The sequence below is a fragment of the Salvelinus alpinus genome, chromosome 5 (assembly GCF_045679555.1).
Source record: "Salvelinus alpinus chromosome 5, SLU_Salpinus.1, whole genome shotgun sequence".
Lineage (NCBI taxonomy): Eukaryota > Metazoa > Chordata > Actinopteri > Salmoniformes > Salmonidae > Salvelinus > Salvelinus alpinus.
In genome coordinates this window covers 98500754-98572842 of record NC_092090.1, presented here as the reverse complement: position 1 = coordinate 98572842, position 72089 = coordinate 98500754, and the positions used below count along the sequence as shown (strand labels likewise).

The 72089-nt window shown below is 45.6% G+C and overlaps 2 protein-coding genes across 5 annotated transcripts; one reads left to right on the top strand and one right to left on the bottom strand.

Annotated features, from left to right (window-relative positions):
• Positions 1–26517: 26517 nt before the first annotated feature.
• LOC139577327 (endothelial lipase-like) lies at positions 26518–43445 on the bottom strand. 2 transcript variants are annotated; one of them, XM_071404355.1, is made up of 11 exons: positions 42041–43445; positions 40176–40360; positions 31600–31784; positions 31281–31460; positions 30421–30532; positions 29905–30129; positions 29408–29650; positions 28361–28481; positions 27831–28067; positions 27436–27543; positions 26518–27271 (listed from the first exon to the last, which is right to left on the bottom strand). In XM_071404355.1, the coding sequence occupies exons 2-11, from the start codon at positions 40219–40221 to the stop codon at positions 27259–27261; spliced, it is 1470 nt and encodes a 489-aa protein (XP_071260456.1). In that variant the 5' UTR covers positions 40222–40360; positions 42041–43445; the 3' UTR covers positions 26518–27258. The 2 variants fall into 2 exon arrangements, with proteins under 2 accessions (XP_071260456.1, XP_071260455.1); XM_071404354.1 differs by lacking the exons at positions 40176–40360; positions 42041–43445 and adding an exon at positions 33965–34246.
• A 180-nt stretch (positions 43446–43625) lies between these two features.
• Positions 43626–68201, top strand: LOC139577328 (E3 ubiquitin-protein ligase KCMF1-like). Of its 3 annotated transcripts, none has more exons than XM_071404358.1 (8): positions 43626–43796; positions 48396–48563; positions 57134–57273; positions 61554–61655; positions 62999–63173; positions 65828–65916; positions 66186–66397; positions 66545–68201. In XM_071404358.1, exons 2-8 carry the CDS (start codon positions 48533–48535, stop codon positions 66831–66833), a joined length of 1038 nt encoding a protein of 345 aa, XP_071260459.1. In that variant the 5' UTR covers positions 43626–43796; positions 48396–48532; the 3' UTR covers positions 66834–68201. The 3 variants fall into 3 exon arrangements, with proteins under 3 accessions (XP_071260459.1, XP_071260457.1, XP_071260458.1); XM_071404356.1 differs by lacking the exon at positions 43626–43796 and adding an exon at positions 46460–46615; XM_071404357.1 differs by lacking the exon at positions 43626–43796 and adding an exon at positions 46480–46671.
• Positions 68202–72089: the final 3888 nt, after the last annotated feature.

Below are 72089 nucleotides of genomic sequence, written 5' to 3'. Positions count from 1 at the left end.
TCAGACTCAGGAGGAACACGTTGACTCTGTGAATCACCCGGTTATAATGCATTATATGAACGTACGTAGAATTATAGAATAGAATTATAAGCCTTTATAAAATGCCTAAAGAATACAGATGCCTTTTGAAATCCTTTCCAGTCAGGTCGTAAGATACGGTACATTATAAAACGTGATGCTATAAGCATTTATTATCCTTCACGGCTCCTTCTATGCGACCAATGCATTAATATCCATGAAGTGTTTATAATGCATTATAAGCCTTTATAAATGCCCATTAGGACTTCTGATGCATAAACAATTATAATGTATTTACAATGCATAACACTAACAGAACAGGTGGCAGTGAAGGAAGGGTTACCGCGAGGTCCTCCACTGTACCAGTTGTTCCATGGTCATGTGACCTGTGCAGGAAGTGTTACCACGAGGTCCTCCACTGTACCAGTTGTTCCATGGTCATGTGACCTGTGCAGGAAGTGTTACCACGAGGTCCTCCACTGTACCAGTTGTTCCATTGTCATGTGACCTGTGTAGGTCCTATGGAGGAGGATTATGGCTGTCTGAAAACATCAGTAGCTGTCAAATCCCATAGTTTCCTCAATTCCTCTCAAAGCTCATTGGTCCGAGTGAGGGACCTTGGATCCTCTCCTACAATGCGCTTTGAGAGGGAGGTGACGAATGGAGGAAACAAGGACAAAGGAAGCAAGGAATGGATGGTTAGTAAAGTTGGACGGTTAACCAATCTGGACACAGAACACTAGCCAATCACTAGTCAACCACTACAGGCATTAGCCAACCAGGACACAGAACACTAGCCAATCACTAGTCAACCACTACAGGCATTAGCCAACCAGGACACAGAACACTAGCCAATCACTAGTCAACCACTACAGGCATTAGCCAACCAGGACACAGAACACTAGCCATTCACTACTGCCATTAGTCAACCAGGACATATAACACTAGCCAGTCACTAGCCAACCATTAGCCAATCAGGACACTAGCCAGTCACTACAGCCATTAACCAACCAGGATACAAAACACTAGCCAGTCACTACAGCCATTAGCCAACCAGAACACTAGCCAGTCACTACAGCCATTAGCCAACCAGAACACTAGCCAGTCACTACAGCCATTAGCCAACCAGGACACAAAACACTAGCCAGTCACTACAGCCATTAGCCAACCAGGACACAGAACATGAACAGTCATGTGAGAGACTTCATGTATGGAACAATTAGAGTCCTGTTCTAGACAATGAGAATATGAGAGGATCTTCTTTGCTTTGAGTCACCGTCGACATAGCATACATAACCTAATTAGCAGTTAGCTTCTACACCACAAAACCCTCTGCTACCATCATGTATCAGCCTTCGAAGCCATCATAAATTACTTCTATAGGGCAACCTATGTTTTGATCCATGTACATGACTATGCAACGTGCCAGAACCTTTATAATGCATTATAGCCCCTTTATAAAGCATAATAACCACTTTAAGATTTCACAGAACCAATTTTTTTTTGCTGACAAACCCCGTCCCCCCCTCCCCTCCCCTTGTCATCCTGGTGAAAGTGGAGCGTGAAGAGGTGAGGTGCCCCCTGGCCAGAGGGCAGTAGTCCCATGTAGACTACAGTCCATACCACAGAGAGGTGTCTGTTAGGAAGAACATGATCAGATTCCTAACACTCCCTCTCTCTCAAACACACAATGGAGCTTCATGTGTCGAACGCTGGCCAAGCAGTTTCTCCGGTCTCCCCGTGCCTATGGTTTTAAAAGTGTACGACTTTCTCGTGGGAAAATGGCCAGATGAATAAGAAAAAATAAAAAAACATTGTGAGGAATGTGAGAATCGACCCCCCCCCCCACCCCCACCCTACCGTCGTTATTGAGGGACAAGTACAGTAATCTGATGCTGTAAAGGATTTATGTAATTATCACACATTCTAAAATCTTATATCAGAGGCCCATTCAGAGTGACATTGGAGGTTTTGTGGGGTTCGGCAAGAGGGGGATTAAAAGTGATATAAGAAAATTAAGAGTTCTTTAATATTATGCCTGAGTTATTTAGATTTGCTTGCGTGATTTAATTTCCGCCTGCTACAAAATCAGAACGGTGGATTGTTCTAGAATGTTGCCTGAAAGAAATCAGGTCAGGTACAGAGGAATACTGTGTTGTGTTTGGTAATTATAACGTGTTGAACACCTGAATGTTAACGAGGCTTATGACAACAGAGCATTATGAACGGATGAATGTGTGGGATGTGTGTTTGTGGCGATCACCCGGGTATCACGCGTTGTTTCAGTTGCGTGTTACAATTCAAACGGACATGTGCATTTGCAGAATTGTTGAGATTATCATATATTTTTGTGTGTGTGTTGGGGGGGGGCTTGTTATGGGTTCTTCCTGTGTTTGATTACAGGGTTGTGTTTCTGTCACAGTAACGTACATAGCGGACTCATTCCGATAGGAGTTCAACAAAGTTTAACAAACTTCTCATGGTCTAAGGGTCTGTCTCAGAGACATACAGTCAGGTCCAAAAGTATTGGCACCCTTGATAAAGTTTACCAAAAAAACTGTATTAAATAAATCATACAAATACTGAGGTATATTTTGTACTAATATTTTTTGTTTTTGTTTAAAGAGTTGACCAATTAATGCAAAATAAAAATACAAAAGATATAGGAGTCACAGTTATTGGCACCCCTCTTGGAGTCATAATTATTGGCACACCTCTTGGGGTCACAGTTATTGGCACCCCTCTTGGGGTCCTAGTTATTGGCACCCCTCTTGGGGTCACAGTTATTGGCACCCCTCTTGGTGTCATAGTTATTGGCACCCCTCATGGGGTCATAGTTATTGGCACCCCTCTTGGGGTCATAGTTATTGGCACCCCTCTTGGTGTCATAGTTATTGGCACCCCTCTTGGGGTCATAGTTATTGGCACCCCTCTTGGGGTCATAGTTATTGGCACCCCTCTTGGTGTCATAGTTATTGGCACCCCTCTTGGTATCATAGTTATTGGCACCCCTCTTGGAGTCATAATTATTGGCACCCCTCTTGGTATCATAGTTATTGGCACCACTCTTGGTGTCATAGTTATTGGCACCCCTCTTGGGGTCATAGTTATTGGCACCCCTCTTGGGGTCATAGTTATTGGCACCCCTCTTGGAGTCACAGTTATTGGCACCCCTCTTTGAGTCATAGTTATTGGCACCCCTCTTGGGGTCCTAGTTATTGGCACCCCTCTTGGTATCATAGTTATTGGCACCCCTCTTGGGGTCATAGTTATTGGCACCCCTCTTGGGGTCATAGTTATTGGCACCCCTCTTGGAGTCATAATTATTGGCACCCCTCTTGGTATCATAGTTATTGGCACCCCTCTTGGAGTCATAATTATTGGCACCCCTCTTGGTATCATAGTTATTGGCACCCCTCTTGGTATCATAGTTATTGGCACCCCTCTTGGGGTCACAGTTATTGACACCCCTCTTTGGGGTCATAGTTATTGGCACCCCTCTTTTCAATACCTTTCAATACCTCCGCTTGCGAGGATAACACCACTGAGCCTTTTTCTAACATTGTTTGATGAGACTTGAGAGGGATCTTAGACCCGTTCCTCTATAACAGAATCTGATTCCAGAACACATTGGGAGGGATCTTAGACCCGTTCCTCTATAACAGAATCTGATTCCAGAACACATTGGGAGGGATCTTAGACCCGTTCCTCTGTAACAGAATCTGATTCTAGAACACATTGGGAGGGATCTTAGACCCGTGCCTCTATAACAGAATCTGATTCTAGAACACATTGGGAGGGATCTTAGACCCGTTCCTCTATACAGAATCTGATTCCAGAACACATTGGGAGGGATCTTAGACCCGTTCCTCTATAACAGAATCTGATTCCAGAACACATTGGGAGGGATCTTAGACCCGTTCCTCTATACAGAATCTGATTCCAGAACACATTGGGAGGGATCTTAGACCCGTTCCTCTATACAGAATCTGATTCCAGAACACATTGGGAGGGATCTTAGACCCGTTCCTCTATACAGAATCTGATTCTAGAACACATTGGGAGGGATCTTAGACCCGTTCCTCTATACAGAATCTGATTCCAGAACACATTGGGAGGGATCTTAGACCCGTTCCTCTATAACAGAATCTGATTCCAGAACACATTGGGAGGGATCTTAGACCCGTTCCTCTATACAGAATCTGATTCCAGAACACATTGGGAGGGATCTTAGACCCGTTCCTCTATAACAGAATCTGATTCTAGAACACATTGGGAGGGATCTTAGACCCGTTCCTCTATAACAGAATCTGATTCCAGAACACATTGGGAAGGATCTTAGACCCGCGCCTCTATAACAGAATCTGATTCTAGAACACATTGGGAGGGATCTTAGACCCGTTCCTCTATAACAGAATCTGATTCTAGAACACATTGGGAGGGATCTTAGACCCGTTCCTCTATAACAGAATCTGATTCTAGAACACATTGGGAGGGATCTTAGACCCATTCCTCTATAACAGAATCTGATTCTAGAACACATTGGGAGGGATCTTAGACCCGTTCCTCTATACAGAATCTGATTCTAGAACACATTGGGAGGGATCTCAGATTTCAGCCTCCTGGCAGAGGAAACCAGATTTCAGCCTCCTGGCAGAGGAAACCAGATTTCTTTGGGCTAAAACATCCTGGTACTGGGTAAAGTTCATTATGCTGTTGAAGGCCACAGGACCAGTACATTACAGTACAGTAACAATAAACCCTACGACACTAACCCAGTCCTGTCCAGTCCAATCCTCTTCTCTCGCTCCGACAACCACTGCAACCAGCCAGCCAGGCCTGCATAATCAGCTAAGCAGCTTTATGACGGAGCTAGGCTACATCAAAAAATGTTGTAACGCGTGACTTCTGACAGTAAAACACTCGTATGAATAGGACATTGTTCCTCCTTGGTTAATATCTAGAATATTAGGAGACTATTTTGAACTGTATCAAACTAGTTGTCCCTTTGAAGTTCTATATAAAGACTACTGTATTGTGGCAGGCTACTTTACTAACCCATCTATCCAATGGCCTGTCAGCTCAGCACCTCCATCTATCCAATGGCCTGTCAGCTCAGCACCTCCATCTATCCAATGGCCTGTCAGCTCAGCACCCTCATCCAGCCAATGGCCTGTCAGCTCAGCACCCTCATCCAGCCAATGGCCTGTCAGCTCAGCACCTCCATCCATCCAATGGCCTGTCAGCTCAGCACCCTCATCCAGCCAATGGCCTGTCAGCTCAGCACCTCCATCCGACCAATGGCCTGTCAGCTCAGCACCTCCATCCATCCAATGGTCTGTCAGCTCAGCACCCTCCATCTATCCAATGGCCTGTCAGCTCAGCACCTCCATCTGACCAATGGCCTGTCAGCTCAGCACCTCCATCCGACCAATGGTCTGTCAGCTCAGCACCTCCATCCGACCAATGGCCTGTCAGCTCAGCACCCTCCATCCGACCAATGACCTGTCAGCTCAGCACCCTCCATCCATCCAATGGCCTGTCAGCTCAGCACCCTCCATCCGACCAATGGCCTGTCAGCTCAGCACCTCCATCCATCCAATGGCCTGTCAGCTCAGCACCTCCATTCGACCAATGGCCTGTCAGCTCAGCACCTCCATCCATCCAATGGCCTGTCAGCTCAGCACCCTCCATCCGACCAATGGCCTGTCAGCTCAGCACCCTCCATCTATCCAATGGCCTGTCAGCTCAGCACCCTCCATCCATCCAATGGCCTGTCAGCTCAGCACCTCCATCCATCCAATGGCTAGTCAGCTCAGCACCTCCATTCGACCAATGGCCTGTCAGCTCAGCACCTCCATCTATCCAATGGCCTGTCAGCTCAGCACCCTCATCCAGCCAATGGCCTGTCAGCTCAGCACCCTCATCCAGCCAATGGCCTGTCAGCTCAGCACCTCCATCCATCCAATGGCCTGTCAGCTCAGCACCCTCATCCAGCCAATGGCCTGTCAGCTCAGCACCTCCATCCGACCAATGGCCTGTCAGCTCAGCACCTCCATCCATCCAATGGTCTGTCAGCTCAGCACCCTCCATCTATCCAATGGCCTGTCAGCTCAGCACCTCCATCTGACCAATGGCCTGTCAGCTCAGCACCTCCATCCGACCAATGGTCTGTCAGCTCAGCACCTCCATCCGACCAATGGCCTGTCAGCTCAGCACCCTCCATCCGACCAATGACCTGTCAGCTCAGCACCCTCCATCCATCCAATGGCCTGTCAGCTCAGCACCCTCCATCCGACCAATGGCCTGTCAGCTCAGCACCTCCATCCATCCAATGGCCTGTCAGCTCAGCACCTCCATTCGACCAATGGCCTGTCAGCTCAGCACCTCCATCCATCCAATGGCCTGTCAGCTCAGCACCCTCCATCCGACCAATGGCCTGTCAGCTCAGCACCCTCCATCTATCCAATGGCCTGTCAGCTCAGCACCCTCCATCCATCCAATGGCCTGTCAGCTCAGCACCTCCATCCATCCAATGGCTAGTCAGCTCAGCACCTCCATTCGACCAATGGCCTGTCAGCTCAGCACCTCCATCCGAACCAATGGCCTGTCAGCTCAGCACCCTCCATCCATCCAATGGCCTGTCAGCTCAGCACCCTCCATCCGACCAATGACCTGTCAGCTCAGCACCCTCCATCCATCCAATGGCCTGTCAGCTCAGCACCTCCATCCATCCAATGGCCTGTCAGCTCAGCACCTCCATCCGACCAATGGCCTGTCAGCTCAGCACCCTCCATCCGACCAATGACCTGTCAGCTCAGCACCCTCCATCCATCCAATGGCCTGTCAGCTCAGCACCCTCCATCCGATCCAATGGCCTGTCAGCTCAGCACCTCCATCCATCCAATGGCCTGTCAGCTCAGCACCCTCCATCTATCCAATGGCCTGTCAGCTCAGCACCTCCATCTATCCAATGGTCTGTCAGCTCAGCACCTCCATCCATCCAATGGTCTGTCAGCTCAGCACCTCCATTCGACCAATGGTCTGTCAGCTCAGCACCTCCATTCGACCAATGGCCTGTCAGCTCAGCACCCTCCATCCATCCAATGGCTAGTCAGCTCAGCACCTCCATTCGACCAATGGCCTGTCAGCTCAGCACCTCCATCCGAACCAATGGCCTGTCAGCTCAGCACCCTCCATCCATCCAATGGCTAGTCAGCTCAGCACCTCCATTCGACCAATGGCCTGTCAGCTCAGCACCTCCATCCAAACCAATGGCCTGTCAGCTCAGCACCTCCATCCATCCAATGGCCTGTCAGCTCAGCACCTCCATCCATCCAATGGCCTGTCAGCTCAGCACCTCCATCTATCCAATGGTCTGTCAGCTCAGCACCTCCATCTATCCAATGGCCTGTCAGCTCAGCACCCTCCATCCGACCAATAACCTGTCAGCTCAGCACCCTCCATCCATCCAATGGCCTGTCAGCTCAGCACCCTCCATCCGACCAATGGCCTGTCAGCTCAGCACCCTCCATCCGACCAATTTTTATTTTTTTTATTTTTATTTAACCTTTATTTAACCAGGTAGGCAAATTGAGAACACGTTCTCATTTACAATTGCGACCTGGCCAAGATAAAGCAAAGCAGTTCGACACATACAACAACACATAGTTACACATGGAGTAAAACAAACATACAGTGAGGGAAAAAAGTATTTGATCCCCTGCTGATTTTGTACGTTTGCCCACTGACAAAGAAATGATCAGTCTATAATTTTAATGGTAGGTTTATTTGAACAGTGAGAGACAGAATATCAACAAAAAAATCCAGAAAAACGCATGTCAAATATGTTATGAATTGATTTGCATTTTAATGAGGGAAATAAGTATTTGACCCCTCTGCAAAACATGACTTAGTACTTGGTGGAAAAACCCTTGTTGACAATCACAGAGGTCAGACGTTTCTTGTAGTTGGCCACCAGGTTTGCACACATCTCAGGAGGGATTTTGTCCCACTCCTCTTTGCAGATCTTCTTCAAGTCATTAATGTTTCGAGGCTGACGTTTGGCAACTCGAACCTTCAGCTCCCTCCACAGATTTTTTATGGGATTAAGGTCTGGAGACTGGCTAGGCCACTCCGGGACCTTAATGTGCTTCTTCTTGAGCCACTCCTTTGTTGCCTTGGCCGTGTGTTTTGGGTCATTGTCATGCTGGAGTAACCATCCACGACCCATTTTCAATACCCTGGCTGAGGGAAGGAGGTTTTCACCCAAGATTTGACGGTACATGGCCCCGTCCATCGTCCCTTTGATGCGGTGAAGTTGTCCTGTCCCCTAAGCAGAAAAACACCCCCAAAGCATAATGTTTCCATCTCCATGTTTGACGGTGGGGATGGTGTTCTTGGGGTCATAGGCAGCATTCCTCCTCTTCCAAACACGGCAAGTTGAGTTGATGCCAAAGAACTCCATTTTGGTCTCATCTGACCACAACACGTTCACCCAGTTGTCCTCTGAATCATTCAGATGTTCATTGGCAAACTTCAGACGGGCATGTATATGTGCTTTCTTGAGCAGGGGGACCTTGCGGACGCTGCAGGATTTCAGTCCTTCACGGCGTAGTGTGTTACCAATTGTTTTCTTGATGACTATGGTCCCAGCTGCCTTGAGATCATTGACAATATCCTCCTGTGTAGTTCTGGGCTGATTCCTCACCGTTCTCATGATCATTGCAACTCCACGAGGTGAGATCTTGCATCGAGCCCCAGGCTGAGGGAGATTGACAGTTCTTTTGTGTTTCTTCCATTTGCGAATAATCGCAGAAACTGTTGTCACCTTCTCACCAAGCTGCTTGGCGATGGTCTTGTAGCCCATTCCAGCCTTGTGTAGGTCTACAATCTTGTCCCTGACATCCTTGGAGAGCTCTTTGGTCTTGGCCATGGTGGAGAGTTTGGAATCTGATTGATTGATTGCTTCTGTGGACAGGTATCTTTTATACAGGTAAGAAACTGAGATTAGGAGCACTCCCTTTAAGAGTGTGCTCCTAATCTCAGCTCGTTACCTGTATGAAAGACACCTGGGAGCCAGAAATCTTTCTGATTGAGAGGGGGTCAAATACTTATTTCCCTCATTAAAATGCAAATCAATTTATAACATTTTTGATATGCGTTTTTCTGGATATTTTTGTTGTTATTCTGTCTCTCACTGTTCAAATAAACCTACCATTAAAATTATAGACTGATCATTTCTTTGTCAGTGGGCAAACGTACAAAATCAGCAGGGGATCAAATACTTTTTTCCCTCACTGTATAGTCAATAATACAGTGAAAAAAAAATAAGTCTATATACAATGTGAGCAAGTGAGGTGAGATAAGGGAGGTGAAGGCAAACAAATATATGTATAAATAAATAAAAATATAAAAGGCCATGGAGGCGAAGTGAGTACAACACAGCAAGTAAAATAAAAACTAAAAAAACACTGGAATGGTTGGTTTGCAGTGGAAGAAAGTGCAAAGTAGAGACAGAAATAATGGGGTGCAAAGGAGCAAAATAAATTAATAAATAAATACAGTAGGTAAAGAGGTAGTTGTTTGGGCTAAATTGTAGATGGGTTATGTACAGGTGCAGTAATCTATGAGCTGCTCTGACAGCCGGTGCTTAAAGCTAGTGAGGGAGATAGGTGTTTCCAGTTTCAGAGATTTTTGTAGTTCGTTCCAGTCATTGGCAGCAGAGAACTGGAAGGAGAGGCGTCCAAAGGAAGAATTGGTTTTGGGGGTGACTAGAGAGATATACCTGCTGGAGCGCGTGCTACAGGTAGGTGCTGCTATGGTGACCAGCGAGCTGAGATAAGGGGGGACTTTACCTAGCAGGGTCTTGTAGATGACCTGGAACCAGTGGGTTTGGCGACGAGTATGAAGCGAGGGCCAGCCAACGAGAGTGTACAGGTCGCAGTGGTGGGTAGTATATGGGGCTTTGGTGACAAAATGGCCTGTCAGCTCAGCACCCTCCATCTATCCAATGGCCTGTCAGCTCAGCACCCTCCATCTATCCAATGGCCTGTCAGCTCAGCACCCTCCATCTATCCAATGGCCTGTCAGCTCAGCACCCTCCATCCATCCTGGTCTCATAGACTAGACGTAACATACTAAAGGTAAATCCAGAACGCTTACATTAGTCAGATATGTTACGTTTGGTATGGTTACATAAGACAGAAGGTTGCTTAAGGCAACATCTAAAGCAGGGTGGTTGGTTGGGGTAGATGGGTAGGCGTATAACGCGAACGTCTAGCAACCCGAAGGTTGAGTGTTCGAATCTCATCATTGACAACTGTAGCATTTTAGCTAATCAGCTACTTTACAACTACTTAGCATGTTAGCTAACCCTTCCCCTAGCCCTAACCCTAAACCCTAGCCTAGTTAACTTTAGCCACCTAGCCACCTAGTTAATGTTAGCCACAGTAAATGGGAATTTGTATCATATCATACGTTTTGGAAATTTGTAATATATTGTACTAATTACAATTTGTAACATATTGTATGAATTGCAATTTTACATGCTGCAATTGACATGCCGACTGCAGGAATGTCCAGTAGAGCTGTTGCCAGATAATTGAATGTAGATTTCTCTACCATAAGCCGCCTCCAATGTCGTTTTAGAGAATTTGGCAATACGACCAACCGGCCTCACAACCGCAGGCCACATGTTACCACGCCAGCCCAGGACCTCCACAATCAGCTTCTTCACCTGCGGGATCATCTGAGACCAGTCACCCTGACAGTTGTTGAAACTATGGGTTTAACACAACAGGAGAATTTCTGTCAGAAACCATCTCAGGGAAGCTCATCTACATGCTCGTCATCCTCACCAGGGTTTTGACCTGACAGCAGTTTGGCGTTGTAGGGCGAGTGCTTTGCTAATGTCAACGTTGTGAACAGAGTGCCCGATGGTGGCGGTGGGGTTATGGTATGGGGAGGCATAAGTTACGGACAACGAACACAATTGCATTTTATCGATGGCAATTTGAATGTACAGAGATACCGTGACGAGATCCTGAGGCCCATTGTCGCGCCATTCATCCACCTCCATCACCTCATGTTTCAGCATGATAATGCACGGAACCATGTCGCAAGGATCTGTACACAATTCCTGGAAACTGAAAATGTCCCAGTTCTTCCATGGCCTGCATACTCACCAGACATGTCACCCATTGAGCATTTTTGGGATGCTCTGGATCGACGTGTACGACGGCGTGTTACAGTTCCCACCAATGTCCAGCAACTTCGCACAGCAATTGAAGAGGAGAGGGACACCATTCCACAGGCCATGTTCAACAGCCTGATCAACTCTATGTGAAGGAAATGTGTTGCGCTGCATGAGGAAAATGGTGGTCACACCAGATACTGACTGGTTTTGTGATCCATGACCCTATTTTATTTTTAAAGGTATCTGTGACCAACAGATGCATATCTGTATTCCCAGTCATGTGAAATCCATAGATTAGGACCTAATGAATTTATTTCAATTAACTGATTTCCTTCTATGAACTGTAACTCTTTAACATATTTGTACTTGTTGCATGTTGTGTTTATATTTTTCTTCAGAGTAATAAAAGTGTCCAAGATTTACTTTACTATGTTACGTCTATCCCTGAGTCTAGGTTGGCTCAGTGCCCCCATCCATGCTATGCCCTGTTAGAGCCTCAGAGTCACATGGCTCAATTCATTTGATTCATAGACATGGGAGTCGCCCATATAGATCAAACAATGAGGTGCCCCCACCTTCCCTCCCAAACTCCCCCTCTCCTCTCCCACCTCTCCCCACCCCTCTCTCGCCTCCTCCTCCCCCATCCCTTCTCACCTCCCCCCTCCCTCCTCGCCCAACTCTCACCCTCTACCCTCCCACCTCTCCCCATCACTCTCTCGCCTCCTCCTCCCCATCCCTTCTCACCTCCCCCTTTCTCCTCGCCCCTCTCCCAGTCCTCTCCCACCTCTCCCCACTCATCTCTCACCTCCTCCCCCCCCATCCCTTCTCGCCTCTCCCCTCTCCAGTCTGTTTTTTACAGTGAAAAAACAATCTGAGGATTACGCTATGTGTGAGTGAGGATTACGCTATGTATGACACATAGCACTTACAGTATGCTGTTTGTCTATGCATGGCACATCCTATGTTACAATTAGTTTGACACAGTCTGTCCCCCTAAGAGACCCAGAGGTCTGTCGAGGTTGCCATGGTCCTCGTTTCTCACAGGTCTGTAATGGTAGCCTGGCCAGGTTGCCATGGCTGTCTCTCTAGATGGCTGTGTATGGTAGTTTAGTTGAGCTATAATGGGGCCAGAGTGACCAAGCACTGACTCCCCACCAATCCAGATGAGATATGGGCTGTGCCTTAAAACATTACTACTAAAGCCAATGTAAGATACCTGGAAGACCAACTCTTAACAAAATGTCCCTTTTTTCCTGATTTTTTTGGGGGGAAGGTTTGTCTAGTTATCACTTTGTTTATTCAAGCTTACGTACCGGCCTTCGTCAATCATTTTTATTTTGGCTATCCTCCAACGATTAAGAACAACAAACAAGACATTGACCTGACAACATCCTGCCGTCAGTGTCTGCCTCCTCCACACAGGGGTTGATTATGCTATACAGGTATGTGGCACTTGGCACCTACTGCATGTTGGTTGTCTGTTAATGGCTGTAGTGACTGACTAGTGTTCTGTGTCCTGGTTGGTTAATGGCTGTAGTGACTGGCTAGTGTTCTGTGTCCTGGTTGGTTAATGGCTGTAGTGACTGGATAGTGTTCTGTGTCCTGGTTGGTTAATGGCTGTAGTGACTGGATAGTGTTCTGTGTCCTGGTTGGTTAATGGCTGTAGTGACTGGCTAGTGTTCTGTGTCCTGGTTGGTTAATGGCTGTAGTGACTGACTAGTGTTCTGTGTCCTGGTTGGTTAATGTCTGTAATGACTAGCTAGTGTTCTGGTTGGTTAATGTCTGTAATGACTAGCTAGTGTTCTGGTTGGTTAATGGCTGTAATGACTAGCTAGTGTTCTGGTTGGTTAATGGCTATAATGACTAGCTAGTGTTCTGGTTGGTTAATGGCTGTAATGACTAGCTAGTGTTCTGGTTGGTTAATGGCTGTAATGACTAGCTAGTGTTCTGGTTGGTTAATGGCTGTAATGACTAGCTAGTGTTTTGGTTGGTTAATGGCTGTAGTGACTAAGCTATAGGGCGTGTTAGGGCCAAGACTACTGTGTGTTCTATATCTCCTTCCTGTTTAGGACCAAGGCTACTGTGTGTTCTATATCTCCTTCCTGTTTAGGGCCAAGACTACTGTGTGTTCTACATCTCCTTCCTGTTTAGGGCCAAGACTACTGTGTGTTCTATATCTCCTTCCTGTTTAGGGCCAAGACTACTGTGTGTTCTACATCTCCTTCCTGTTTAGGGAAAACTGTTGTGGCAACAAAACCCAGGAATCAGGGAGACTGTTGTCATCCAAACGCTGTTTCATCTTTTTCCTTGGTTGGAGGTCATGGCTGCCATGTCTCCATCTGCATCCCAAATGGCACCCTATTCCCTATATAGTGCACTACTATAGACCAGAGGCCTATTCCCTATATAGTGCACTACTATAGACCAGAGCCCTATTCCCTATATAGTGCACTACTATAGACCAGAGCCCTATTCCCTATATAGTACACTACTATAGACCAGAGGCCTGTTCCCTATATAGTGCACTACTATAGACCAGAGCCCTATTCCCTATATAGTACACTACTATAGACCAGAGGCCTATTCCCTATATAGTACACTACTATAGACCAGAGGCCTATTCCCTATATAGTACACTACTATAGACCAGAGCCCTGGTCCCTATATAGTACACTACTATAGACCAGAGGCCTATTCCCTATATAGTGGTACTACTATAGACCAGAGGCCTATTCCCTATATAGTACACTACTATAGACCAGAGCCCTATTCCCTATATAGTACACTACTATAGACCAGAGCACTATTCCCTATATAGTACACTACTATAGACCAGAGCCATATTCCCTATATAGTGGTACTACTATAGACCAGAGCCCTGGTCCATATATAGTGCACTACTATAGACCAGAGGCCTGTTCCCTATATAGTACACTACTATAGACCAGAGCCCTATTCCCTATATAGTGGTACAACTATAGACCAGAGCCCTATTCCCTATATAGTGGTACTACTATAGACCAGAGCCCTGGTCCCTATATAGTGCACTACTATAGACCAGAGGCCTGTTCCCTATATAGTACACTACTATAGACCAGAGCCCTATTCCCTACATAGTGCACTACTTTAGACCAGAGCCATATTCCCTATATAGTGCACTACCTTAGACCAGAGCCCTATTCCCTATATAGTGGTACTACTATAGACCAGAGCCCTATTCCCTATATAGTGCACTACTTTAGACCAGAGCCCTGTTCCCTATATAGTACACTACTATAGACCAGAGCCCTATTCCCTATATAGTGCACTACTATAGACCAGAGCCCTATTCCCTGTATAGTGCACTACTATAGACCAGAGGCCTATTCCCTATATAGTACACTACTATAGACCAGAGCCCTATTCCCTATATAGTGGTACTACTATAGACCAGAGCCCTGGTCCCTATATAGTACACTACTATAGACCAGAGGCCTGTTCCCTATATAGTACACTACTATAGACCAGAGCCCTATTCCCTATATAGTACACTACTATAGACCAGAGCCCTGTTCCCTATATAGTACACTACTATAGACCAGAGGCCTATTCCCTATATAGTGCCCTACTTTAGACCAGAGGCCTATTCCCTATATAGTGCACTACTATAGACCAGAGGCCTATTCCCTATATAGTGCACTACCTTAGACGAGGGCCCTATTCCCTATATAGTGCACTACCTTAGACCAGGCGCATAGCGCTCCGTAGTGCACTATATAGGAAATAAATCAAATCAAATCAAATGTTATTTGTCACATGCGCCCAAAAACAACAGGTGTAGGTAGACCTTACAGTGAAATGCTTACTTACAAGCCCTTATTAACCAACAACGCAGTTTTAAGAAAATACCAACAACAAAAAAAGTAAGAGATAAGAATAACAAATCATTAAAGAGCAGCAGTAAATAACAATAGTGAGGCTATATACAGGGTGTTACGGTACAGAGTCAATGTGGAGGCTATATACAGGGTGTTACGGTACAGAGTCAATGTGGAGGCTATATACAGGGGGTACTGGTACAGAGTCAATATGGAGTCTATATACAGGGGGTACTGGTACAGAGTCAATGTGGAGGCTATATACAGGGGGTACCGGTACAGAGTCAATGTGGAGGCTATATACAGGGGGTACCGGTACAGAGTCAATGTGGAGGCTATATACAGGGTGTACCGGTACAGAGTCAATGTGGAGACTATATACAGGGGGGTACCGGTACAGATTCAATGTGGAGGCTATATACAGGGGGTACCAGTATACAGTCAATGTGGAGGCTATATACAGGGTGTTACGGTACAGAGTCAATGTGGAGGCTATATACAGGAGGGTACCGGTACAGAGTCAATGTGGAAGCTATATACAGGGGGGTACCGGTACAGAGTCAATGTGGAGGCTATATACAGGGGGTACCAGTATAGAGTCAATGTGGAGGCTATATACAGGGGGTACCGGTATAGAGTCAATATGGAGGCTATATACAGGGGGTACCAGTATAGAGTCAATGTGGAGGCTATATACAGGGGGTACCGGTATAGAGTCAATGAGGAGGCTATATACAGGGAGTACCAGTACAGAGTCAATGTGGAGGCTATATATAGGGGGTACCGGTACAGAGTCAATGGGGAGGCTATATACAGGGGGTACCAGTATAGAGTCAATGTGGAGGCTATATACAGGGGGTACCAGTATAGAGTCAATGTGGAGGCTATATACAGGGTGTTACGGTACAGAGTCAATGTGGAGGCTATATACAGGGTGTTACGGTACAGAGTCAATGTGGAGGCTATATACAGGGGCTACCAGTATAGAGTCAATGTGGAGGCTATATACAGAGTGTTACGGTACAGAGTCAATGTGGAGGCTATATACAGGGGGGTACCAGTACAGAGTCAATGTGGAGGCTATATACAGGGGGGTACCGGTACAGAGTCAATGTGGAGGCTATATACAGGGGGTACCAGTATAGAGTCAATGTGGAGGCTATATACAGGGGGTACCAGTATAGAGTCAATGTGGAGGCTATATACAGGGTGTTACGGTACAGAGTCAATGTGGAGGCTATATACAGGGTGTTACGGTACAGAGTCAATGTGGAGGCTATATACAGGGGGTACCAGTATAGAGTCAATGTGGAGGCTATATACAGAGTGTTACGGTACAGAGTCAATGTGGAGGCTATATACAGGGGGGTACCAGTACAGAGTCAATGTGGAGGCTATATACAGGGGGGTACCGGTACAGTGTCAATGTGGAGGCTATATACAGGGGGTACCAGTATAGAGTCAATGTGGAGGCTATATACAGGGGGTACCGGTATAGAGTCAATATATACCGGTATAGAGTATAGTATACCGGTATAGAGTCAACATGCCACGCGTGTTTGGTTGCCCTTTGACCCTTAGTGGTAAAACGCTCTCCTAAAGACTGAAGATCAGGAACGTGTCCAAGCTGCCTCTGAATCTGTTTTACCTTACGCCCACTAAAACACTTTGAAAACATGGTGCATAGAAGTGTTTCTTATTGGTTGGACACGTTCAGATAAGAACCGACTTCGTTTCAGACCATTTTCTTCCGTTTTATACCATCTGAACCATCAGAAAGTTTTCACACCCCTTGATTTTTCCCCCACATTTTTTTGTGTTACAGCCTGAATTTAAAATGGATTAAAATGGCCTACACACAACAGCCCTAAATCTCAAAGTGGAAATATGTTTTATTTTTTATTTTTTTACAAACTAATTAAAAATTAAAAGTTGAAATGTCTTGAGTCTTTAAAGATTCAACCCTTTTGTTATGGTAAGGAGCCTAAATAAGTTCAGGAGTAAAAACTGTGCTTAACAAGTCACATACTAAGTTGCATGGAACATGATTTTTTTTATGACTATCTCATCTCTGTACCCCCACACATACAATTATCTGTAAGGTCCCTCAGTGGAGCAGTGAATTTAAAACACAGATTCAACCACAAAGACCAGGGAGGTTTTCCCAATGCCTCAAAAAGACCAGGGAGGTTTCCCAACGCCTCGACAAAGATCAGGGAGGTTTTCCAAATGCCTCACAAAGACCAGGGAGGTTTTCCCCAATGCCTCAACAAAGACCAGGGAGGTTTTCCCCAATGCCTCGACAAAGACCAGGGAGGTTTTCCAAATGCCTCACAAAGACCAGGGAGGTTTACCCCAATGCCTCACAAAGACAAGGGAGGTTTCCCCAATGCCTCAACAAAGACCAGGGAGATTTACCCAATGCCTCACAAAGACCAGGGAGATTTTCCCAATGCCTCGACAAAGACCAGGGAGGTTTTCCCAATGCCCCGCAAAGACCAGGGAGGTTTCCCCAATGCCTCACAAAGACCAGGGAGGTTTTCCCAATGCCTCGACAAAGACCAGGGAGGTTTCCCCAATGCCTCGACAAACACCAGGGAGGTTTTCCCAATACCTCAACAAAGACCAGGGAGATTTTCTCCAATGCCTCGACAAAGACCAGGGAGGTTTTCCCCAATGCCTCACAAAGAGCAGGGAGGTTTCCACAATGCCTCACAAAGACCAGGGAGGTTCCCCCAATGCCTCACAAAGACCAGGGAGGTTTCCCCAATGCCTCACAAAGAGCAGGGAGGTTTCCACAATGCCTCAACAAAGACCAGGGAGGTTTTCCCCAATGCCTCGGCAAAGACCAGGGAGGTTTTCCCCAATGCCTCGACAAAGACCAGGGAGGTTTTCACAATGCCTCTACAAAGACCAGGGAGGTTTTCCACAATGCCTCACAAAGACCAGGGAGGTTTCCCCAATGCCTCACAAAGACCAGGGAGGTTTTCCCAATGCCTCACAAAGAGCAGGGAGGTTTCCACAATGCCTCAACAAAGACCAGGGAGGTTTTCCCCAATGCCTCGACAAAGACCAGGGAGGTTTTCCCCAATGCCTCGACAAAGACCAGGGAGGTTTCCCCAATGCCTCGACAAAGACCAGGGAGGTTTTCCCCAATGCCTCACAAAGACCAGGGAGGTTTCCCCAATGCCTCGACAAAGACCAGGGAGGTTTTCCCCAATGCCTCACAAAGACCAGGGAGGTTTCCCCAATGCCTCGACAAAGACCAGGGAGGTTTCCCCAATGCCTCACAAAGACCAGGGAGGTTTTCCCCAATGCCTCAACAAAGACCATGGAGGTTTTCCCCAATGCCTCGACAAAGACCAGGGAGGTTTTCCAAATGCCTCACAAAGACCAGGGAGGTTTACCCCAATGCCTCAAAAAAGACAAGGGAGGTTTCCCCAATGCCTCAACAAAGACCAGGGAGGTTTTCCCCAATGCCTCACAAAGACCAGGGAGGTTTTCCCAATGCCTCGCGAAGAAGGTCACCTGTTGGGATGGGAAACAATTTTTAAAAAGGAGACATTTAACATCCGTTTGAGCGTGGTGAAGATATTAATTACACTTTGGATGTTGTATCAATAAACCCAGTCACTACAAAGATACAGGCGTCCTTCCTAAGTCATTTGCCAGAGAGGAAGGAAACCGCTCAGGGATTTCACCATGAGTCCAATGGTGACTTTTTATAGCAGGTAAAGAGTTTAATGGCTGTGATAGGAGAAAACTGAGGATGGATCAACAACATTGAAGTTACTCTACAATACAATTGACAGAGTGAAAAGAAGGAAGTTTGTACAGAAAATATTCCAAAACATGCATCGTGTTTGCAACAAGGCATGAAAGTAATTCTTGAAAAAAACTGGCAAAACAATTAACTGAATACAAAGTGTTATGTGTTTGGGGTCAAATCCAATGCAACACGTTACTGAGTAGCACTCTCCATATTTTCAAGCATAGTGGTGCCTGCATCATGTTATGGGTATGCTTGTAATCGTTAAGGGCTGGGGAGTTTTTCAGGATAAAAAAATAAACGGAATGGAGCTAAGCACAGGAAATATCATAGAGGAAAACATTGTTCAGTCTTCTTTCTACCAGACACTGGGAGATGAATTCACCTTTCCGCTGGACAATAACCTAAAATACAAGGCCAAATATACAATGGAGTTTCTTACCAAGAAGACAGTGAATGTTCCTGAGGGGCCAAATTACAGTTTTGCCTTGAATCTGCTTGAAAATCAATGGCAAGACCTGGATGTTTAGCAATGATCAACAACCAATTTGACAGAGCTTAAATAATTCTGAAAAGAATAATGGGCAAATGTTGCACAATCCAGGTGTGGAAAACTCTGAGAGACTTACCCAGAAAGACTCACAGCTCTGAGAGACTTACCCAGAAAGACTCACAGCTCTGAGAGACTTACCCAGAAAGACTCACAGCTCTTAGAGACTTACCCAGAAAGACTCACAGCTCTGAGAGACGTACCCAGAAAGACTCACAGCTCTTAGAGACTTACCCAGAAAGACTCACAGCTCTCAGAGACTTACCCAGAAAGACTCACAGCTCTTAGAGAATTACCCAGAAAGACTCACAGCTCTGAGAGACTTACCCAGAAAGACTCACAGCTCTGAGAGACTTACCCAGAAAGACTCACAGCTCTGAGAGACTTACCCAGAAAGACTCACAGCTGTAATCACTGCCAAAGGTGCTTCTATAAGTATTGACTCAGGGGTGTGAATACTTATGTAAATGTAATATTTCTGTATTTAATGAGAAAAAAAAATGAAGAAAAACATGTTTTCACTTTGTCATTATGGGGTATTGTGTGTAGATGGGTGTGGAAAAAAATCTATTTCATTAATTTTTAATTCAGACTGTAGTCAAGGGGTCTGAAGACTTTCTGAATTCCCTGTGTCTCCCAGAGCTATTCATTTGATAAACACCCTGCAACGGGAAATGTATCCATTGTGACAGTCAGCAAAAAGACCTGCAGCTTCTCATTGATTGGTTCTGGTGGGTGTGCAGTTCTCTTCTGATTGGGTGTTCTTTCTCTCCAGTTGTGTTTTCCATAAAAGGGGGCGTGTCGCCTGCTGAAAAAAAGTCGCACACTACGTGGTGAATAGGGTGAGTAGCCTTGGGAAGCTAAAGGGGTGTGGTCAAGGCCACCCATGGAAGGGGATCCTGTCAGGGAACCTACTGATAGTTAGGTCTTAAACAAGAGGTATGTGGTGCTGGTGTTATTGTTATATATTAGTTCGGTCTAGAGCCTGGACAGAAAAGACACTGCATGTGTTGCCACATAGCTCATTAAGTACCAAACAGGGAGCTGGTGTAAGTTTCTCACAGAGACGGTCACTGTAAAGTGGAAAGGGCATCATTCTGGCACCACTCATTCTGGCACCACTCATTCTGGCACCACTCATTCTGGCACCAGCTTTATGCATATGAAGGGACTTTTTAGGTTTGTGTTGGTGAAGTGAAATTCTTGAGAGTTACTATATTAACGGAAACAGACGTTTTGCCCCAGTAGTTTTTCTACTCTACTGCATGGTGGAAAAGTCCTCCCACATCTCCTCTGCTCTCACTGTTCATCTGTGGGCTGAATCAGCCTCTCTCTCTCTCCATTCTGCTTCTCTCTCCATTCTGCTTCTCTCTCCATTCTTCTCTCTCTCCATTCTCTCTCTCCATTCTTCTCTCTCTCCATTTTTCTCTCTCTCCATTCTGATTCTCTCTCCATTCTGATTCTCTCTCTCCATTCTTCTCTCTCTCCATTCTGCTTCTCTCTCTCCATTCTTCTCTCTCTCCATTCTTCTCTCTCTCCATTCTGATTCTCTCTCCTTTCTGATTCTCTCTCCATTCTTCTCTCTCTCCATTCTGATTCTCTCTCTCCATTCTGATTCTCTCTCCATTCTGCTTCTCTCTCTCCATTCTGATTCTCTCTCCATTCTGATTCTCTCTCTCCATTCTTCTCTCTCTCCATTCTGATTCTCTCTCCATTCTGATTCTCTCTCTCCATTCTGCTTCTCTCTCTCCATTCTGATTCTCTCTCTCCATTCTGCTTCTCTCTCTCCATTCTGATTCTCTCTCCATTCTTCTCTCTCCATTCTTCTCTCTCCATTCTGATTCTCTCTCTCCATTCTGATTCTCTCTCCATTCTGATTCTCTCTCTCCATCCTGATTCTCTCTCTCCATTCTGCTTCTCTCTCTCCATTCTGATTCTCTCTCCATTCTGATTCTCTCTAACGACCATCATGTTGCTAATTAGCCTTCTACTCGGGGCTCTATTGGTCCCTCTAACCACTCAAGGCAAATGCATCGAAATATATAACTGTATAGCCCTTAGGCGATGCTGTTGGTTCGTTGATTGTACAGGGCGTCTTACTATAATTATAGTGAATTTGAATTTTATTTTGAATAACCTAGTAATAGAGGATTTATATATATATTTTAAATAATTACTAGACTGACACTGACACCTTAAGCTATACAGAATATCTCACCATATACCGTCCGTTTCCATCTCCTCTCTCTGCTCCATTGCTTTCTCCAGTGAGTAGAAACAGGGGCTGTCAACAGTTTATTAATGAAATATTTCTCGTTGTGAAAACTTTTTTTTTTTCACTATCAATATTCCTGAACAGATTTCACTAGGTTTCCCCAAACTAAACACTAGGTAAATGCAGGAAAAGGGTTGGCGAGCCTATGGCACACAGAGTTTTGGCAGAATATCACCTGTCGCATAGCGAGAGGCTGCAGCTTCTCAAAACAGCGGTTGATGCCTGGAGTGAAATAACCAGAGTAACCTGAAAAACAAAACCAGTGGAAAGTTGTCTCCATCCACTATTGGATATGGATTACGTGTCATTCCCCTGCCCCTTGTTTCTGCCAATTTGATAATCAACCATTCTGAATCTAAACTAATTTTGACATATTACTGAAGACAAATTACATTTGAAATAGTGAAAATATGATAACTTGATAACTTGATGTGCAGCCTGAGGCATGGAACAGAATGCAAGATTGTTTTTGTTACTTGGCAGATCATCAGCACATCATGCAGCCCATTTCGAAGATATTCTAAGATTGGTATCATTCACAACTAAAGTTTCCAAATAACTCTAAATCTAGCATATAGGACCTGTTTCAGAACTATCACTTTTACGCTCAACATAGCCACTTCATATATGCATACTCGCTCCAAGTCTGAATACTTATATAAATGTGATATTTGCAAAAATCTCCCCCAAAACAGTTTTTGCTTTGTCATTATGGGGTATTGTGTGTAGATTGATGAGGGTGGAAAAAACTATTTAATACATTTTAGAATAAGACTGTAGCGTAAAACAAAATGTGGGAAAAAGTCAAGGGGTCTGAATACTTTCGAAACTAACTTAGCGTCTAAAACATGTAGAAGTTATTTTCCAGATGTTATCCTCAGTGACGTATTTGGGGGGGGATCACGTGTTTTTGGAAAACCACAACGAGCTTTAGGGAAGAGTGAGGTTGATTTCCTGATCTCCGCTTGTCCCACCACTGAACGTGGGGAATTTGATTGAGTGTGTGCATTCGTAGTTAAACGTGTGCCTTTCATGTGCTTTTTACTGAGGAGTGGCTTCCGTCTGGCCACTCTACTATAAAGGCCTGATTGGTGGAGTTCTGCAGAGATGGTTGTCCTTCTGGAAGGTTCTACCATCTCCACAGAGGAACTCTGGAGCTCTGTCAGAGTGACCATCGGGTTCTTGGTCACCTCCCTGACCAAGCCCCCCCCCACCCCCCCACCCCCCACCAATTGCTCAGTTTGCTCAGGTCGGCCAGCTCTAGGAAAAGTCTTGGTGGTTCCAAACTTCTTCCATTTAAGAATGATGGAGGCCACTGTGTTCTTGGGGATCTTCGATGCTGCAGAAATGTTTTGGTACCCTTCCCCAGATCTGTGCCTCCTCACTGTCCTGTCTCGAGGCTCTACGGACAATTCCTTCAACCTCATGGCTTGTTTTTTTTTGCTCAGACATGCACTGTCGACTATGGGACCTTATATAGACAGGTGTTTGCCTTTCCAAATCATGTCCAATCAATCGAATGTAAACAGGATGCAACGAAGCTACATTTTGAGTCTCAAAGCAAAAGGGTCTGAATACTTACAGTAACAGTAAAAAGTTTGGACACACCTACTCATCCAATGGTTTTTCTTTATTTTCTACTATTTTCTACATTGTAGAATAATAGTGTAGACATCAAAACTATGAAATAATACGTATGGAATCATATAATAACCAAAAATGTGTTCAACCAATCAGAATAAACTCAGCAAAAAAAAGAAACGTCCCTCTTTCAGGACCCTGTCTTTCAAAGATATTTCGTAAAAATCCAAATAACTTCACAGATCTTCATTGTAAAGGGTTTAAACACTGTTTCCCATGCTTGTTCAATGAACCATAAACAATTAATGAACATGCACCTGTAAAACAGTCGTTAAGACACTAACAGCTTACAGACGGTAGGCAATTAAGATCACAGTTATGAAAACTTAGGACACTAAAGAGACCTTTCTACTGACTCTAAAAAACACCAAAAGAAAGATGCCCTGGGTCCCTGCTCATCTGCGTGAACGTGCCTTAGGCATGCTGCAAGGAGGCATGAGGACTGCAGATGTGGCCAGGGCAATAAATTGCGATGTCAGTACTGTGAGACGCCTAAGACAACGCTACAGGGAGACAGGACGGACAGCTGATCATCCTCGCAGTGGCAGACCATGTGTAACAACACCTGCACAGGATCGGTACATCCGAACATCACACCTGCGGGACAGGTACAGGATGGCAACAACAACTGCCCGAGTTACACCAGGAATGCACAATCCCTCCATCAATGCTCAGACTGTCCGCAATAGGCTGAGAGAGGCTGGACTGAGGGCTTGTAGGCCTGTTGTAAGGCAGGTCTTCACCAGATATCACCAGCAACAACATCGCCTATGGGCACAAACCCACCGTCGCTGGACCAGAAAGGACTAGCAAAAAGTGCTCTTCACTGACGAGTCGCTGGTGAGTTTTGTCTCACATGGGGTAATGGTCGGCTCTGCGTTTCTTCGTCGACGGAATGAGCGTTACACGGAGGCCTATACTCTGGAGTGGGATTGATTTGGAGGTGGAGGGTCTGTCATGGTCTGGGGTGGTGTCTCACAGCATCGTCGGACTGAGCTTGTTGTCATTGCAGGCAATCTCAACGCTGTGCGTTACAGGGAAGACATCCTCCTTCCTCATGTGATACCCTTCCCGCAGGCTCATCCTGATATGACCTTCCAGCATGACAATGCCACCAGCCATACTGCTCGTTCTGTGTGTGATTTACTGCAAGACAGGAATGTCAGTGTTCAGCCATGGATGGCGAAGAGCCCGGATCTCAATCCCATTGAGCACATCTGGGACCTGTTGGATTGGAGAGTGAGGGCTAGGGCCATTCCCCCCAGAAATGTCCGGGAACTTGCAGGTGCCTTGGTGCAAGAGTGGGGGTAACGTCTCACAGCAAGAACTGCCAAATCTGGGGCAGTCCATGAGGAGATGCACTGCAGTACTTAATGCAGCTGGTGGCCACACCAGATACTGACTGTTACTTTTGATTTTGTCCCCCCCCCCCTTTGTTCAGGGACACATTTCTGTTAGTCACATGTCTGTGGAACATGTTCAGTTTATGTCTCAGTTGTTGAATCTTGTTATGTTCATACAAATATTTACACATGTTAAGTTTGCTGAAAAATAAACACAGTTGACAGTGAGAGGACGTTTCTTGTTTTGCTGAGTTTATATTTGATATTCTTCAAAGTAGCCACCCTTTGCCTTGATGAAAGCTTTGTACACTCTTGGCATTCTCTCAACCAGCTTCATGAGGAATGCTTTTCCAACAGTTCAAACATATGCTGAACACTTGTTGGCTGCTTTTCCTTCACTCTGCAGTCCAACTCATCCCAAACCATCTCAATTGGGTTGAGGTCGGGTGTGTGAAGGCCAGGTCATCTGATGCAGCACTCCATCACTCTCCTTCTTGGTCAAATAGCCCTTACACAGCCTGGAGGTGTGTTGGGTCATTGTCCTGTTGAAAAAATGATAGTCTCACTAAGCGCAAACCAGATGGGATGGCGTATCATGCTGGTTAAGTGTGCCCTGAATTCTAAATAAATCCCAGACAGTGTCACCAGCAAAGCACCCCCACACCATCACACCTCCTTCTCCATGCGTCACAGTGGAAACCACACATGCAGAGATCATCCGTTCACCTACTCTGCGTCTCACAAAGACACGGCGGTTGGAATCAAAAATCTCAGAATCTCAATCTCATCAGACCAAAAGACAATCTACCGGTCTCATGTCCATTGCTCATGTTTCTTGACCCAAGCAAGTCTCTTCTTATTGGTGTCCTTTAGTGGTTTCTTAGCAGCAATTCAACCATGAAGGCCTGATTCACCCAGTCTCCTCTGAACAGTTGATGTTGAGATGTGTCTGTTACTTGAACTCTGTGAAGCATTTATTTGGGCTGCAATTTCTGAGGCTGGTGCCTCTAATGAACTTATCCTCTGCAGCAGAGGTAACTCTGGGTATTTCATTATTGTGGCGGTCCTCATGAGAGCCAGTTTCATCATAGCGCTTGCTGGTTTTTGCGACTGCACTTGAATTAACTTTCTTAGTTCTTGAAATGTTCCAGATTGACTGACCTTCATGTCTTAAAGTAATGGACTGCCGTTTCGCTTTGCTCGTTTGAGCAGTTCTTGCCATAATATGGACTTGGTCTTTTACCAAATAGGGCTATCTTCTGTATACCACCCCTACCTTGTAACACAACTGATTGGCTCAAATGCATTAAAGAAATTCCTCAAATTAACAAGGCACCAGTTAATTGAAATGAATTCCATGTGAATACCTCATGAAGCTGGTTGAGAGAATGCCAAGAGTTTGCAAAGCTGTCAAGGCAAAGGGTGGCTACTTTGAAAAATCTCAAATATACATTTTGATTTAACACATTTTTGGTTACATGATTCCATGTGTGTTATTTCATAGTTTGTCTTCACTATTATTCTACATTGTAGTAATTTTAATAAATCTGCAAAAATGTCTAAAAACCTGTTTAAGCTTTGTCATTATGGGGTAGTGTGTAGAGGGTCTGAATACTTTCCAAATGCACTGTAAATAGCCTTAACTTATAGTCACTGCACTATGGACTCTGAGAAATTATCAGATTTTGGGGCTTAAGTTAGAGCAACTCAAATGGGTGCCATATTTTAGTAGTGCACTAACCTGTTAGTAAACCTTGTAATTTCAAGTATTCTATACTTTGACTCACCTATTTTATACTTAAGAGCCAAACTTTCAGACCACACCTTGTTATGGCCATCCAGCCGAAGAGAAAAGTTCAAAACAGAATTAAAAATAAGTGAATTTAATTTATTTTGAAAAAAAAAAAAAAAAAAAGTTAGTTACATTATATACACAAACTACTATGGTACACAGAAGTCACAATACAATGAAAGATCATGTCCATGTAGCCAGTCACATCCTTCAGTTACACAGTGTATTCATGTTAAATCGCACTCAGCTCGCTCTACCCAAAAAGGCACGCTCACACTTGGTCATACTACACAAATGATGTGCACACACGCAAACACATACCAAAATAACATACACTCAAATGCAAACAGACAAATACTGCAGCTCACAAATATTAAACGATTCAAATGTAATGTGCGTCAGTACAGGATGTACTTGAGGGGGGGGGGGGTTGATAAATAAAGCTAGGTCTTGCAGTGCTTCCATTCTTCATAAATTAATAAAAAATCTACAGTAAAGAGACTAGGTTTGTTGGGGGGGGGGGGAATGTCCGATAACACATTTAACACCATTTTCCTAATCCGAGTAGACTGCCAGTCTGCACAAATACAAACACTAAGAATCGTCAGACAGTCCTGACAGACAGTACACTAAGGACCGGCCACCCCTTCCCACAGCACGTGCCTCCCATCATCCCATTTGACAGAGACCAGAGTCACGCGAGCATCGGTAACCAACGGAAACCGGCCAGATGCTCAGACGAAGGAGAAGGCGGTTCTTCCTTCCGCCTTCGGGTCCCCATGGTGACAGTGTATTGATCGTTGAAGTCCTGAATCCTTATATGTGTAATCTGTCAAAATCAAAACGAGAAGAACAGTCAATATACATGATATCAGACAGACAATCTCAGGAACTTGTCTAATGGTTTAAAGTAATAAAAGATTTATACAGTGTCAAATAAGACACTGTTAAGGAATTCAACATAACACTATTTGATTGGGCTGGGCCGTTTACCTTTTTTTACTGGGTTTTACCTCCCAGCCATCGCGACACTTGACGTACGTGATCCCCTGTCCTGGAGTGATCTCAGTCAATGAGGTGTCCTGGGCACAGAACGTGAACCTACACAAGCACAAACAAGGAAACTGGTCAATACGAGAAGTGTAAGAGAACACAAAAAAAGGCAAAAGAGCAAAACACTTGACTAAATATGCCAGAGTCCCAGTTCATAAAGTGAAAATAACAATGTAGAACTGACTAATAACAACATCCCAGTTTATGAGCGTACTATCAAATCACAGATGGTCGACTTCACGTGGTGAACCACCAACCCACCCAGTGGAATTACAACAGGCATATTTTAAAACAAAAATGGCTGCTTGCTGCTGTTCTCCAAACCCCAAACTTACTTCTTCTGAGTTTCTCCACACTTGACACGGATCCTACGGACCTCCAACACCTGGGTGGTGGGCTTGTTGTTGCTGCTGCTCTTCCAGTCCCAAAAGCTCTTCTTAATGTTTTTCCAGAAGGACCCGAATGACTCAGACGCCCCCTCCCAGCTCAGACGGATCTTCAGCAGGTCCCCGATGTCGTCCTCGGTGAAGACCAGGAAGGTGTTGGTCAGGTTCAAACCCACTTTGTTAGGACTGGAGGGGGGGGGGGGGGGGACACACACACGACACAAAAGGGTCAATCACAGGTCATCTACAAGCAGTAAATAGTCTTCACTTATTTGCTATTAAGTGAGAAGTTAAGGGCGAGATCAAAACCCACATTCAAATGAGCAGCACCACAATCCTAACTTCACCCATTCAGTACAGAGGTTTCCCCCAACACGCAGCTTTGAGACCAAGTTACAATGTCAGTGCAATAGTACTCCTCAAGTTTTGTTCATCTTGGGCTACATCTAGTATACAGTCTAGTAATACCATGTACTCACATGTCTACATGCAGGTCTTGGCTGTCGTTGTGAGCGCCATACAGTTTCACGTAGAAGGTCGGGTCAGCGTTATCAGCCTGCTTTCTGTTGAACACATGCATCTTCATCTGATAATGGATCCCTAGGAGGGACAAACAGAGCCCAAGAGGTTTAAAAATCACTTTTATCAACACTAGGGGCAAGGCTTTAAGCTTATACAGGAGATTACAGTAGCTTTATGACTGCAAGGTGTGTCAAAAACAAGTTGAGATATCAGTACCAGTAGCCAAGGGATAAGGAAAAGGCATTACAGCAACAGATATAGATTTATAACTGCAGAAGGATTTAACCCAGAGCCCGCGGCAAGAGGATTAAACCCAGAGCCCGCGGCAGGAGGATTAAACCCAGAGCCCGCGGCAGGAGGATTAAACCCAGAGCCCGCGGCAGGAGGATTAAACCCAGAGCCCGCGGCAGGAGGATTAAACCCAGAGCCCGCGGCAGGAGGATTTAACCCAGAGCCCGCGGCAGGAGGATTAAACCCAGAGCCCGGGGCAGGAGGATTAAACCCAGAGCCCGCGGCAGGAGGATTTAACCCAGAGCCCGCGGCAGGAGGATTAAACCCAGAGCCCGCGGCAGGAGGATTAAACCCAGAGCCCGGGGCAGGAGGATTAAACCCAGAGCCCGCGGCAGGAGGATTAAACCCAGAGCAGGAGGATTTAACCCAGAGCCCGTGGCAGGAGGATTTAACCCAGAGCCCGGGGCAGGAGGATTAAACCCAGAGCAGGAGGATTTAACCCAGAGCCCGGGGCAGGAGGATTAAACCCAGAGCAGGAGGATTTAACCCAGAGCCCGTGGCAGGAGGATTTAACCCAGAGCCCGGGGCAGGAGGATTAAACCCAGAGCCCGCGGCAGGAGGATTAAACCCAGAGCCCGCGGCAGGAGGATTAAACCCAGAGCCCAATAGTAAATTAGAAAAAAGAAAGAAAAAAAAACTAGATCCTGGTTAAACAGTTTCAGTTACTGTTGGAACCACTAAAACCAACCATAGGGCTACAAAACACAGCTCACCTCCGAAGGGGGTGTCGGCACGGGTCTTCAGGTACATCTTGCTATTGCGCCTCTTCCTCGTCTTCTTGGCGTTGTAACCCATCTGGTTGCAGCGGTTCTTACGACAGCTCAGGCAGATGCCCTTCTTGAAGCGTTCAGGGTCTGTGCACTGGTAGGCAAAGCTCGTGTGTTCCTTGCTAATCAGAGAGTCCACAAACAGGTGTACGGCTCGCTCGTGCTCACACTTCATCACGTCCATGAAGTCTGAAGAGGGAAGGACGGGTCAGATTAACACACAACAGCAAAACCAGTACAGTGTCCAAGTTAAGCTTGCAGAATTCCCTGAGTATGAGAAATCTTGTTTGGAGGATTCCTCAAACCAGGAAAGACTGTATTACAAGAGAATCCGCCAAGCGAGATTAATAAAAATGTTAAACTGAATTTGGGAAAAGATTCAGAAATGTTGGTCTCCGAAACTTCCTTCTGTGTCTCATTGACTACCCAGTGTAGGCACTCACTTCCTCCGGCGGCGCTGGTCAGCACGCTTGTCAGGTCACAGCCCGGCTGCACGTCTCCTCCGTTGGGGTAGATGTCGATGTCTCCGATGGGCTGCTGAATGCCTATGCTCACGCCCAGCGCCTCGCGCGTGTACGTATGCAGGACATCCACGAAGTCAGCATCGTCCGAAGAGAGGCGCTTCTCATCCCCCACCCCCTCAAACATGGGCCCTGCCGGATCTAAACCTATAGGAGAGATGGGAGAAACAGGAATGTCTCATTTGGTGGACAAGAGGAGGGGTTGTGTCTAAGAAACTAGACATCTTAACACATCCGTTGCTCCATAAAGACACGTTGATGCTAGGTAGATATTTGACTATATGGAGCTTTACACTAATGGGTACTTGTTTCCTATTGGACAAGTTATGGAGTTTGATTTACAGGAGCTTGGCACCGGTCCAAAGGGTCATACAGTTGCCTGTTCAGAGTTGTAAGGAGCGACAGTGAGTGATGTCATACCATCTTCGAGCCACTTACCTGTGATTCGGCCGACGCTCCCTCGCACAAACGTGCCAGCGTAGCCCGCCACATGGGCCCCCAAGCTGTAGCCAATCAGGTGCACATTCTGCAAGGGCATCTGCTGTTCCTCCTATCGGATACAAGACAACCCACACACACACATCAGCTGCTGCTACACCCCCCCACACACTGAACAAGACCTGGCCCTCAGCCAATAGCAGTCAGTCATTCCCTGGGCACCAGCCAATCCCAGTGGAGATAATGAGGGCAGAATACGTTCCCGCTCTTCCTTCCATGCAACAGCACCTCTACCTTCAGCCTCAATCTACTCCCCTATCCACATCCTGAACCCTGGGCTTGGTGTCAGCCATGTCCTGATCTGGTTCAGGGGCCTGAATGAGACGTTGGATGCGTCCCAATACTGTTAAATAGCCTCCTTTCCCTCAATCATCCATCTGAACAGACTAGATGGGTAAAAAAGGAAAGCAGTACGGTGGATTTTAACTAAACCCAGTCTCTGCTTTTAGTGGAAGTCAAGTCACGAATGAGGGGAGAGGACTGGGAATGCAGCCATTGGCTCGTGATGAGAGCGATTCCCCATCACAAAACTAGATACAGGACAACTCTTCCTCAAGAGTATCTGCCGAGTCCCGACCAACCAAATGGAAATGACAGCATACCCAGAACTCCAGTTAGAAAACTAGAATCCCCACCCACAAAGGTTCCCGGCTGTTCTGTTGCTAAGGGAAACTTCCCTGCAAGCTGCTACTGCTACTGCTACTGCTACTGCTACTGCTACATCAATGTATACAAACCAGCCCTATTCACCAATAGAAGACACCGAAGAACTATCAAATAAATTCAAATCAATTACACACCTGGAGCCAGTTGATGGTGGTGGCGACGCTGAGGCCGACTTGGTGGGTGTGGTTGACAGCGTCAGGGTAGAGCTGGTGGGCCATGGGCAGCCATTCAACGATGACTACGTTGGCCTCGGGTTCTCGCTGCATCACGGCCGCCACCAGCGTTCGCATCCAGCTCTCGAACATCCCGCTCATCTGGAGAGAGAGGAGGGGGGGGGGGGGGGGTTCTCAGAGTCAGCGATCCTCAAACTGTCACACACACACACTTCTAAAAACACAAAGACTCATTGAAGCAAACTGTGTGAGGGTAGTCTATAAGGGAGTCTGTGTTTACCGTCCAGCCGTGGATAATAAAGATGGTCTTGGCAGTGACGTTGAATCCACATTCCAGCAAACTCCTCTTCACACCAGGCAGCAGGATGCAGCCGTCCACATCTAGATCCAGACTCTTCCTCATGTTGTATGTGATCCGGTCATGTACCGTCTCATTCTCACCATGTGGCACTTTAAACTCCTCATCTGAGAAAGAGAGAAGGAGTGAAGGAAGAGGGAAGACAGAGAGGGAGAGGAAACAGGGGAGAGGGACATCAGTATTAGCATCATCTCTAGGTGCACCTCAGTGTTGTCCTGGATTCTTCATCTTCCATTCAGTGCACCAGACGGGAATATCGTGAATATCTATCCGGAGATTTGCTTGTCCATTCCACGGTTCAACCCCCCCCCCCCCCCCACTCCCTTTTCACAGATCAACTCAGTGTAGTACAGATGGGAGCAGAAGCAGTGTAGTACAGATGGGAGGAGAAGCAGTGTAGTACAGATGGGAGCAGAAGCAGTGTAGTACAGATGGGAGGAGAAGCAGTGTAGTACAGATGGGAGCAGAAGCAGTGTAGTACAGATGGGAGCAGAAGCAGTGTAGTACAGATGGGAGCAGAAGCAGTGTAGTACAGATGGGAGGAGAAGCAGTGTAGTACAGATGGGAGGAGAAGCAGTGTAGTACAGATGGGAGCAGAAGCAGTGTAGTACAGATGGGAGGAGAAGCAGTGTAGTACAGATGGGAGGAGAAGCAGTGTAGTACAGATGGGAGGAGAAGCAGTGTAGTACAGATGGGAGCAGAAGCAGTGTAGTACAGATGGGAGGAGAAGCAGTGTAGTACAGATGGGAGGAGAAGCAGTGTAGTACAGATGGGAGGAGAAGCAGTGTAGTACAGATGGGAGGAGTGGCAGTGTAGTACAGATGGGAGGAGAAGCAGTGTAGTACAGATGGGAGGAGAAGCAGTGTAGTACAGATGGGAGCAGAAGCAGTGTAGTACAGATGGGAGGAGAAGCAGTGTAGTACAGATGGGAGGAGAAGCAGTGTAGTACAGATGGGAGGAGAAGCAGTGTAGTACAGATGGGAGGAGAAGCAGTGTAGTACAGATGGGAGCAGAAGCAGTCTAGTACAGATGGGAGGAGAAGCAGTGTAGTACAGATGGGAGGAGAAGCAGTGTAGTACAGATGGGAGGAGAAGCAGTGTAGTACAGATGGGAGGAGAAGCAGTGTAGTACAGATGGGAGCAGAAGCAGTGTAGTACAGATGGGAGCAGAAGCAGTGTAGTACAGATGGGAGCAGAAGCAGTGTAGTACAGATGGGAGGAGAAGCAGTAAAGAGAGAGGAAGCTGTTGCTGAAAAGCAATCTTTGGCAATTATTTCTATGACAACGCCCTGAAATCACCTGTTAAAATGTAGTACAGACAGTGCAGCCTATACAGTTACGTCATGTAGGCCATACAGCAGCTATGGTGATATCAAAAGGCTTATACCCCCATTATCCATCCTGATTGCCTAGTCACTTTAAACTACATGTGCATATTAACTCTAACTCATTCCCCTGCACATCAGACTAGATATGAGTAGGCCTGCTCCTTGTATATAGAGTCCTTGTTATTTTATTACCATTTTTCTTATTTTCTAACTCTGCATTGTTGTAATTATTTTACTGTAGTCTACACGTGCTAAACTCGGCGCACATTAATTGCTACAGTGGCCTTTCTGCCAATGGCACACGGCCACATCTCGGGCACTCCAGAGCTCCCCACACTGTTTCACACTGGTCGTGCTCGTACTGACACGCTTTTCACACGAACACTCAGGATATCTGCAGAGTAAAAAAAAAAAAAAAAAAAACCGAGGCAAGTTGGTCCTACTGTAGTCAGGATAGTAATTTAGAAATCGCATGGAAAATATTTAGATAACTTTGTTACGACTGGCACATGAGCATAAATTCCCCTCAGGAACAGAGCAGGATAGTGGAATTACATAAAATTGCTTTCGTGTAAAAAAAAAAAGTAAAGATAATCGGAATTTAACATTGGAATTTAGACTGATTGCTTAGGCCTACTTTTAAATAGACTCGCGGGGCACTGACTGGGTTCTCAGTAAAACACGGATTTAGCTGAAAATCTCATTTCAATATGGAACAGGAGACGTGGCGTCTTGTCCGGGTTTTGCGCCACATTGTTAACCCTTCCTAAGTCACTTTTTCAACTCACACGAAAACTGCCTTAATAAAGAGTCATTGACCCTTTCTTCATGGTGTCTCTCCTTTATGACTCAAACTCCAGTGGGTAGTCTAGCCTAATATTTAAATTTAAGGCAGGCTATCCGAATATGCTTTTAAAGAGTCAATGAAATAGTTTGTGATTAGATTTAAGATCATTTTACCTTTGAAAACGGTGTTCTCTTCCGCTCCCGACACAAAGAATGCAACTGCACAAAGTAAGAAAATCCACAACAAAAGAGTGCTATTTTTCATTTCTTCTCAAAAAAAATGTAAAACTCGTTAGTTGTTTAGATAATAACTAGAAGGTTCACAGTTGGTGTTTTCAGTGAGCCTGTCCAATGAACCAAGTGTCAATGAAAGCCGGCGGCAGTGTCTCGTATGTGCCTAAAAAACCGGTAGCCGCAGAGTGAATGTATGAACTTGCGTCAAGTTTCTCATTACAGATTTAAATAGTTTCTCCTTTAGTCATCTGATCATCGGCAGATCGCTACGTGGGAATTCTAGGCCTGTAATTGGTCAAGCCCCCATTTGTTTACGTTTTAAAGGCGTGGCGAAGAAAAGGATGAATGAGTTTGTAGTAAGGCTTCTCACGTAGCTTCTTTTTAACCCTTTCATGGGCGGTGTCTGAAAACAAAGCACTGGGATTTGCACCTGTATGGCTCCGAATATGTGGAGTAGCCTACACTGAGTACACAACTAGGCTACAGTGAGGCATGGAAGAGAAACGCTAATATCTCAGTTACAACATGTCATAACCTGTAGGCATCACACAGCATCATGCTTTTGTCTCTAAATCTTCAAGTCAGACTGGACCTCCCTTTGTTATTTACCCCATAGTAACCACTCACATTTATATAGGCTATGAGAGATCAGGTTGAATTGTTTTTGTGTGTGTTTCAGAGAGGAAATGTTATTGTCTAATTGTGATGATCAATTATTCAACTTTAGAAAAATAGAAGTGCAACATGTAAAGTGTTGGTCCTATGTTTCACGAGCTGAAATTAAAATAAAAAAATCACAGAAATTTTCCATAAGCGCAATAAACATATTTCTGTCAAATTTTGCACACAACTGTGTTTACATCCCTATTAGTGAGCATTTCTCCTTTGCCAAGATAATCCATCCACCTAACAGGTGTGGCATATCAAGAAGCTGATTAAACAGCATGATCATTACACAGGTGCACCTTGTGTTGGGGACAATAAAAGGCCACTTTAAAATGTGCAGTTTTGTCACACAACACAATGCTACAGAGGTCTCAACTTTTTAGGGAGTGTGCAATTGGCATGCTGCCTGCAGGAATGTCAACCAGGGCTGTTGCCAGAGAATATCATGCTCATTTCTCTAACATAAGCTAACACAAGCTGCCTCCAACATCGTTTGAAAGAATTTGACAGTACGTCCAACGGGCCCTCACAAACGCAGATCGCGTGTAACCATGGCAGCCCAGGACCTCCACATCCAGCTTCTTCACCTGCGGGATCTGAGTAGGGGGAAGAGGGATGCTGAGGAGTATTTCTGTCTGTCATAAAGCCATTTTGTGGGGGAAAAACTCATTCTAATTGGCTGGGCCTGGCTCGCCCATGGCTGCATGAGCCCATGGCTGCACCCCTGACCAATCATGTGAAATCCATAGATTAGGGCGTAGTGAATTTATTTTAAATTGAATGTGAACTGTAAATCATAAAAAAATATTTGAGATTGTTACATGTTACGTTTACATTTTTGTTCGGTATAATTTGTGTGGTTTTGGGTTGCATTCAATAGAGCACGATAACAAGACAATGTCCACCCTCGCATGGACGAATAAAGTTATATTCTATAGGCTTATATTCGGAGAACTAGAAGAGACAATTAAAACAGGGATGTGGCTGGAGAAATGTATCACCCACTGCTAGCCCATGGGAATGTTTAAAGGCCCCGCGCCGCACGCGATGGGGGAGGGGATTGTTTACCTCCCTCTTTCTCTCTCTCTCTCTGTCTCTCTCTCTCCCTTTCTCTCTCTCTCTCTCTTTACCTCTCTCTCTCTCTCCCTTTCTCTCTCTCTCTCTCCCTCTGTCTCTCTCTCTCTCTCTCCCCCTATGTCTCTCTCTCTCTCCCTTTCTCTCTCTCTCTCTCTTTCTCCCCCTCTCTCTCTCTCCCTCTCTCTCCCTCTGTCTCTCTCTCCCCCTATGTCTCTCTCTCTCCCTCTGTCTCTCTCTCCCTCTCTCTCCCTCTGTCTCTCTCTCTCTCTGGCGAGATGCCAAGGCTGCTCACTGACGGAGTTTCAATTGATGGTGGGAAGAATAGGCTCACTCAAGCAAGGCCTCGGCTACAATAATACCAGTGTTTACACACATACATGAGCGCACAGTGGGACGTTTCGCTGGAGATATGTACACCTGCTACCCGCTGGTGCCTCGGCAGGAGCTGAGGAGATTCCCTTGAATTTATGAAACACACAGCGTCTCTCTCTCTCTCTGACGTCTCTATACTCTTAGATAAACAAGCAGTTAGGCCTATCAGATGGTGCTGATGTGCTTTCTAATACGTTTTATTAGGCTTGTGTTAAATAACGTTGTCAGCACTGTTAACAACCCTCGTCGTGACTTAATGCTCAAGAAGGAATAACTAAATGGTTCTATTCAAAGCTCATCTGAGTCTCCATGCAGATAAAGACAGATGGATATTTTTAATCTCTGCTTCATCAAAACGTTGGACACCCTTAGTGGACAGATTACACTTGCTGTTACAAATAACCAAAGCCCTTTCATGTCATTGCAGCCTGCTGCCTGCTTAGGTACTGCTACTTCTCAGTGGGATGGATATGGTTGTGCTCTATCAGCTGGTTGTCCTCTATCAGCTGGTTGTCCTCTACCAGCTGGTTGTCCTCTATAAGCTGGTTGTCCTCTATCAGCTGGTTGTCCTCTATCAGCTGGTTGTCCTCTATCAGCTGGTTGTCCTCTATCAGCTGGTTGTCCTCTATCAGCTGGTTGCTCTCTATCAGTTGGTTGCTCTCTACCAGCTGGTTGTCCTCTATCAGCTGGTTGCTCTCTATCAGCTGGTTGTCCTCTATCAGCTGGTTGTCCTCTATCAGCTGGTTGTCCTCTATCAGCTGGTTGTCCTCTACCAGCTGGTTGTCCTCTATCAGCTGGTTGCTCTCTATCAGCTGGTTGTCCTCTATCAGCTGGTTGTGCTCGATCAGCTGGTTGTGCTCTATCAGCTGGTTGTCCTCTATCAGCTGGTTGTGCTCTATCAGCTGGTTGTCCTCTATCAGTTGGTTGTGCTCTATCAGCTGGTTGTCCTCTATCAGCTGGTTGTGCTCTATCAGCTGGTTGTCCTCTATCAGTTGGTTGTGCTCTATCAGCTGGTTGCTCTCTATCAGCTGGTTACGCTCTATCAGCTGGTTGTCCTCTACCAGCTGGTTGTCCTCTATCAGCTGGTTGCTCTCTATCAGCTGGTTTCTCTCTACCAGTTGGTTGTGCTCTATCAGCTGGTTGCTCTCTATCAGCTGGTTGCTCTCTATCAGCTGGTTGCTCTCTATCAGCTGGTTGTCCTCTATCAGCTGGTTGTCCTCTATCAGCTGGTTGTCCTCTATCAGCTGGTTGTCCTCTATCAGCTGGTTGTGCTCTATCAGCTGGTTGCTCTCTATCAGCTGGTTGCTCTCTATCAGCTGGTTGTCCTCTATCAGCTGGTTGTCCTCTATCAGCTGGTTGTGCTCTATCAGCTGGTTGTGCTCTATCAGCTGGTTGTGCTCTATCAGCTGGTTGTCCTCTATCAGCTGGTTGTGCTCTATCAGCTGGTTGCTCTCTATCAGTTGGTTGCTCTCTATCAGCTGGTTGCTCTCTATCAGCTGGTTGTCCTCTATCAGCTGGTTGTGGTCTATCAGCTGGTTGTCCTCTATCAGCTGGTTGTCCTCTATCAGCTGGTTGTGGTCTATCAGCTGGTTGTCCTCTATCAGCTGGTTGTCCTCTATCAGCTGGTTGTCCTCTATCAGCTGGTTGTCCTCTATCAGCTGGTTGTCCTCTATCAGCTGGTTGTGGTCTATCAGCTGGTTGTCCTCTATCAGCTGGTTGTCCTCTATCAGCTGGTTGTCCTCTATCAGCTGGTTGTGGTATATCAGCTGGTGCTCTATCCCTTTATAGCAGTCAGAACCCCCAGACAGTGAGACAGACCTGCCCATTACACAGCGCCTCAGACTTGTAAGACAACACGTCACCAATGTTATGTTGAAATAACCCTTGACCCCTAGGCCATTTATGGAGTGGCCACTTGCTGATGCGTTTGATAGTCTCAATCACTCAAGTCTTTTTTTTGGGGGGGGGGGAAATGAGAATTGAAACGATCAAACCTCACTCGTATCCCAACTGCAACTTGTCAATATTCCAAAACCCATTCGTGAGCATCGTGTCCCCCCGTGACCTGTTTTGTAACACGATTCCCTATGAAACGTTGCCAGATAGACACTCTCTGGTAATAGATATTGAGAAAGTTATAAAAATAAAAAATAAAAAAAACAGCACCGAAGCACACGTCTCTATTCGCTGGTGATTTGATAAACTGATCGAAGCCCGGCTGCTCAATGTGCCTGACTTCCTAGCGTCATTTCAAAAAAAAAAAAAACACAGAGTTGGAACTTAGCTAGCAAGTGATTTTTTTGTTTGTTTGTTGCACTGATAAACAGCTTGTAGCTTGTTCTTTATTTAAGATAGTTTGACAGCCGATGAGGAAGTTGTAGCCGTGTTATTGTTCTCAGAAATCAGCAGAACACACAGCCAGACTTTCCTGACTCCATAGACTGTACGCACTGACTAGTTTTCATGCAAATGTTTTTAACTTGAGAAATACTGCACCAAAAAACACCTTAGCTAGATGTAAAATTGCGGAACAAAGACCTCCTCGGCAAGCTCTTATATCTCTTTGATTAATTTGGACTATTTTGAGGAAGTGGTTATGTTATTGCTACGGTGACTCAGGAGGGACAAACAGCAGTACCTGCAAGGGTATGATATGCGAAACATCCGCCACACCCACATCAAACCACACCCCGAGACAACTTACGTTTTGGCTTCCGTCATGGCCGCTGGCGTTTCTTAAAGAGCAGTCTTCAAAACGAGGCCAAATCAGGAAGTTGCAGTCGCCCTTCAATATCTGAACTCCTCCTCCACATTGACTGGATTGGTTGAACAGTGCAGAAGAGAACCTCCCCCAAACATTTACACCTGCTACATTAGGTTAGAGTCTGAGTGTTGATCTCATGACTATAGATAGAAACTGGGCCCTAATCACACACACCCACTCTATATAGACAGATAGATTCTGATCCTTCTGTAACACACTGGGGCAGGTAAGAGATGTCTAATAGGCTAGCTCTCTGTTCAAGCGTCATTGCTTTTCCAACCCGGAAATCATTCACTGTAAATGAGAACATGCATGTAGTAATGTGTAAGTGATCACTGTGTGACATCAACCTGACCCGCCCCCCCCCCCCTCCCATTGGTCTATTTGTGGCACAAAGACATCCAACCATGCATTAATATGGTTGGTCGGGCCTTATGCCCGTGTGAACATATGGAATGTATGTTTAACACACACACACACACACACACTAGGCAGTTCAGGGTTGGTTTATTGGACAGTCGTGGTCATTAAATATCTCAACAGGTCTGTTCTCCAGTCTGTTTTCCAGGTCTGGACGCCAGTCTGTTTTCCAGGTCTGGACGCCAGTCTGTTTTCCAGGTCTGGACGCCAGTCTGTTTTCCAGGTCTGGACGCCAGTCTGTTTTCCAGGTCTGTTCTCCAGTCTGTTTTCCAGGTCTGGACGCCAGTCTGTTTTCCAGGTCTGTTCTCCAGTCTGTTTTCCAGGTCTGTTTTCCAGGTTGTTGTTGTTTGGCCAAACAAGATTTGTTTGGCAAGGCAACAATGTGTCGTTGTCGAAAGCAGAAACAGTCATTCAGCTACCTAGGCTACTCTACTGTTGCTTGGCAACCCAGACTCCTTGCTCTGGCCAAACACAGACACAATGAGCCTGGATCTGAGAACCTCCCCGAACCCTTCACTGAATGCCAACACATTCGGTGGGGCCGTCTGATTGGTCCAGAAACCGATGGGTTGAACCAGAGCCAGAACACATGTGGATAAAGCGTCAGTTAAAAAAATGTTGGCATTGGCTTTGATATACTCTGATTAGATCCCACCTGGTCGGACAGTTACAGGCCTATCGAGCTGACGTGCAGCATGTGTAAGTTGATGGAGGATGATGTATCTCTTGGAAGTTAGAGATGTGATGAGCGTAACATAGAGGGGGTTCAGGAGACGGAGGACTGCCCTGGTGACAGTTAAAAGAGATGTGATGAGTGTTTGTGTATTTTGACATTGAGAACGTTTACGATACCATGTGGAGGGAAGGGTTGTTGATCCAAGTGGAGTGCGTCGGGCATTTTTCGGGACGACTCTATAACTGGATCATGGACTTCCTGTTTGATCGAGTCATACAGATGAGGGTGGGGTCAGAATTGTCAATGTGATTTGATCAATGGTACTCCTCAGGGAAGTGTGATTAGTCCAGTGTTCTTCACCCTGATGATAGATTAAATATAATTTTTTTACTGAGTTATTTTGGATGCAGTATTTGCACCCTACTGCAGTTATACTACATTCTAACTAGTTATACTACGCTCTAACTACAGTTATACTACATTCTAATTACAGTTATACTACATTCTAATTACAGTTATACTACATTCTAACTACAGTTATACTACATTCTACCTACAGTTATACTACATTCTAACTACAGTTATACTACATTCCAACTACAGTTATACTACATTCTAACTACAGTTATACTACATTCTAACTAATTATACTACATTCTAACTACAGTTATACTACATTCTAACTACAGTTATACTACATTCTAACTACAGTTATACTACATTCTAACTGCAGTTATACTACATTCTAACTACATTTATACTACAGTTATACTACATTCTAACTACAGTTATACTACAGTTATACTACGTTCTAACTACAGTTATACTACATTCTAACTACAGTTATACTACATTCTAACTACAGTTATACTACATTCTAACTACAGTTATACTACATTCTAACTACAGTTATACTACATTCTAACTACAGTTATACTACATTCTAACGAATTATACTACATTCTAACTACAGTTATACTACAGTTATACTACATTCTAACTACAGTTATACTACATTCTAACTGCAGTTATACTACATTCTAACTAATTATACTACATTCTAACTACAGTTATACTACATTCTAACGAATTATACTACCTTCTAACTACAGTTATACTACAGTTATACTACATTCTAACTACAGTTATACTACATTCTAACTACAGTTATACTACGTTCTAACTACAGTTATACTACATTCTAACTAGTTATACTACATTCTAACTACAGTTATACTACATTCTAACTACAGTTATACTACATTCTAACTACAGTTATACTACAGTGTACTGCAGTTATACTGCACTCTGACTGCTTTTCTTAAGGGAAGACATCTTCAACCATGAATAAGTATTAGTGCAAGGTATAATAATCAAGTTGCGAACGTTTGCAGGAAGAACAGGTTTCAAGGTATCCATGAGAAGAAGAAGATTTCGGGTGGTATTTTATTTTGACATGTTTAGCTGTCTGTGTAGTTTCTTCTGGCAGACTACTAACAGAGTTGTTATTCTGCTATGTGGTTACCTGCGCTTAAAAATAAACAGTCATTTAACAAGTTAAACTCTATCGCACTCCAGTGGCCAACAAAGAAACTACACCATTCCACTAATCTTTTTTTGGGGGAATGGAGTTAGTTACAAACTTCACTTCAGAGGTTTGATCAATTAAAGATTTATGTTCCTGTGAGGGCACTTCTATTGTGTTATTGGTACATGACACATGACAGTAGGTTAACAAGTAACAGTCAGCATGGAAGAGACAGGAGGACAAACAGTATATAACGTTTTCAAGCAATCAATCACACACAAAACTAGATCATGGTCATTTTATAGGCTATACTTTACATAACTCGGGTTCAAACAAAATATGTTTCTTCTTTTCTAGGGAGCTTTTTCCCTGGCAACTGCTTCTGTTTGCTCTTTGGGGTTGCGACACCGTAAAACACGTTGACAATCACCATGGAACTGATGAAAGATAAACCCACAAACAAACAAAGTGTTAATTAACTACTACGTCTTGGGGTTTCATGTATCTACCTACCTTGATGTGTATCTGAAGGGGTACATGACAGTAGCTCTAGCAGCATGCCTTCAGCCCGTTGCTCATTGGATCGTGACACAGCAGCAGCGGGAGGCGGACCGGACAGTGTGTGTGTTTGTGTCTTGAACAACATTAGCGTGAGCAAGAATAGTACAATTGACTGTTCGCCTTCTAAATAAAAGTCCCCAAATGAAACTGATGCAAAACGGATGAAAATGGTGGAATCATGCCACAATTAGACTGGATAATGCTTAACAAGGTTGGAATGTTGTTATATAAATTCAACAAAATAAAATAATTTGTTAATTTCAACAACAAAAAAATCTGTTGAAATCCTATATGAAATTGTGTATGTATAGACTAAAGAATTGCATTCTGGTCATACGTATAATATAATGTATAGCCTTACCATGAAATAAACGGGCGTAAATAACAAAACCCGGTAACAATATACCAGCCGTCAGATACAGCCTTACAATAAAACAAACACGCACACAAACATGGGGGAAACAGAGGGTTAAATAATGAACATGTAATGGGGGAATTGAAACCAGGTGTAAAAAACCAAGACAAAACAAATGGAAAATGAAAAGTGGATCGGTGATGGCTAGAAGGCCGGTGACGTCGACCGCCAAACGTCGCTTGAACAAGGAGAGAGACCGACTCCGGCGGAAGTTGTGACAGTTTGTCATGGTCTGAGAGTCCTTTAGGTGCCTCTTGTAAACTCCAAATGTGCCTTATACTGAGGAGTGGCTTCCGTCTGGACACTCTACCATGAAGGCCTGATTGCTGGAGTTCTGCAGAGATGGTTGTCGTTCTGGAAGGGTCTACCATCTCCACAGAGGAACTCTGGAGCTCTGTCATAGTGACCATCGGGTTTTTGGTCACCTCCCTGAACAAGGCCCTTCTCCCCCGATTGCTCAGAATGGCCTGGCAGCCAGCTCTAGGAAGAGTCTTGGTGGTTCCAAACTTCTTCCATTTAAGAATGATGGATGCCAATGTGTTCTCGGGGACCTTCAATGCTGCAGAAATGTTTTGGTATCCTTCCCTAGATCTGTGCCTCAACACAATCCTGTCTCGGAGCTCTACGGACAATTCCTTCAACCTCATGGCTTGGTTTTTCTTCTGACATGCACTGTCAATTGTGGGACCTTATATAGACAGGTGTTTGCCTTTCCAAATCATGTCCAATCAATTGCATTTACCACAGGTGGACTTCAATCAAGTTGTAGAAACGTCTCAAGGATGATCAATGGAAACAGGATGCACCTGAACTCAATATCAAGTCTCATAGCAAAGGGTCTGAATACTTATGTAAATAAGGAATTTCTGTTTCTATTTTTGTGTCTTAGAATTATTATTTTTTGGACTGTTTAGAAATAGTAAAACTAGAACACCAAGGGCTCTCTATGGTATTGTAGGTCAGGGTGTGACTAGGGGGGTGTTCTAGTTTTCCTATTTCTATGTTGGTGTGCTTGATATGATTCTCAATTAGAGGCAGCTGATTATCGTTGTCTCTAATTTGGGATCATATTTAAGTTCTCCATTGTTCCCACCTGGGTTGTGGGATATTGTTTGGTTTTGTGCTTGTTACACCACGTAGTCACGGTTTGTTGCTTGTTATTTGTTTTGTTGAAGAGGTTTCACTTTAAATAAATATGTGGAACTCAACACATGCTCTGACTGGGGGGTTACTGTCACGCACGATTGGCCCAGTGTCGTCCGGGTTAAGGTTTGGCCGGGGTAGGACGTCATTGTAAGTAAGAATTTGTTCTTAACTGACTTGCCTAGTTAAATAAAAAATAAATATAAATTATGATATTCTATCTATAGAATTAGAATAGTCATTGATTACACATCCTTGATTCCAACAGTTCACCAAAGTGTTTTCCTCTGAATCACAAGTCAAACCGTTATTGCAACATTTAAAAATAAGACAGATTGTCTGCCCATATTGTGCAGCCCAGTGTGGAAATTACCTCAAATGAGTGAAGTTGTGTTATACTATTCAATCAGAATGGAGAAAGACCCATTGAAATAATTTAGAATGTGTTACCACCCTGGGATCACTACTCATAAAGAACATTTAGAACCTCTATTAATCAAAAACATAAAATTGCAAAGTCTGCTTCCAACTCAAACCCTCAAACACCAAGATCCCCTGAACGCAGCGCACTCTCCAGATCCCAATCACCTGAATTCTGGTCACCTGTTCACACACCTGTATGTCATTATCACACACTATTTAGTTCAGTTCTTTGTACCCCGTCATTGTGACGTATTGTTTGTTTTGTGACACGTCTTTCAGGTATGCTGGTTTTCCTGAGATTGACTCCTACCGTGTATGATAGTTTTGGCCTGCTTCACTAATGACACCTTTTGCCTATTCCCTGCCTGTACTTTAGCCTATTGGATTTCCTGTTATCTACCTATTGCCTGATCTCCCGGACTACGTTACTAGCCTTTTCCCTGCCTGTACTCTTGCCCTTTGGGACCCCCTGTGTAGAACCTTCTGTGTGGACCCAGCTACCTGCCTCTTCCTGTGGTCCTTTGCAATAAACACCTGCTGTGACCTGCACTTGAAACCAGCTCTGTCTCCCCTCGTGTTCATTACAAAAATACTGTCAAAAACCATTATATTTTTTGGCCATATCGCCCTAGTCCAGGATTTGTGGTACTTCTGATCAGCCCAGGTTCTGTGGTGGTTCTCTCTTCAGTCCAGGTTCTGTGGTGGTTCTCTCTTCAGTCCAGGTTTTGTGGTGGTTCTCTACAGTTCTCATAATTGAATGGCTGAGGGTCTCTGAGAGGCTGTGTCACTGGGGAGTCTCTCACACTCTGAAAGAAGACACAATTAATTAACTCTTTACACACTACTATATCTAACATTTTCATAGACACATAGAAACGCACTACTATATGCTTTCAAGACAACTGGGAACTCTGAGGGGGATTTTTTTGGGGGTCAAATCATGATGTTAGTGATGGAAAGAGCACCCACATTGGTCAATACTCAACGTTACCACGCGGGTCGCGACCGTTACCACGCGGGTCGCGACGAAACAATAATGACAGTACTAAAGTTCAATCCAGACTCACACACGGTAGGAGCATGGAGATTCTCATGGCTTTTTAAATCACAGGAGTAGCTGTCGGAATGGTCATTCTTGACAGAGTACTGGCTGGAAGTGGGAGCATCTAGACAAGTTTCCCAAACTCGGTCCTGGGGCCCCCCCTGGGTACATGTTTGGGTTTTTGCCCCTAGCACTACACAGCTGATTCAAATAATCAACAGTTGATGAGTTGGTTATTTGAATCAGCTGTCTGAGGGGGGGGCATGACTGAGTTTGGGAAACACTGATCTAGACGTTGTCTGTTCTTGTACCAGATGTAGGTGGGGTTGGGGTTGTCACTCAGAAGGCAGGTGGTGCTACAGGTCAGTATCTTCTCTGTCACTGTGGCTGGAATCGCCTTCACCTGCAGGTCTAATGAAAAGGGACTAGAAAACCCAAAGAGTGTTTGAAATTAAATGTATATTTATTCAGTATTTTCTGGTTGTACCCAAGGCTGTACGTCGCAATACGAATGTTCAATTAGCACAATAACCTGAATAGTTAGGTGACTTGCCACTATAACGGATGTGAAATGGCTAGCTAGTTAGCGGTGGTGCGCGCTAATAGCCTTTCAATCGGTGACGTCACTTGCTCTGAGACCTTGAAGTAGTGGTTCCCCCTTGCTCTGCAAGGGCCGTGGCGTTTGTGGAGCGATGGGTAACGATGCTTCGTGGTTGACTGTTGTTGGTGTGTGCAGAGGGTCCCTGGTTTGCGCGAGGGGACGAACTAAAGTTATACTGTTACACCACAGTTAAAAGTCCTGCAATAAGAGATATTACAACGTTGATATTTGTGTAAACTCTAAATAATTGTAATCTGCTAATGTCATTACCCCATTTCATGGACCCAAGATCCATAGGCAAGGCTCTGGAATTCAATATGAATGTTCAATACACACTATAGACTGACTGGGAAGTTGATTTCCCACAGTTAAAGTTCCATAATAAGAGCTACAATGCTAATATTTGTGAAAACCTGTCAAAGTTGTGTTCTGTGGGTGTCCCAGAGTAGGCTGATACCCCATTTCATGGACCCAAAATCCATAGGTAAGGCTGTGTACGTTGCAATATAAGTCTGCCCCCAATGCAATTCTGAAGTACATATAGCCATAGTGTGATTAAAATATTTTTTTGTGTGTGGGTCAAATGAACGGATTATTTTATATTTTTGTTGAATTTATATAACAACATTCCAACCTTGTTTAGCATTATCTAGTCCAATTGCGGCATGATTCCACTATTTTCATCTGTTTGCGTCAGTTTCAATGTGGGACTTTTATTTGGAAGGCGAATCGCCAATTCCACTATTGTTTCTCACAACACACATGTGGCGGGCGGAGAAGGCGCTGTGCCAGACCGGATCCTTCATGAGGGAAGAGGTCGGGGACAGCTAGGTTGCTGGTTCAAGCTACAGTGAGTCCGTGTATGGGCCTGTGTTAGTGTCCATAGGATGTCCCGTCATGAAGGTAAGAAGTCAACTCGGGACAAAGAGACCGGGGCGAAGCGGTTGCGATAGCTGCCGGTTAGTTACATGGAGGGTGTTCATGTGTTTTGTACTGCATGATGGCGGACCCCTTACACTTGACCACTTTATCCAGCCCCCGAGCTTCTGTAGCTAGCTAAACAGCTTTCCAACAAATAAATACTTGTAGTTACCCGCAAGGACACTGCCCAAGAAAGCAGCTCATATTTTCGAGAGTTAAATTAGTTACTATAGCTAGCTAACGTTAGTTCGCACGGTAGCAGCCAGCTACGCTAGCTACTACAGTAACTTAAAACTAGTTAGCGTTAGTTGACTTGCTAAGTTAGCTAGCTAACAACCACTTTAAAACCTGACGTTAGCTAGTTTATTAGGCGTAGGTACGGCTTTAAAAACCAATTACAAATTGAAATGTATTTCGACACTTTGTCAAGGTTAACTTGCTCTGTTTCACTTTCCCTTCTATCTTGCCAACGTTATACTCACAGGTTGTGAATGCACTGTCATCAAATTAGCCATGAACGAGGGCCTGTAATGTCTTCAACAGTATAGTTAGCTAGCTCAATTTTTAGCATGTAAAAAAGAATCTACCAGCGTAATGTACAAGTCAAATTATTTGATTGGTTTCTAAAATCAGATAATGAACAACCTTGCCGGCTCAGTTCTGACCTCTGCTAGTTAGGTACAGTATTGTTGACAAGCTGTAACGTTATTTGGCATAGCCTGGAGATCTGACGTTGGATTCAACGTCGGGCATAATTGAGAGAGTCGATTAGGAAAGTTCAACTCTCACGACCTTTACAAGCCATAATGTTGAATCAAATGTTTTTTTTAACATACTTTACCGGGTTTTTTTTGCATGTAGGAATGAGATGCACAATGTCCAGAAAAGTATAATTACAAAACTTTTCAAAGTGCTGGTTGTGCAGTTCAAATGTCTATTACCTGGAGCAAGGGTCCCCAACCAAGGGTGTACAATGTTTCGTTGGGGGGTGCGGGACCCTGCTTGTTTTGAGGGGTACATATTTTTTTTTAAATTATTTACAATTCACGGTTGTTTATACCGATCATGCTTTAGTCTAGAAACAAGCGGTGAAATCTAAATTAAACGTTGGATTTCCCAGGCTGTTCGGGAATGTTGGCTCGCTGTGCAAGTTAGCTAGCTTTTAACCTGAAGTCGAAAGACGCCTGACAAGTTAGGTTGAAAATACTGTATCCCTGAAAAACCAGAAACATCCGCTTTATACCAACGCCGCTAAGGATGGCTGGTTTTTAGCAAGACTTTCGTAGTCAATCAATTGCCTGCTGTCAAAGTTGAAAGTTCACATAGCTAGCTGGGTATAGTAGTCACACTAGTCTTTCATAACGACGGCCATCAGTCCTGCACTGGCATTGTAGCAATGTTGGCTTTTGATTACTCATGTGTACCCCGGAAGTGTGAAACTTATGTGTCTGTGTAGTAGGTTAGGTTGAGTGTGTTAGGTCAATATGTTGGTTGTATATCATGATGGCTAATTATGCAACATGTAGGCTTGCTGTCTGTCTGTGCATGTGGATGGTGGGTTTGACCAATACCCTGTCTGTGTGGTGGTGGGTTTGACCAATACCCTGCCTGTGTGGTGGTGGGTTTGACCAATACCCTGCCTGTGTGGTGGTGGTGGGTTTGACCAATACCCTGCCTGTGTGGTGGTGGTGGGTTTGACCAATACCCTGTCTGTGTGGTGTTGGGTTTCACTCGGTCCTGTTTCTGTTGTGTCCTTCCCCAGGTGTGAGCTGCGACGCGTGTTTGAAAGGTAACTTTCGGGGGCAGCGGTACAAGTGTTTAATTTGCTACGACTACGACCTGTGTGCCTCGTGCTACGAGGGCGGAGCTACCACCACCAGACACACGGCAGAGCACGCCATGCAGTGCATACTAACCAGGGTCGACTTCGGTGAGTACACACACACACTTGCATATAAACCACAGACACACAAACTACACGCGCATCACCACTACATGCCACAAATCACACTGTACTGCATACTAACCAGGGTGGACGTCAGTACGTACATAGCTAATACAACCATACACCACAAGCAGACCCACTTTCACCAAATGACAAAACACCACAACTACAAACCCGAGAACTGATTATCTTACGTCAGATAGAGTTGATTCTGCCTGCACTGATTCACTGTCCTTCCAGAGATCTGTCTCCTCCTCCCTAACCCTGTCTCCTCCTCCCTAACCCTGTCTCCTCCTCCCTAACCCTGTCTCCTCCTCCCTAACCCTGTCTCCTCCTCCCTAACCTCTGCTGTTCCCTACTGTCTAACCCTGTCTTCTACTCCCTAACCTCTGCTGTTCCCTACTGTCTAACCCTGTCTCCTCCTCCCTAACCTCTGCTGTTCCCTACTGTCTAACCCTGTCTCCTCCTCCCTAACCTCTACTGTCTAACCCTGTCTCCTACTCCATAACCTCTGCTGTTCCCTACTGTCTAACCCTGTCTCCTCCTCCCTAACCTCTGCTGTTCCCTACTGTCTAACCTCCTCCCTAACCTCTGCTGTTCCCTACTGTCTAACCCTGTCTCCTCCTCCCTAACCTCTGCTGTTCCATACTGTCTAACCCTGTCTCCTACTCCCTAACCTCTGCTGTTCCCTACTGTCTCCTACTCCCTATCCTCTGCTGTTCCCTACTGTCTAACCCTGTCTCCTAGTCCCTAACCTCTGCTGTTCCCTACTGTCTAACCCTGTCTCCTAGTCCCTAACCTCTGCTGTTCTATACTGTCTAACCCTGTCTCCTACTCCCTATCCTCTGCTGTTCCCTACTGTCTAACCCTGTCTCCTAGTCCCTAACCTCTGCTGTTCTATACTGTCTAACCCTGTCTCCTAGTCCCTAACCTCTGCTGTTCTATACTGTCTAACCCTGTCTCCTACTCCCTATCCTCTGCTGTTCCCTACTGTCTAACCCTGTCTCCTAGTCCCTAACCTCTGCTGTTCTATACTGTCTAACCCTGTCTCCTAGTCCCTAACCTCTGCTGTTCCCTACTGTCTAACCCTGTCTCCTACTCCCAAACCTCTGCTGTTCCCTACTGTCTAACCCTGTCTCCTACTCCCTAACCTCTGCTGTTCCCTACTGTCTAACCCTGTCTCCTCCCTAACCTCTGCTGTTCCCTACTGTCTAACCCTGTCTCCTCCCTAACCTCTGCTGTTCTATACTGTCTCCTACTCCCAAACCTCTGCTGTTCCCTACTGTCTAACCCTGTCTCCTACTCCCTAACCTCTGCTGTTCTATACTGTCTCCTACTCCCTAACCTCTGCTGTTCCCTACTGTCTCCTACTCCCAAACCTCTGCTGTTCCCTACTGTCTAACCCTGTCTCATCCTCCCTAACCTCTGCTGTTCCCTACTGTCTAACCCTGTCTCCTACTCCCAAACCTCTGCTGTTCCCTACTGTCTAACCCTGTCTCCTCCTCCCTAACCTCTGCTGTTCCCTACTGTCTAACCCTGTCTCCTCCTCCCTAACCTCTGCTGTTCCCTACTGTCTAACCCTGTCTCCTCCTCCCTAACCTCTGCTGTTCCCTACTGTCTCCTACTCCCAAACCTCTGCTGTTCTATACTGTCTAACCCTGTCTCCTACTCCCTAACCTCTGCTGTTCCCTACTGTCTAACCCTGTCTCCTCCTCCCTAACCTCTGCTGTTCTATACTGTCTAACCCTGTCTCCTACTCCCAAACCTCTGCTGTTCCCTACTGTCTAACCCTGTCTCCTACTCCCAAACCTCTGCTGTTCTATACTGTCTAACCATGTCTCCTAGTCCCTAACCTCTGCTGTTCTATACTGTCTAACCCTGTCTCCTACTCCCAAACCTCTGCTGTTCCCTACTGTCTAACCATGTCTCCTACTCCCTAACCTTTGCTGTTCTATACTGTCTAACCCTGTCTCCTCCCTAACCCCTGCTGTTCCCTACTGTCTAACCCTGTCTCCTACTCCCTAACCTCTGCTGTTCCCTACTGTCTAACCCTGTCTCCTACTCCCTAACCTCTGCTGTTCCCTACTGTCTAACCCTGTCTCCTACTCCCTAACCTCTGCTGTTCCCTACTGTCTAACCCTGTCTCCTACTCCCTAACCTCTGCTGTTCCCTACTGTCTAACCCTGTCTCCTACTCCCTAACCTCTGCTGTTCCCTACTGTCTAACCCTGTCTCCTCCTCCCTAACCTCTGCTGTTCCCTACTGTCTAACCCTGTCTCCTCCTCCCTAACCTCTGCTGTTCCCTACTGTCTAACCCTGTCTCCTCCTCCCTAACCTCTGCTGTTCCCTACTGTCTAACCCTGTCTCCTCCTCCCTAACCTCTACTGTCTAACCCTGTCTCCTCCTCCCTAACATCTGCTGTTCCCTACTGTCTAACCCTGTCTCCTCCTCCCTAACCTCTACTGTCTAACCCTGTCTCCTCCTCCCTAACCTCTGCTGTTCCCTACTGTCTAACCCTGTCTCCTCCTCCCTATCCTCTGCTGTTCCCTACTGTCTAACCCTGTCTCCTCCTCCCTAACCTCTGTTGTTCCATACTGTCTAACCCTGTCTCCTACTCCCTAACCTCTGCTGTTCCCTACTGTCTCCTACTCCCTAACCTCTGCTGTTCTATACTGTCTAACCATGTCTCCTACTCCCAAACCTCTGCTGTTCCATACTGTCTAACCATGTCTCCTACTCCCTAACCTCTGCTGTTCCATACTGTCTAACCATGTCTCCTACTCCCTAACCTCTGCTGTTCCATACTGTCTAACCCTGTCTCCTCCTCCCTAACCTCTGCTGTTCCATACTGTCTAACCCTGTCTCCTCCTCCCTAACCTCTGCTGTTCCCTACTGTCTAACCCTGTCCTCCTACCTCCTCCCTAACCTCTGCTGTTCCCTACTGTCTCCTACTCCCTAACCTCTGCTGTTCCCTACTGTCTAACCCTGTCTCCTACTCCCATAACCTCTGCTGTTCCCATACTGTCTAACCCTGTCTCCTACCGTCCCTAACCTCTGCTGTTCTACCTACTGTCTCCTACTCCCTATCCTCTGCTGTTCCCTACTGTCTAACCCTGTCTCCTAGTCCCTAACCTCTGCTGTTCCCTACTGTCTAACCCTGTCTCCTACTCCCTAACCTCTGCTGTTCCCTACTGTCTAACCCTGTCTCCTACTCCCTAACCTCTGCTGTTCCCTACTGTCTAACCCTGTCTCCTACTCCCTAACCTCTGCTGTTCCCTACTGTCTAACCCTGTCTCCTCCTCCCTAACCTCTGCTGTTCCCTACTGTCTAACCCTGTCTCCTCCTCCCTAACCTCTGCTGTTCCATACTGTCTAACCCTGTCTCCTACTCCCTAACCTCTGCTGTTCCCTACTGTCTCCTACTCCCTATCCTCTGCTGTTCCCTACTGTCTAACCCTGTCTCCTACTCCCTAACCTCTGCTGTTCCATACTGTCTAACCCTGTCTCCTACTCCCTAACCTCTGCTGTTCCCTACTGTCTAACCCTGTCTCCTCCTCCCTAACCTCTGCTGTTCCCTACTGTCTAACCCTGTCTCCTACTCCCTAACCTCTGCTGTTCCCTACTGTCTCCTACTCCCTATCCTCTGCTGTTCCCTACTGTCTAACCCTGTCTCCTCCTCCCTAACCTCTGCTGTTCCCTACTGTCTAACCATGTCTCCTACTCCCAAACCTCTGCTGTTCCATACTGTCTAACCATGTCTCCTACTCCCTAACCTCTGCTGTTCCCTACTGTCTAACCATGTCTCCTACTCCCAAACCTCTGCTGTTCCATACTGTCTAACCCTGTCTCCTACTCCCTAACCTCTGCTGTTCCCTACTGTCTCCTACTCCCTATCCTCTGCTGTTCCCTACTGTCTAACCCTGTCTCCTAGTCCCTAACCTCTGCTGTTCCCTACTGTCTAACCCTGTCTCCTCCTCCCTAACCTCTGCTGTTCCCTACTGTCTAACCCTGTCTCCTACTCCCTAACCTCTGCTGTTCCCTACTGTCTAACCCTGTCTCCTCCTCCCTAACCTCTGCTGTTCCCTACTGTCTAACCCTGTCTCCTCCTCCCTAACCCTGTCTCCTCCTCCCTAACCTTGTCTCCTCCTCCCTAACCTCTGCTGTTCCCTACTGTCTAACCCTGTCTCCTCCTCCCTAACCTCTGCTGTTCCCTACTGTCTAACCCTGTCTCCTCCTCCCTAACCTCTACTGTCTAACCCTGTCTCCTCCTCCCTAACCTCTGCTGTTCCATACTGTCTAACCCTGTCTCCTACTCCCTAACCTCTGCTGTTCCCTACTGTCTAACCCTGTCTCCTACTCCCTAACCTCTGCTGTTCCCTACTGTCTAACCCTGTCTCCTCCTCCCTAACCTCTGCTGTTCCCTACTGTCTAACCCTGTCTCCTACTCCATAACCTCTGCTGTTCCCTACTGTCTAACCCTGTCTCCTCCTCCCTAACCTCTGCTGTTCCCTACTGTCTAACCTCCTCCCTAACCTCTGCTGTTCCCTACTGTCTAACCCTGTCTCCTCCTCCCTAACCTCTGCTGTTCCATACTGTCTAACCCTGTCTCCTACTCCCTAACCTCTGCTGTTCCCTACTGTCTCCTACTCCCTATCCTCTGCTGTTCCCTACTGTCTAACCCTGTCTCCTAGTCCCTAACCTCTGCTGTTCCCTACTGTCTCCTACTCCCTATCCTCTGCTGTTCCCTACTGTCTAACCCTGTCTCCTAGTCCCTAACCTCTGCTGTTCTATACTGTCTAACCCTGTCTCCTACTCCCTATCCTCTGCTGTTCCCTACTGTCTAACCCTGTCTCCTAGTCCCTAACCTCTGCTGTTCTATACTGTCTAACCCTGTCTCCTAGTCCCTAACCTCTGCTGTTCTATACTGTCTAACCCTGTCTCCTACTCCCTATCCTCTGCTGTTCCCTACTGTCTAACCCTGTCTCCTAGTCCCTAACCTCTGCTGTTCTATACTGTCTAACCCTGTCTCCTAGTCCCTAACCTCTGCTGTTCCCTACTGTCTAACCCTGTCTCCTACTCCCAAACCTCTGCTGTTCCCTACTGTCTAACCCTGTCTCCTACTCCCTAACCTCTGCTGTTCCCTACTGTCTAACCCTGTCTCCTCCCTAACCTCTGCTGTTCCCTACTGTCTAACCCTGTCTCCTACTCCCTAACCTCTGCTGTTCTATACTGTCTCCTACTCCCTAACCTCTGCTGTTCTATACTGTCTCCTACTCCCTAACCTCTGCTGTTCCCTACTGTCTCCTACTCCCAAACCTCTGCTGTTCCCTACTGTCTAACCCTGTCTCATCCTCCCTAACCTCTGCTGTTCCCTACTGTCTAACCCTGTCTCCTACTCCCAAACCTCTGCTGTTCCCTACTGTCTAACCCTGTCTCCTCCTCCCTAACCTCTGCTGTTCCCTACTGTCTAACCCTGTCTCCTCCTCCCTAACCTCTGCTGTTCCCTACTGTCTAACCCTGTCTCCTCCTCCCTAACCTCTGCTGTTCCCTACTGTCTCCTACTCCCAAACCTCTGCTGTTCTATACTGTCTAACCCTGTCTCCTACTCCCTAACCTCTGCTGTTCCCTACTGTCTAACCCTGTCTCCTCATCCCTAACCTCTGCTGTTCTATACTGTCTAACCCTGTCTCCTACTCCCAAACCTCTGCTGTTCCCTACTGTCTAACCCTGTCTCCTACTCCCAAACCTCTGCTGTTCTATACTGTCTAACCATGTCTCCTAGTCCCTAACCTCTGCTGTTCTATACTGTCTAACCCTGTCTCCTAGTCCCAAACCTCTGCTGTTCCCTACTGTCTAACCATGTCTCCTACTCCCTAACCTTTGCTGTTCTATACTGTCTAACCCTGTCTCCTCCCTAACCCCTGCTGTTCCCTACTGTCTAACCCTGTCTCCTACTCCCTAACCTCTGCTGTTCCCTACTGTCTAACCCTGTCTCCTACTCCCTAACCTCTGCTGTTCCCTACTGTCTAACCCTGTCTCCTACTCCCTAACCTCTGCTGTTCCCTACTGTCTAACCCTGTCTCCTACTCCCTAACCTCTGCTGTTCCCTACTGTCTAACCCTGTCTCCTACTCCCTAACCTCTGCTGTTCCCTACTGTCTAACCCTGTCTCCTACTCCCTAACCTCTGCTGTTCCCTACTGTCTAACCCTGTCTCCTCCTCCCTAACCTCTGCTGTTCCATACTGTCTAACCCTGTCTCCTCCTCCCTAACCTCTGCTGTTCCCTACTGTCTAACCCTGTCTCCTACTCCCTATCCTCTACTGTCTAACCCTGTCTCCTACTCCATAACCTCTGCTGTTCCCTACTGTCTAACCCTGTCTCCTCCTCCCTAACCTCTACTGTCTAACCCTGTCTCCTCCTCCCTAACATCTGCTGTTCCCTACTGTCTAACCCTGTCTCCTACTCCCTATCCTCTGCTGTTCCCTACTGTCTAACCCTGTCTCCTCCTCCCTAACCTCTGTTGTTCCATACTGTCTAACCCTGTCTCCTACTCCCTAACCTCTGCTGTTCCCTACTGTCTCCTACTCCCTAACCTCTGCTGTTCTATACTGTCTAACCATGTCTCCTACTCCCAAACCTCTGCTGTTCCATACTGTCTAACCATGTCTCCTACTCCCTAACCTCTGCTGTTCCATACTGTCTAACCATGTCTCCTACTCCCTAACCTCTGCTGTTCCCTACTGTCTAACCCTGTCTCCTACTCCCAAACCTCTGCTGTTCCATACTGTCTAACCCTGTCTCCTCCTCCCTAACCTCTGCTGTTCCATACTGTCTAACCCTGTCTCCTACTCCCTAACCTCTGCTGTTCCCTACTGTCTCCTACTCCCTAACCTCTGCTGTTCCCTACTGTCTAACCATGTCTCCTACTCCCAAACCTCTGCTGTTCCATACTGTCTAACCCTGTCTCCTACTCCCTAACCTCTGCTGTTCCCTACTGTCTCCTACTCCCTATCCTCTGCTGTTCCCTACTGTCTAACCCTGTCTCCTAGTCCCTAACCTCTGCTGTTCCCTACTGTCTAACCCTGTCTCCTCCTCCCTAACCTCTGCTGTTCCATACTGTCTAACCTCCTCCCTAACCTCTGCTGTTCCCTACTGTCTAACCCTGTCTCCTACTCCCTAACCTCTGCTGTTCCCTACTGTCTAACCCTGTCTCCTCCTCCCTAACCTCTGCTGTTCCCTACTGTCTAACCCTGTCTCCTCCTCCCTAACCTCTGCTGTTCCCTACTGTCTAACCCTGTCTCCTCCTCCCTAACCTCTGCTGTTCCATACTGTCTAACCCTGTCTCCTACTCCCTAACCTCTGCTGTTCCCTACTGTCTCCTACTCCCTATCCTCTGCTGTTCCCTACTGTCTAACCCTGTCTCCTACTCCCTAACCTCTGCTGTTCCATACTGTCTAACCCTGTCTCCTACTCCCTAACCTCTGCTGTTCCCTACTGTCTCCTCCTCCCTAACCTCTGCTGTTCCCTACTGTCTAACCCTGTCTCCTACTCCCTAACCTCTGCTGTTCCCTACTGTCTCCTACTCCCTATCCTCTGCTGTTCCCTACTGTCTAACCCTGTCTCCTCCTCCCTAACCTCTGCTGTTCCCTACTGTCTAACCATGTCTCCTACTCCCAAACCTCTGCTGTTCCATACTGTCTAACCATGTCTCCTACTCCCTAACCTCTGCTGTTCCATACTGTCTAACCATGTCTCCTACTCCCTAACCTCTGCTGTTCCCTACTGTCTAACCATGTCTCCTACTCCCAAACCTCTGCTGTTCCATACTGTCTAACCCTGTCTCCTACTCCCTAACCTCTGCTGTTCCCTACTGTCTCCTACTCCCTATCCTCTGCTGTTCCCTACTGTCTAACCCTGTCTCTTAGTCCCTAACCTCTGCTGTTCCCTACTGTCTAACCCTGTCTCCTCCTCCCTAACCTCTGCTGTTCCCTACTGTCTAACCCTGTCTCCTACTCCCTAACCTCTGCTGTTCCCTACTGTCTAACCCTGTCTCCTCCTCCCTAACCTCTGCTGTTCCCTACTGTCTAACCCTGTCTCCTCCTCCCTAACCTCTGCTGTTCCCTACTGTCTAACCCTGTCTCCTCCTCCCTAACCTCTGCTGTTCCCTACTGTCTAACCCTGTCTCCTCCTCCCTAACCTCTACTGTCTAACCCTGTCTCCTCCTCCCTAACCTCTGCTGTTCCATACTGTCTAACCCTGTCTCCTACTCCCTAACCTCTGCTGTTCCATACTGTCTAACCCTGTCTCCTACTCCCTAACCTCTGCTGTTCCCTACTGTCTCCTCCTCCCTAACCTCTGCTGTTCCCTACTGTCTAACCCTGTCTCCTACTCCCTAACCTCTGCTGTTCCCTACTGACTAACCCTGTCTCCTACTCCCTAACCTCTGCTGTTCCATACTCCCTAACCTCTGTCTCCTACTCCCTAACCCTGTCTCCTCCTCACTAACCTCTGCTGTTTCTGTACTGTCTAACCATTACCCCGTGCTCTTCCCTTCCAGACCTGTATTACGGGGGAGAGTCCTTCTCGGTGGAGCAGCCCCAGGCTTTCACCTGTCCCTACTGTGGCAGGATGGGCTACACGGTGACTTCTCTACAGGAGCACGTTGGTGCAGAGCACACAGAGACCTCCTCAGAGGTGGTGAGTGGACAAAACATTAGGAACACTGGCTCAGTTAAAAGTTATGATCCGTTTTATTGATGTCTGTTTGATAAATCCACTTCTATCAGTGTAGATGAAGGGGAGGAGACGGGTTAAAAGATTTTAAAGGTTGGAGATAATTGAGATGTGGATTGTAAGACAAAATATTGAAATGCCTTTGAACGACCTATGTGATTTATTATTTGACCCTGCTGGTCATCTATGAACGCTTGAACATCTTGGCCATGTTCTGTTATAATCTCCACCCGGCACAGCCAGAAGAGGACTGGCCACCCCTCATAGCCTGGTTCCTCTCTAGGTTTCTTCCTAGGTTCTGGCCTTTCTAGGGAGTTTTTCCTAGCCACCGTGCTTCTACATCTGCATTGCTTGCTGTTTGTGGTTTTAGGCTGGGTTTCTGTACAGCACTTTGAGATATCAGCTGATGTAAGAAGGGCTTTATCAATACATTTGATTTGATGTAAAATGGGCTTTATCAATACATTTGATTATGGTAGTAGGTGCCAGGCGCACTGGTTTGTGTCAAGAACTGCAACGCTGCTGGGTTTTTCACGCTCAACAGCTTGCCCCCGTCCCCCGCCCCCATTGTTCAGGGACACATATTGCATTTCTGTTAGTCACATGTCTGTGGAACTTGTTCAGTTTATGTCTCAGTTGTTGAATCTTATGTTCATACAAATATTTACATATGTTAAGTTTGCTGAAAATAAATGCAGTTGACAGTGAGAGGACATTTCTTTTTTTGCTGAGTTTGTTTATATATATACAGTGGGGAGAACAAGTATTTGATACACTGCCGATTTTGCAGGTTTTCCTACTTACAAAGCATGTAGAGGTCTGTAATTTTTATCATAGGTACACTTCAACTGTGAGAGACGGAATCTAAAACAAAAATCCAGAAAATCACATTGTATGATTTTTAAGGAAATTATTTGCATTTTATTGCATGACATAAGTATTTGATCACCTACCAACCAGTAAGAATTCCGGCTCTCACAGACCTGTTAGTTTTTCTTTAAGAAGCCCTCCTGTTCTCCACTCATTACCTGTATTAACTGCACCTGTTTGAACTCGTTACCTGTATAAAAGACACCTGTCCACACACTCAATCAAACAGACTCCAACCTCTCCACAATGGCCAAGACCAGAGAGCCGTGTAAGGACATCAGGGATAAAATTGTAGACCTGCACAAGGCTGGGATGGGCTACAGGACAATAGGCAAGCAGCTTGGTGAGAAGGCAACAACTGTTGGCGCAATTATTAGAAAATGGAAGAAGTTGAAGTTGACGGTCAATCACCCTCGGTCTGGGGCTCCATGCAAGATCTCACCTCGTGGGGCATCAATGATCATGAGGAAGGTGAGGGATCAGCCCAGAACTACACGGCAGGACCTGGTCAATGACCTGAAGAGAGCTGGGACCACAGTCTCAAAGAAAACCATTAGTAACACACTACGCCGTCATGGATTAAAATCCTGCAGCGCACGCAAGGTCCCCCTGCTCAAGCCAGCGCATGTCCAGGCCCGTCTGAAGTTTGCCAATGACCATCTGGATGATCCAGAGGAGGAATGGGAGAAGGTCATGTGGTCTGATGAGACAAAAATAGAGCTTTTTGGTCTAAACTCCACTCGCCGTGTTTGGAGGAAGAAGAAGGATGAGTACAACCCCAAGAACACCATCCCAACCGTGAAGCATGGAGGTGGAAACATCATTCTTTGGGGATGCTTTTCTGCAAAGGGGACAGGACGACTGCACCGTATTGAGGGGAGGATGGATGGGGCCATGTATCGCGAGATCTTGGCCAACAACCTCCTTCCCTCAGTAAGAGCATTGAAGATGGGTCGTGGCTGGGTCTTCCAGCAAGACAACGACCCGAAACACACAGCCAGGGCAACTAAGGAGTGGCTCTGTAAGAAGCATCTCAAGGTCTTGGAGTGGCCTAGCCAGTCTCCAGACCTGAACCCAATAGAATATCTTTGGAGGGAGCTGAAAGTCCGTATTTCCCAGCGACAGCCCCGAAACCTGAAGGATCTGGAGAAGGTCTGTATGGAGGAGTGGGCCAAAATCCCTGCTGCAGTGTGTGCAAACCTGGTCAAGAACTACAGGAAACGTATGATCTCTGTAATTGCAAACAAAGGTTTCTGTACCAAATATTAAGTTCTGCTTTTCTGATGTATCAAATACTTATGTCATGCAATAAAATGCAAATTAATTACTTAAAAATCATACAATGTGATTTTCTGGATTTTTGTTTTAGATTCCGTCTCTCACAGTTGAAGTGTACCTATGATAAAAATTACAGACCTCTACATGCTTTGTAAGTAGGAAAACCTGCAAAATTGTCAGTGTATCAAATACTTGTTCTCCCCACTGTATATATATATAATATTTTTTTCTCACACGAGACACCTGTCTGATTCACAGTGAACTAATCCATTGCGGAGGCCTTGTGGATGGCACCGTCTAAGGGGAGTGTGACTAAAACATACGTCTCTCCAGAATGTCCTCTCTCCTGCCATTTTGTGTACTTTCATTGTTTCATAACTTCATTGTGTGAATTGTTTGCCTTGGATGTTAGTCTATCAATTGCCCATGTATCACCAGTAGTAGCATTTGCCATTAATTCCTATCATTTCTAATGTACAATGTTTGTTACAGCCAGAAGAGGACTGGCCACCCCTCATAGCCTGGTTCCTCTCTAGGTTTCTTCCTAGGTTTTGGCCTTTCTAGGGAGTTTTTCCTAGCCACCGTGCTTCTACACCTGCATTGCTTGCTGTTTGGGGGTTTAGGCTGGGTTTCTGTACAGCACTTCGAGATATTAGCTGATGTACGAAGGGCTATATAAAATAAACTTGATTTGTTTTAGTTATGCTAATATGTTAATGCATTCAATATATTATTATTCTAATCTTTTACTGTTCTAATGATGTTTGCAGAGCCCACAACCTATGACACACTAGTGGAAAAACAAGTTGTGGTTTATTTCATTCTATTTACGAGTTTTGTCAATTCAGTCATTGACAGGTGCTCTCCAAACAAGACAATGTTGAGTAAGGACCTGATTACACATAGAAGTAGACCTATACGCTACCTGGCATATAAATGCCATGTTCTGATCGAGTGGAAACATAATTAAAATGGGTATACCTGATGAGCGATTAGCCTTGTGTTAAATAACCTACAGCTGTGTATGTTTTGACCTTACTGGCTCAGGAAACTGAGGGCCCACAATATTTGATACAATGTTGCAAGTTTGCTTATGCAAGCTCCAGCTGGCACAAGTTGATACAATGTTGCAAGTTTGCTTATGCAAGCTCCAGCTGGCACAAGTTGATACAATGTTGCAAGTTTGCTAATGCAAGCTCCAGCTGGCACAAGTTGATACAATGTTGCAAGTTTGCTAATGCAAGCTCCAGCTGGCACAAGTTGATACAATGTTGCAAGTTTGCTAATGCAAGCTCCAGCTGGCACAAGTTGATAGTTGATACAATGTTGCAAGTTTGCTAATGCAAGCTCCAGCTGGCACAAGTTGATAGTTGATACAATGTTGCAAGTTCGTTGCAGACAGGCCATGTGTAGCCAATGTGATTTTATAGGATATTTATTTTTACCAGCAGGCTGCAATGTTTTTTTACATTTACATTTACATTTAAGTCATTTAGCAGACGCTCTTATCCAGAGCGACTTACAAATTGGAAAGTTCATACATATTCATCCTGGTCCCCCCGTGGGGAATGAACCCACAACCCTGGCGTTGCAAGCGCCATGCTCTACCAACTGAGCCACACGGGACTTTATTTGTTGGCTTTATGTAGTTTGGAAATAGAAGTACATTTTTAGGTTTGTATCATTTTAATTTGGATAGAATTATGATTCACACCACATGACAATGATTTTGAAATACGAAGGCATTATTATAAATTAAATGAAACTGTTCCACGAAAAATGGGCATACGAAAACCATGACTGGCGCACAGATTGGTAGAAATGGTAAATTCATTTGCATCTAGCGCCCTACACTTGTCTGTCCAATGCATGTAAACCGCTTGCCCACTCCATAGCAAGCTGCTCTGTCTGCACTGATTGGTAGATCATTTTAATGTCGAGGTAAATGTTTTAAAAAATGTTTTAGAAAAGGAATTATATAAATGTTTATTTTCGGGTTCAGAACATTTATTTTGCTGGTCAGAACAGTGGAACAGGACGAACGATTGGAAAATCATTTTTGGTTCCAACCCTTGGTTCTCTCTCTCCCTCTCCAGATCTGTCCCATATGTGTTGTGCTGCCTGGCGGAGATCCTAATCACGTGACAGACGACTTTGCTGCTCATCTCACACTTGAACACAGAGCACCCAGAGACTTGATATCCTTTACTCTCAGGGTCTTTCTCAATATGCATACTACCGTTCTTCCGAGGAGCATGAATCAGTCGGAGAATGAGTCCGAATCAAAGTATGCAAAAATGGAGGCCTTTCTTGGATGCGTACTCCGCTTGTAAACATTTTCAAAGCATGCATCGACGCAAACTTCAATGAAAAGCATGGACATAAATATGTAACCACAAAACACAATGCAAAATGTCTCTAAAATCAGTGGTGAACATTGTTCGGGCTGAAGAGAGAAAATAAACTCACTTTGCCTATTCACATCTCATATCTCGCCTGCCTAAAATATTAATAATTAATTAATATTCTCTTGATACGTTAATAAATACATGGTGTTTCATTTTGACATGTTTACCTGCCTATAATACCCACTGACATGTGTAGATCACAACCCCATAGTAAGTCAATAGGGCTAGCTAGCCACTAAGAATTGGTTGATTCTCGCGTCCCGACTCCCGCCCTCACACTTCAAAAAATGTAATATGACAGAGAGGATGGCGACCAGCAAACCACAACTGAACTGTAGTCATTGGGAAGGTGTGTGTGTGTGTATATACTAAACAAAAATATAAATGCAACAATTTCAAAGATTTTACCGAATTACAGTTCATAAGGAAATCAGTCAATTGAAATAATACATTAGGCACTAATCTATGGATTTCACATGACTGGGAATAAACATATGCATGTGTTGCTCACGGACACCTTACAACAAAAAAAAATGGGCCTCATCTCTGTGCATTCAAATTGCCATCGATAAAATGCAATTGTTTGTCAGTAGCTTATGCCTGCCCATGCAATAACGGCATCGCCACAATGGGGCACTCTGTTTACAACATTGACATCAGCAATCCACTCGCCCACACGACTCCAGGTCTGTGGTTGTGAGGCATGTTGGACCTATTGTCAAATTCTCTAAACAAAACGATATTGGAGGCAGCCTATGGTAGAGAAATGAACATTCAATTCTCTGGCAACAGCTCTGGTGGACATTCTTGTAGTCATCATGCCAATTGCACGCTGTGGCATTGTGTTGTGTGACATAACTGCACATTTTAGTGGCCTTTTTATTGTCCCCAGCACAAGGTGCACCTGTGTAATGATCATGCTATTTAATCAGCTTCTTGATATGCCACACCTGTCAGATGGATTATCTTGGCAAAGGAGAAATGCATACATACTTATGTAAATAAATCTGGGCACAATAATTTGAGAAGCTTTTTGTGCGTATGGAACATTTCTGGGATCTTTTTATTTACATGTTTTTATTCTGTGTATATTCATGACATGTCCATGATGTTCCTTGACTGTGTTGCTCCACGATGAGTCGAGCGGGGTGCGGCACGTGCGTCGGATGATCCACCCGGGTCGGGGTCTGGGGGGGCAGAGGGCCCGTCGATCCAACATGCACTTCACCTCGTCAACCTCCGGGGGGAGCTCTACCACACAGACCTCTACACAGAGCTCCAACAGGGAGGCCATGGATCCTATAGGAGGTAGGGCTGGGGGACGGGGGCTGGTTTGGAGATGACGCAGCCTAATACTGTTCTACTAAATTCTGTTCTACTAAATATACACTGCTCAAAAAAATAAAGGGAACACTTAAACAACACAATGTAACTCCAAGTCAATCACACTTCTATGAAATCAAACTGTCCACTTAGGAAGCAACACTGATAGACAATAAATTTCACATGCTGTTGTGCAAATGGAATAGACAAAAGGTGGAAATTATAGGCAATTAGCAAGACACCCCCAAAAAAGGAGTGATTCTGCAGGTGGTGACCACAGACCACTTCTCAATTCCTATGCTTCCTGGCTGATGTTTTGGTCACTTTTGAATGCTGGCGGTGCTCTCACTCTAGTGGTAGCATGAGACGGAGTCTACAACCCACACAAGTGGCTCAGGTAGTGCAGTTCATCCAGGATGGCACATCAATGCGAGCTGTGGCAAGAAGGTTTGCTGTGTCTGTCAGCGTAGTGTCCAGAGCATGGAGGCGCTACCAGGAGACAGGCCAGTACATCAGGAGACGTGGAGGAGGCCGTAGGAGGGCAACAACCCAGCAGCAGGACCGCTACCTCCGCCTTTGTGCAAGGAGGTGCACTGCCAGAGCCCTGCAAAATGACCTCCAGCAGGCCACAAATGTGCATGTGTCAGCATATGGTCTCACAAGGGGTCTGAGGATCTCATCTCAGTACCTAATGGCAGTCAGGCTACCTCTGGCGAGCACATGGAGGGCTGTGCGGCCCCACAAAGAAATGCCACCCCACACCATGACTGACCCACCGCCAAACCGGTCATGCTGGAGGATGTTGCAGGCAGCAGAACATTCTCCACGGCGTCTCCAGACTCTGTCACGTCTGTCACATGTGCTCATGTGCTCAGTGTGAACCTGCTTTCATCTGTGAAGAGCACAGGGCGCCAGTGGCGAATTTGCCAATCTTGGTGTTCTCTGGCAAATGCCAAACGTCCTGCACGGTGCTGGGCTGTAAGCACAACCCCCACCTGTGGACGTCGGGCCCTCATACCACCCTCATGGAGTCTGTTTCTGACCGTTTGAGCAGACACATGCACATTTGTGGCCTGCTGGAGGTCATTTTGCAGGGCTCTGGCAGTGCACCTCCTTGCACAAAGGCGGAGGTAGCGGTCCTGCTGCTGGGTTGTTGCCCTCCTACGGCCTCCTCCACGTCTCCTGATGTACTGGCCTGTCTCCTGGTAGCGCCTCCATGCTCTGGACACTACGCTGACAGACACAGCAAACCTTTTTGCCACAGCTCGCATTGATGTGCCATCCTGGATGAACTGCACTACCTGAGCCACTTGTGTGGGTTGTAGGCTCCGTCTCATGCTACCACTAGAGTGAGAGCACCGCCAGCATTCAAAAGTGACCAAAACATCAGCCAGGAAGCATAGGAACTGAGAAGTTGTCTGTGGTCACCACCTGCAGAATCACTCCTTTTTTGGGGGTGTCTTGCTAATTGCCTATAATTTCCACCTTTTGTCTATTCCATTTGCACAACAGCATGTGAAATGTATTGTCAATCAGTGTTGCTTCCTAAGTGGACAGTTTGATTTCACAGAAGTGTGATTGACTTGGAGTTACATTGTGTTGTTTAAGTGTTCCCTTTATTTTTTTGAGCAGTGTATTTACAATGTATTCACACCCCTTTAACTTTTTCCACATTTTGTCACATTAGACATAATTTAAAATTGATTGAATCACTGGTCTACCCACAATACACCATACTGTCAAAGTGGAATTATGATTTTAGATTATTATTATTTTTACAAGTGAAAAACTGAAATGTTTTGAGTCAAGTATTCAATTCCTTTTATGGCAAGCCTAAAGTTCAGGAGTAAACATTTGCTTAACAATTTAACAATGTTGCATGGACTCACTGTGCAATAAGTTAACATGATTTATTTTTTTATGACTACCTCATCTCTGTACCACACATACAATTATTTGGAAGGTCTCTGTCAAGTAGTGAATTTCAAACATTCAACCACAAAGACCAGGGTTCCCCAATGCCTCGCAAAGAAGAAGGGCACCTATTGATAGATGGAAAACAAACATTGAATATCCCTTTGAGCATGGTGAAGTTATTAATTACACTTTGGTTGGTGTATCAATACACCCAGTCACTACAAATATACAGGCGTCCTTCCTAACTCAGTTGCCGGAGAGGAAGGAAACTGCTCTGGGATTTCACCGTGATGCCAACGGTAACTTTAAAACAGAGTTTAATGGCTGTGATAGTTTTTTTCCTAAGGGTGGAGCAACATCATAGTTACTCCACAATACTAACCTAAATGACTGTGTGAAAGGGAGGCCTGTACAGAATACAAATATTCCAACACATGTAGCCTGTTTGCAATAACGCACTTAAGTAAAACTGCAAAACATTTTGGCAGAGAAAATAACTGTCCTGAATACCAATGTTTGGGGCAAACACAACACATCACTGAATACCACTCTTCATATTTTCAAGAATGGCGGTGGCTGCATCATGTTATGGGTATGCTCATCGGCAAGGACTAGGGAGTTGCCACTGCTGTTTTTTAATGGCTGGCACTGGCCCAGAGACTGCCACATGGACAGACATAAATGACATTTTTATTTCACCCCCTCTTCCCCACGCCTCGCAGAGCTGCTGTCCCAGTTGTCGGGGGTGCGTAGGTCGGCGGGCAGCCAGCTGAGTTCAGGTCCTTCAGCCTCACAGCTACAGCAGCTCCAGGTTTGTAGTCCAGAGGAGGGTCGACAGTTCGAATCCCAGCTCCGACGGAGAATCCCAGAGCCCTCCGGTTGTTGGTATCAGTAGCCTAGAATCTATGATGCAATTATGCCATTCTTCTGCCATTTATGCCCTTGAGTGAAGCACTTTAACTCTTCATTGTCTTCTACGACTTCTTGTTCCTCACTTCCTCCTCCCTCTGTCCCTCTCTTCCTCCTTCATCTTCTCCTCCTCCCACTTGTCTTCTTCATCCTCATCTCCTCGTCCTGTAGATGCAGCTCCAGGTGGATTGGCAGCAGACCCAGGCTACCAGACAGCAGTTGGAGACGGCCCGGGGCACCTCTCAGCGCGGCAGCCGAACCTCCAACCACACGGGGAATCACAACGCCAACCCTGGCTCCAACTCCTTCAACAACCTTAGTCCCAACCCGGAGCAGCAGGAGCCCAACACGCAGAGGAGCACCTCCCAGTTCCTTCTCAACAGGTTGGCAACTGTCTGCTACACTTCATTTATACTAGTTATTCTCTTGAGCGAGAGGCTTGTCTGCCTGTTACATGTGGGTGATGGATTGTTTTTGTAATAGAGCTCCATTTGTCCCTCCCTCCCTCCCTCCCCCCCTCCCTCCCCCAGACTGAGTGAGCCGAGGTTGTCGGAGGCGGAGCGCCAGCTATGTGAGGGTCAGTGGGCGGACCGCTCTCTCTTCGTCACGGAGCTCCTCCTCTCCACCCTGCTGGCCGATCCCGACCACAGCGAAGACGACGATCTCCGCGACTACCACGATGCCGTGACGCGAGGCTCGGATGCCTTCGCTGCCTTCGAAGATATGGGCTGCGTGGGGGTCATGACCTTAGACGTGGCGCTGGAGAACCTCAACCTCCGAGAACTGAAGAATGAGCAGCGTCCTCCGGCGTTGCCGTAGCCACCACTACAAAGTTTAAAACCACCGTTGCCGTTACATGTCCAACCGCCAACGGAGAAAGAAAATACTTCAGCTTGTTTTCTTTTTCTGAGTGGGGGGGACTGTCATCTCATGTCACCCCCCCCACCACATTCTATTATGATGTGTACATGACAGGACACAGAATGTGAACGTGAGAGAGCGAGTGTTGTGAGCAAGAGGAAATAGAACAATTTTTATAATACATCTATATAAATGTTTATGAAAGAAAGCGGATAATCAACTCCACATGAAGCCGTGTTTGACTGCTTGCCCCCAGCAGGTGAACGTAGGTCAGATAGATGGGTAGGTAGCAGCTTGATCATTTATTATCATAAAGTAGTCCACAGACACACAGAGGACAGACAGACAGACAGTGGGAAGATCTCAATTGCATACTCCTCGTCTCCTCAAAACCCATTGGATAAGAAGGCCGGAAGACCCTCCAATGGGTTTTAAGGGATAGGGGACGTCTTCCCAGATTCTCTCCGCCCACGCCTCTGTGTTCCTGGATATTTATGAAAACCTACTTTGATGGTTTGCCACAACAAACGTTGGCACGTCCAGATTGTCCACTGTGTGCCCTCTTCTCAGCTACAGCCACTGTTCCATATTAAACTGCTGTCAGTTATCATCATAGCGATGTCTTTGGTCCTATAGGATAACACGTGTGTTCGGTCTTCCTAACCTGCTCTGTCAATTATAAGGGGGTGTTTTTGTTTTTAGTTCTACACAAATCATTCTCTCCTCAGAGACTGTTGATTTGAATGGTTTAGTTCCTACCACGTATAACATCACTTACGGTGCCATGTGACCTTTTGCTTTATGCCAACTGACCTGCGGCTCAGTTTGAGTTGCATATACAGAGAGAAGCTTCATACAGTATGCATAACACTACAGAAGGACCACAAGACTGGTATAAAAAGGAGTGTTTTTTTCCCTAAAAGGCACGTCTGAAAGTAGGGAGTGTTTGCTATAGAATCACTTTTAGCTTTTACATCACAATGGTTGATTTTATATGGACAGACATGGGGGAGGTTGCTGATCCTAGATCAGTACTTTATGACACCGTTCTCTCCTGCCAGTTTACATAGTTCTCCCCCCTCCCCCCTCCCCTGACTGACGGTATTCCTCTATTGCAGAGATGCTAAACAGACAGAGTGACTGGAGAGAATCCTGTATGGTTTCTCTGGGCAAGAAGACCTCTTGTTTGCCTCCAATGCTACCTTTTAACAAATGCAATGTATGATTACATGTTTTTGGTGTTTTTTGGAAAATGCTAGAAGACAGGGTAAACTGTTCAACTTGGACGAGGACAATAAAATAGTTTTGGATGTAAAATGAACTACACCATCGCTGTCTAGAGACTCCTAAATGCGACATCCCAGTCACTATTCTGTAGAATAGAGGATCTATTTTGCAGCAGGTAAGAGCGTTGGGCCAGTAACCGGAAGGTCGCTGGTTCGAATCCCTGAGCTGACTAGGTGAGAGAGAAAATCTGTCTGTGCTCTTGAGTAAGGCACTTATACCCTAATTGCTCCTGTAAGTCTCTCTGGATAAGAGCGTCTGCTGAACGACCACACTAGAACGAATGACAGGAGAACTAGGCCTGGGTTGAAACTAACCATACAGTAGGTATTGGTTGACAATTTTCATCCCTCACACTGAAAGTGCCAGCATACCTATGAGGGGAGTCTGTTAGTTGTAGGTTTCTATATGGTGTCTAGCTATAAAGAGCAGTCTGAACGTATAAGACCGTGGGGGGGGGGGGGGCTGCGACATGTTCAAATCATTTTTTATTAATTTAACCAGGCGTGTCGGTAAAGAACAAATTGTCATTGACAATGATGGCCACTTCTCTTCAGTCTGTATACGCTCCAAGTGGCACCCTATTCTCTATATAGTGCCCTATCTTTTGACCATAGCGCTATGGGCCCTGGTCAAAAGTAGGGCACTCTAAAGACAATAGGGTTCCATTTGGGACGTTTCCTTTGTGACGCGACCGCTCGTTGCTCGACAATGGTGTGACTGCGCCAGCATTCCAAGCTGTTACCATAGGGACACTAATGAAAAACAACTTAATATGAGCACTATATGTTAAACACTACAAGTGGGTGTCCATCCTAGGGCTCCCATTGCAACAACACTAAATAGCCTCTTCTCCACATCAGCATTAGAGCAAAGTAATTAACAGTTTACTGTCAGGTCACATATGCCCAAGTAGAACCTAAAGGAAATTAGTTGTTTCTATAAAAACGTCAGATAATCGGGTTCTTTTAAAACCAGGGTTGTATTAATGATGCACCAAACGGCGAGGCACTATCTAAACGTGCCCAGAGCGGCAGAGCGTACCCTTTAAAGAAAAGCATAATGCGTCGTCATAAACACAACAAAAGAAAAATGTTATAAAGAGACAATTAATCTATAGACCTTGCATTTCAATTAAACCTTTTACTTAAGAATTTGTTTTTAACTGACTTGCCTTGTTATGTAAATTGACGGCCAAACCCGAACGACGCTGGGCCAATTGTGCGCCGTCCTACGGGACTGGATATGATACAAGCCAGGGACTGCTGCGCTACGCGGGAGCCCAATTTAAAAGGGAAACTCGGTGATGTGATGGAACTACAGATGTTGTCGAAAAGAACAAATCAAGTGTAGACCTTACCTCGGTTAGTGCAGTTATAGGCGTGCCATAAAGATGGCGTGTGATCGTTGCGTGACAACAAACGTAGTCGTTCCACGGTTTATATATCCATATCGCTGAGCCAACCTTTTATAATGGATAACAAAATGCCCATTGAATACTATGCCACACCCTCTTCTCAGACCACACCTACACCACACAATAACCACACCCACAACTCGCTGTTTGGTATGCTTTGTAATTTTAATTCCCGTAATTTCATTTTTTGTTTTTAAATGCAGACAATTTTTTATCTTTTTTTCCCCACAAAAACATTTCAACTTAAAACTTTACGGTACAATTATTATGCAAGTCAGAAGAGCTTTAGTCTTAGCTGAAGCTCAGGCTTGGAGGAGGGACTGATTATCAAACGGGTTAAACAGTGAAGCAGTATAAAGACGACATCGAGCAGTAGACAGCTAGCAATACCTAGTGGACAAAAGCCCTGTCTGCACTCGCAGTAGAGACAGCTAGCGCTACCTAGTGGACAAAGTGAGGTCTGGAACCGTTTCATCCTCGGGAGCAGCAGCAGTGCTAGCCTGGAAATCCAACCTGAATTCAGCTCCCTTTGTTACAGTAGTGAAACAATTCTAAAACGTAGCGTGATTCAGTCTGGTTTTCTGGGCTAAAGCAACAGCGCCACCCTGTGGGGAGACAATACCATTACACCCATCCACCCTGAGAAGAACAGTGTCTCTACAGAGAGAGAGAGAGAGAGCGGTGCAGTCACACCTTCACAACAAGCAAGCAGCTTGATCTAATATTACGTTCAGAAAATAAACCCTTTGTCACATTCTGTTCCGTTCCCGCAGAACACCTGAGGGGTTGGCTGTCTGCTATCACACACCGGCATGGTAACAACACAGGAGGCTGCTGAGTGGAGGACGGCTCATAATAATGTCTGGAACGGCATCAAACACCTGGAAACCATGGAAACCGTGTGTTTGATACCATTCCACTGATTCCGCTAAAGTCATTACCACGAGCCCGTCCTCCCCAATTAAGGTGCCACCAACCTCCTGTGGGTAACAAACTGTCACCAACTCCCAATTGGCAACTACATCAGCCATTGGTTATTGTTTTGATTGATGATCGGTAGCTAATATTGATTGATCAAAATGTGGTCCCTCTCTACCTTGAGCGGTGCATCCCTGTCAGCCTATCAGGACTGAGAATGCATGAAAATAAGAATGACCAAGTGTGTTCCAAAAGGGGGTCAATCTATGGAAGCAGATTAATGCCAAAATGTTGGCAGGAATAAGCCTTCATAGCCCCCAGAGCAACTCGGTGTTTGTCAAAGGAAAAGGAACATGAGCTGCTAGAGCGGCGGATCGCCTCCGGCAAAAACCCATTTCAGATAATCTCCCGTCTACAGACCTATTCTGAGAAGAGCTGATTTGAGACCAGCCCTTAAGTGTTACCAGTCTAAGCTCTGTCCTTAGTGATACTGATTTCAGGCCTGGTGTTAACTTATGGGCCAGACATGGATGGTAAAAACAGTGTAATATATAGGCTTTCTGTTTCCATTTCCTACTTTACAACAAGTGACCCCAGTCTGGCCGCTCATCAAAGCGGTATAGGGAAACAAAATTACAAAGTGTTTTTATCTAAAATAAAAATGGTAATTTAAAAGTCTGCATCTTTATCGGCAAACTGACACGCCATCTAACGTAAGGTGAGAGAGCACGCTGGGTTAGAGTAGAAACGTGGCCAATCGCGTTGGAACGGAGGAGATTGTTTTCCTGTGTCATCGTTGGCATCGTGACGACCACTTCCTGGTTACAGGCTAGGTTTAAAATAACAAAGGTTAAGACAATATGATTCTAATATCCCATAACCCATAAGGAAGAAGTCTAAACAATGGGACTAGCAATGTGAGCCAAAATGACAAAGTGAATGTTCGCAGTAGCCTATAGAAAGTTTGCCAATCAAAGTGGAAATTAAACACAATCGTAGTGAATTTCCGCTAACTACTCAGCCAACACATATGATAACTGTTTTACTGTTATTCTATTCATTTTAACATTTTTCAAATGATCTACAGTCACGTTATTACTTGATTTTCCCGACCGCTAATCCTGTAGAATCAGCAACGGTGCTGGTCCAATGAATGTAATTATTTTGTAACGTTTCGCATTGAAATTATTACATTGTCTTAACCTTTGTTACCTAGGTTACAGGCGATAGCGTCATAGCCTAAGACCCATTTCCAGCGATCTCCCATTGGTTCCCAGCGCATTCCGCCACCCTTACGGTGTATGGAGCGCTTCACTCAGATGGTAGAAAAATATAGTCTATTTATTCTCTTCATTATTACATCGCAGCCATACATGTAGTGTTAACACAGCAGTGTAGAGGCTTCAGGACAACTAGCACTACTACAAGAGATGAAAAAAAACATGAGGGCAATGAGACGTCATCAACTCTCGTCTAGACACTTCAGGTTATTTTGTCTTACTTGCACTTGATAATTCATGGTTAATAATAATAATAATTATAGTTGTCTTTTCATTGGCATTATTTGGCAACACGTTTGTATTTTTTGTTTTGAG

Bases quoted from the DNA above. Each gene is read 5' to 3' on its own strand.
- LOC139577327 (XM_071404354.1), bottom strand. From the start codon at position 34,055: ATGAAAAATAGCACTCTTTTGTTGTGGATTTTCTTACTTTGTGCAGTT. The intron at 30,130-30,420 runs GTAAGTGGCTCG...TCTCTCCTATAG, and splicing joins GAGCGTCGGCCGAATCACAG to GTTTAGATCCGGCAGGGCCC. The intron at 27,544-27,830 runs GTAAGTTTGGGG...GTGCTTGTGTAG, and splicing joins TGTGGAGAAACTCAGAAGAA to GTTCACGTTCTGTGCCCAGG.
- LOC139577328 (XM_071404356.1), top strand. The intron at 61,656-62,998 runs ATATCCTTTACT...GTGTTGCTCCAC, and splicing joins ACAGAGCACCCAGAGACTTG to GATGAGTCGAGCGGGGTGCG. The intron at 65,917-66,185 runs GTTTGTAGTCCA...CTCGTCCTGTAG, and splicing joins CACAGCTACAGCAGCTCCAG to ATGCAGCTCCAGGTGGATTG.